The sequence below is a fragment of the Phodopus roborovskii genome, unplaced genomic scaffold, assembly GCF_943737965.1.
Source record: "Phodopus roborovskii unplaced genomic scaffold, PHOROB, whole genome shotgun sequence".
Taxonomy (NCBI): domain Eukaryota; kingdom Metazoa; phylum Chordata; class Mammalia; order Rodentia; family Cricetidae; genus Phodopus; species Phodopus roborovskii.
The window spans coordinates 17,815,942-17,888,030 of record NW_026126571.1 but is presented as its reverse complement, the minus strand read 5'-3'; the positions used below and the strand labels follow the sequence as shown (position 1 = coordinate 17,888,030).

General features: G+C 41.4%; 1 protein-coding gene across 1 annotated transcript; it reads left to right on the top strand.

The window, feature by feature from the left end:
* The first annotated feature begins 24,369 nt into the window (after nt 1–24,369).
* Nucleotides 24,370–47,669, top strand: Ppm1k (protein phosphatase, Mg2+/Mn2+ dependent 1K). Its single transcript, XM_051202900.1, has 7 exons — nt 24,370–24,574; nt 31,581–32,098; nt 33,760–33,860; nt 40,050–40,215; nt 40,712–40,856; nt 41,884–42,018; nt 43,361–47,669. Exons 2-7 carry the CDS (start codon nt 31,659–31,661, stop codon nt 43,490–43,492), a joined length of 1,119 nt encoding a protein of 372 aa, XP_051058857.1. The 5' UTR covers nt 24,370–24,574; nt 31,581–31,658; the 3' UTR covers nt 43,493–47,669.
* The last annotated feature ends 24,420 nt before the right edge of the window (nt 47,670–72,089 follow it).

Genomic DNA, 72,089 nt, shown 5'->3' with positions numbered 1-72,089 from the left:
GAACAGTATGAAGTATAATCTGATTTAGCTAATATTAGGGCTGGGAAGGAAATAGTGTGAGTGAGGATAGGGATGAGTGGCAGATTATCATTTAAAAGACAATAAATGGGATAAAGTAACTGGGGCTGGGGAAAATTTGGTGAGTGAGGATAGAGATGATTGACAGAAGAAAAAGTGGAGTCAAGTATTGGGGGCAGGGGAAGTTAGACAATTGTTAAGAGTCCACAGACTTTAGAAACTGTTAAAGATGTGATATTTGTTTTTGTTGAAAATAGATTCTTCTCTCATATACATACATTCCAGCCACAGTTCCCCCTCCTTCCATTCCTCCCAGCTACCCTCCGCCTCCCCTCTAACCCTGATCTACTCCTCCTGTTTTCTCTTCAGGAAAAAGAGAATGCCACCAAAAGACAACAGCCAACCCTCATATCACGGCTGGACAAGGCAACTCAAAAGGAGGAAAAGAGTCCTGAGAGCAGGCAAAAGAGTCAGAGACACACTGCTTCCACTGTTAGGTGTCCCACAAAACCACTAACAGCCATAGCACACACACACAGAAGATATGGTGCAGACCCATGCTGGCTCCATGCTTGTTGATTCAGTCTCTGCAATCTCATGTTAGCCCTGCTTAGTTGATTCAGGGGCCCATGTTCTTTTGGTGTCCTCTATCACTTCTGACTCCTACACCCTTTCCTTCCCCTCTTCTGTGAAGTTCCCCGAGCTCCGAGGGGAGGGACTTGACCTCTGATTTAGACACTCTCCGTACATAATGTCTGGCTGTGGTTCTCTGTACCTCTTCCATCTGCTGCTGGAGAAAGCTTCTCTGATGACAATTGCACAAGGCACTGATGAGTGTAGCAGTCAGGACCATTTAATTTATTTCTTCTTTTTTCCTCCTGATAGTCATGTTTGGCTCTACCCCAAGTCTATGGGCTATGCAGTCTCCAGTTGGCTATACTCTGGCCATCCTAGTAGTGTATTGCATGGGCTCCCTCTCAAGTTAAACCAAACATTGGTTGGCTAATTCCACAAGTCTGTGTCACCACTGCACCAGAGCATTTTTCAGGCAAGACAGATTGTAGGTCATGGGTCTTGTGGCTGCATTGGTATCCAGGTTGTTCTTCCAGTAACCAGCAAAGAGACTAGCACATGGGGGCGAAGGCTGTCTATGTTCCACAAGCAGTATGGATGTTGCCCTTGGAAGTGTACCCCCATCATTTTCCAGACAGTTACCTTCTGTCCTAGCATGGTTCTGGGTTCTTTAGGGACACCCCCTTGGTAAACAGCTCAACCAAATGCAACCAGTCCCACCACTGGAAGCCTTGCTTGGCTACAAAAGATGGCCAGTTCAGACTCTGTATCCTCTGTTACTAGGAGTCCTTCCTAGGGCCACCCTCATAGGTTATAGGGAAGTTTCCACTACAGCAGGTTTCTACATCACTCCCTACATGCCCCCCCAATTCTAGCTGTCTCTACCAGTACAACCCAACCCCTCCTGTTCCCATCCCCACCCACGGTCAGTCCACTGACAAAATGTATTCTATTTCTTCTTCCCAGGGAGGTCCATGCATTCTCCCTATAGCTCTCCTCTTTACCTAACCCCATTAAGGCTGTGGATTATACTTTACCATTTACTTAACAGCTAGCATTATAAGTGAATAATACTATATTTGTCTTTCTGGGTCTAGGTTACCTCACCCAGGATGATCTTTACTAATTATATCTATTTGACTGAAAATTTCATGATGCCATTATTTTTAACAGCTGAGAAATACTCCATTGGGTAAATGTACCACATTTCCTTTATCCATTCTGTTGATGAACATCTAGGTTGTTTCAAGTTTATAGCTATTACAAATATAGCTGTAATGAACATGATTGAGCAAGTGTCCTTGTGGTAAGATGGAATGTTCTCTGGGTATATGCCTAAGAGTGGTATAGCAGGGTCTCAAGGTAGATTGATTCCCAGTTTTCCGAGGAACCACCATATTAATTTCCATAGTGACTATGCAAGTTTGCACCCCCACCAGCAGTGGAGGAGTGTTCCCCCTGCTCCACATCCTTGTCAATTTGAACTGTCATTTCTGTTGTTGATCTTAGCCATTCTGACAAGTGTAAGATGTAATCTCAAAGTACTTTTTATTTGTATTTCCATGATGGCTAAGAATGTTGGACATTTCTTTAAGTGTTCCTCAGCCATTTGAGATTCCTCTACTGATAATTCTGTTTAGATCTGCACCTCATTTTTAATTGGATTATTTGGGGGCTTTTTATATTTTATTTCTTGAGTTCCTTTTTTTTGTTTGCTTTTTTGTTGTTGTTGGTTTTTTGTTTGTTTGTTTTTCAAGACAGGTTTTTTTTTTCTGTTGTAACAGCCTTAGCTGTCCTGGAGCTAGCTCTGTAAACCAGGATGGCCCCAAACTCAGAGATCTATTTGCCTCTGCTTCCCAAGTGCTGGGATTAAAGACATGTTCCATCACTGCCTGGCTTTAATTCTTTATATATATATTTTGGATATTAGCCTTCTGTTGGATCTGGAGTTGGTAAAAAATCTTTTCCCATCCCATAGGGCACAGTGTCCTTTGTCTTATAGGAGTTTTTCAGTTTTATGTGGTCCCATTTATTAATTGTTGATCTTAGTGTCTGCAATATTGGTGTTCTGTTCAGAAAGTTGCCTCCTGTGCCAATGCATTAAAGGCTATTCTCCACTTTCTCTTCTACCAAATTCAGTGTGTATGGTTTTATGCTGAAGTCTTTGATCAATTTGGACTTGTATGATCGTTCAGTGTGATAGGCAGGGATCTATTTGCATTCTTCTACATGCATCCATCCAGTTTGACCAGCACCATTTGTTGAAGATGCTGAGCTTTTTTTCCCAGTGTGTATTTCTGGCTGCTTTATTAAAAAAAAAAAATCACATGTTTCAGCCCCAGTAGCAAGGAGAATTCAAAGAAGGACATGCATGGGAAATAGATAAGATCCCCTGGGTAAACTGGGGGTGGGGAAGAAGAGGGATGTGGATGGAGGATGAGAACATGAGGGAATAGGGCGGTCAAACTGGTGGAGGGACAGAAAGAGGGAGAGCAATGAAAGAGATATCTTGATAGAGGGAGCCATTATGAGGTTAGGGAGAAACCTGGCACTACTGAAATTCCCAAGAATCTACAAGGATGACCTCAACAAGAATTCTAGCAATAATAGAGAGGGTACATGAACTGGCCATAGATGTAAACTATCCTAATTGTTTCCATAGAATCTTCACCCAATAATTGATGGAAACATGCAGAGATCCACAGCCAACCTCTGGGCCAAGCTCCTATAGTCTGGTCAAAGAGAGGAAGGAGGGATCATATGAGCAAGGAGTGGGGGGCAAGATCATGATGGGGAAATCCACAGCTGACCCAAGCTAGTGGGAGCTCATGGAATCTGGACTGACAGCTAGGGAGCCTGCATAGGACTAAACTAGGCCCTTCTGAATGTGGGTGACAGTTATGTTACTTGATCTATTTGTGGGACCCCTGGCAGTGGGACCAGGATTTATCTCTGGTGCAAGAATTGGCTTTTGGGGGCCCCATTCCATGTGGTGAGATACATTGCTCAGCCTTGATGCAGTGGGGAGAGCCTTGGCCCTGCCTCAACTTAATGTGCCAGGCTTAGTTGACTCCCTATGGGAGGTCTTATCTTCCCTATGGAGTAGATGGGGGATGGGAATTGGGGGGGGGGAGAAGAGAGAGGAGAGGAGGGGGGGATAGCTGTGGTTTGTATGTAAAATGAATTAAAAAATAAAGAAATGACATGACTACAGGATTTTTAACTTATTTCTGGGTCTTTAATTCACAATTCAGTTAATCAATGTGTCTAAGCCAACTTTGGTGGTGCACACCTTTGATCTCAGCACTTGGGAGACAGAGGCAGGTGGATCTCTGTGGGTTCAAGGCTAGCCTGGTCTACAGAGCAAGTTCCAGGAAAGGCTCCAAAGCAATACAGAGAAACCCTGTCTCAAAAAGCCAAACAAACAAACAAACAAACAAACAAAAAACAAAAACAAAAACAAAAAAACCTGATGTAGCTGTTTCTATTACTATAGGTTTGTAGTATAAGATGAGATCTCCCAACAGTTTGTTTAGGACTGTTTGAGCTATCCAGGGTTTTTGTTTTTCCATATGTAGTTAAGAATTGTCCTTTCAAGGTCTGTAAAAAAATGTGTTTGAATTTTGATGGAGACTGTGCTGAATCTGTAGATTGCTTTTTGTAGGATGCCCATTTTTACTGTGTTAATCCATGATCATGGAAGAGCTTTCCATCTTCTGATATCTTCTTCAAGATAAAATGAGGAGGGCAGAAGGATGAGAGAAAGATGGAACAATGTAGGAAAAGTATGTGAAATATGGGTGAAAAGTCTAATAAAAAATGCCCTTGAGGACTAGAGAGATAGCTTAGCAATTAAGAACCCTGTCTATTCTTGCATAAGACTGGAGTTCAGTTTCCAGCTCTTACATCAGGTCAGTCATAACCACCTATAAGTCCAGCATATGGGAATCTGGTGTTCTCTTCTGGTCTCATTTGGCATCCAAACACACACACCTAAACCCCCCCCCCCACACACACACAAACACAAACACACACACAGAGACAAATAACTTTTCAAAAAAATGTTTTACAGTAGATTAGATGTAGAAACAAACACAATAATCCTAAAGCCTAACTAAGAAATATACAAACAAAAGCAAAACCATTGTGAGCAAACATATAAGACTGTGAATTAAATAATTAAAAAAAACCAAGATATAAAAAAATACTTACAGAGTAATTTATTGCCACAGTTGTGCTGAGTTGAAACTAGGGAGTTCTAAGACTCCTCTGGCTTTAAGAGGCCCCTTTACTTATTTCTAAACTGGATTACTTGGAGTTTAATTGCTGAGGTGAAAAAAGTTTTATATGTAAGTCACTTATCAAAGATATGATTTCCAAAGGCAATATCCACTCAGAAATATCCAAATCTGTAATTGTTTAAATCCCTTATATAAAATAGCACAGTGCTTGCCAATAAACTTTATGTATTTTTCATATTCTATATACCACCTCAATTATTTAGAACAAATGTAATTTGTATTTAGAACCATGTAAATGCTATGAAAATTGATGTTACACTATTACTTTGGCAATGATGATAAAAAGGGACACCTTTACATCTCCAGTGCAGATAATTTTTTTCCTGAATATTTTCTATTCACAGATGGAGAAGAGACAATATAGAAAGTCGACCCTATTTTGTGGAGCAAACTCTTATCTTAAACTAGCTTTGCTATTATACTGTGGTTTGAGGTCTAATAGTCTAAAAGACAAAATGGAGTCACCTAGGCTATTGGGACATGCTATCAAGTTTATATTAATTTGTTATCAGAACCAGGAGAGAGGTGGCAGTTTTCCCAAGGGAATCAGTTTTAGCTGGCATGATAATGAAGTTCTGTCTGACTTAATCCCTTTAGGAAACCTGAAGTGACTTCAGTTATTTGTCTATTGTTGTTCTGTCCCTTTTTTCTCTTTCCACATTTTACAAGGACAGTAACTTTGATCAATTAGCTCTTTGTTCTTTGTATCTACCTTTTTTGGGCCTTCTCTGTCTACAAAACAACCTCTTTGGTTCACTGAACACTTAATCTATTTTATGAAATGAAGTTTTACCTGTGTATAAAAGTTAAAGCTCACAGCAATTAAGTTGTTTTTGATTATAATTTTGTCCTTGGAGAGGTTAAATGTTAAAAATAGAACACATGTAACCATAATTCAGGATGCAGGCAAGGGAGAGGGGAGAAACTAAAGATCTCAGGTGAATTTTCAAGCCAGTATGATTCTTGAATAACGAACAACATGCAAGCTGTTTGGGTCCACAGGGAAACTTTAAGAAATTTGTAGCCACAAGTTTGCAGTGTGCATAGAGATTGCTAACACGGAGAAATATGAGGAACAGAAATTGTTTCTAAAGTTTCAGTGTCTTCAAGGCTGTGTAAATATCTAGCATAGTAGCAATTCTACTAATATTTACTCATGGTAACTAGATGAAGAAGTTAACCATGTGAGAAAACATAAGAAATAACACCAAAGTATATTTTCTGCTAGTGCCATTCAAAACCAGCCTTTGTATTTAAATAAGAACAAAAGAATAATGGGACAAATGAAAAAGAGAGAGAGAGAAATTAAGACTTTGAAAACAAATTAAGAAGAGCAATGTTGAGATGAAGAAATGGGGAATGCCTGAAGGAAATTGGGGTTTGTGTGAGGGCTGAGAGCAGATATGTGATATGTATACAAGTGGTGCCTCTGTGTGTGTGTGTGTGGTACATGCATGTATGTGTGCATGGGGTTATATGTGTGTGGTATGTGCATGTGCACATGTGACTTTATCAGATGATGATATCAGGTGACCTGTTACACCAGTCTGTCTTGTTCTTTTAAGAAATTTCTGACTTGTCCTCACTGAATCAGGGGCCAGAGTGGTTAAGTAGCAAGCCCCAGTAATCTTCCTGTCTTTTCCTCCATAGTACTGAGTTACAGGCATGTGGCCACACTCAGCTTTTTACAGGGGTGCTTGGAATTTTAACTCAAGTCCTCAAGCTTACACATCAAGTTCTTTTACCCACTGCACCACGCTACCGGCCTCCAGCAACTCAGTTTTTAAAACACTCCTGCAGAAATGATCAGGTACTTTTCTATACTCTGAAGAAGTCTGCTGTGAGATTGTGTCTTCTTGAAATGACAGGGAATTACCAGCCGTGACGCCTCTTGTTTAGGCTGCCCAAACAAGATCTGAACAAGATAACATCAGTAGACATGCCAACAAGGGGAGGGAAAATGTCATGGAGTCCCACTCCTAAACAAAGAACTACAGGTAACTAATGACTACTGAGTGAGGGAGATTAGCCTTCTGCAGGCATGATTCCTCCAATTGGTTATGTCACGGGTCACCCCTGAGATCATAGATGCACAAGCTACACTAAATAAGCCCAGGAAGTTGTATTCATGTATTTACATATAGTTGGACTTTCTTTGGACTGCCAGCTTCCAAATAATGACATGGAGAGTTCTTATTAAGTATGAAAGCTTGGCCTTAGCTTAGGCTTTTTCCCAACTAGCTTTTGTAACTTAAGTTAACCTGTTTATATTAATCTATATTCTGCCACATGGCTCATTACCTCTTCTCCATACTGTATGTCCAACTTTTTATGTGGGCAAATCCTGCACCTCAGATTCCTTCCCAGACTTTCTGTCTCTCTCCAGAAGTCCTGCCTACCCTCTCCTACCTAGCAGTTGGATGTTCAGATCTTTATTAAACTCATCAAAAGGTGCCTTAGCAAAAGTATCTTCACAGTGTACAAAAAGATTTTATCATACTTCCCTTTATGTCTAAATAAAAAGGAAAAGTTTAAAACTTAACATAGTAAAACTATATACAATAAGGGCAATTATCAAGTAATAATTGCATTCACAATGTCCAATCCATAAGCATTTGGCAAATTCAGAGAAAGTACTTTATTATCCATTCTATCTTGGTGAGTCCAAATCTTAAACCACTTTCTATCATAACTTGTATTACCATCCTAAAAATACCTTTTTAGATTTTAAAACATTTAAACATTTAAAACAATTTAAGCTTTTATGTGTCTCAGCCTTAGACATTTTACATCTTTTTGTGATATTTTTAAATTTTATAACAAAGAAAACAGTAAAACTAACTAACTAGTTTTCAACTTTCATCAGAGATCTGCGAAGGATAAAATACTACTTGAGTAAACAAGAAAGGGCAGAGCAAACTTTAGAAATGAAGAGATAACTAAATACCCGGACAGTCACCCAAGGTTCCTCTGCAACATTGGGGCATCTATCTTCAGCCTACAGGACTAAAGTATCTGACAGACTTTTCTGTGAAGCATGAACTTTAAAGGACTGACCTACTGTGTCTTGGCAAAGTTTGGTAGTCACTTCCTTTGTGTCCTGCTTGTCCAATTTGAACAGCATACTGTCAGCAGTCAAGGCAAGGGCAGTTTCTTGCCCAGCGGCTAACTTTGCTACAATGAAAGTAAACTCCATATGGAGGTCTTTCAATACCCATCATCTTCTCTCAAGTAGATTTGTACTGCCAGAAGAGGACATATTTCACTGTCATGAAAAGCTGTATGTTATTAAAACATCTTAAATGCCATATTCTGTGGATCTCTGGTGTGTGTGAAGACCATCTATCTAAAATGCATCTCTTTGACCTTGAAAGCACACCCATCATGACTAATTGTTATAGAGGTTAATTGTTATAGAGGACTAACTACTAACCTGCATTTCTGAGTCATGTTAAATAGTTTGTAATAATAGCTTTCAAAGACTAGAACTTTACATCACATGTTTAAATGAGCTGCATAGGTACAATAACTTAATCAAGAGTAGAAACAGATATACAGTATGCTATAATAAAATAACCTTAAATTGGTATCAATATATAAAAATTAATACCAATGTAAAATATTTGAGACTAGTAGCTGCTTTTTAGTCTAAAAGTGGATTCAATAATCAATTCTCTTATCCTATCATTCCTATATTCCCCCTTTTTTCTTTTCAGAAAGAGATTCTTAAATCTAACCTGCATTGTTTAGTTTCCTCCCTGATCATAACTAATAATAACACCCTAACATTACATGCCAACCTTTCATACAGCATGAATAAATATTTATATTACAGTTTGGTTATACAGTCCATACAGACTTATAAATAGATGTCAATAAACTTACTGAGTCATGTCATTCACTGGCTCAAACGTAGATTAGAGAATCATCTTATGACAGACATCCCTAACCACCAAATGATCAAAGTCCACCCACCCCACCTCTTGGGAATGTGGGCATCATGTTCTTTAAATTACTTATTCTTGTCTGGGAGCTATGACACCTTTAGGGAATATTCGTTAAGTCCTCGGAGAGCTACTGTATCATTTGCTGTCTGTCCAGTTTCAGTGTGATGGGAAAGTGCAGGGCTTATCTCAAGTCATGGCTGGAGTAGTCTCTGAGGCTAGACAATCTCATCTAGTAGCTTTGGAGTTGCTTTGAATATAGATTTTTGAGGAGACTGCAACAGAGGCATTCAAAGAGGCTAAGCAACTTGTTTTCCTTGGCATCTGGTCTTTTTCTTTTCTGAACACACAATCTTAAAGTTAACATACATATCTGCATTAACACAACTATGGGAATATGTAGTATGCACAAATCAGTTAAAGATGATTCTCTGTTCTGTGCTTGAGCAGGTAAGAAGCATGTGTCAACTTTATAAGTCTGTTTGTACTGCATAATTAACTGTAATAATATAAATCTCCATCCATGCTATATGAAAAGATGGCATGTAATAATAAGTCATGAGGACTCTGTAGCCAACAAGATTTATCCAGTATCATCCAATCTCAGAGCTGTTCCCATGTTGAGGGTATACATCAGTTGTCTTGTAGTTTTTCTTGGTTTTTTCCTTCATGTCTGCAGCCAAGATTATCAGGAGCCCCCCACCCCCAGGTCAGATTTGATCATTATTAATTTTGAAAGAATCCATAGCTTTTTGTTTTCCGTGGAAACAAATGCATAACCTTTTCCCCCAATGCAATACATTTCCTGGCTTCCATTATGAATTTCAGACACACTTACATATATATAGACTGGTTTCATTCAGCAGTTTTTCCCTACAATCCAATGTCAGCAGTGTTTGTCATTTGCTCATTAGCATTTTAAAACTTTAAGGTTAGTAAAGCACTATGTAGGATCCAGATGCCCTGTGTATTTCCCATCCTTATGTGGCTTATTCTTTTTAATATTACTTTATTTTCTCTCTAAAAACTTCATTTTATTATTTTTAAACTAGTTTTATTACTGTCTATATCTGTTTTCTTTCTTCAGCGTTTAAACACAATTTCAAGAATACTGTACCTGTTGAGAGGTTTTCTTAGTGTAGACCTGGCTTTTTGCATTTCTGCAGCCTTCTCTGACTGTGTGTGCTAAGCCTTAAAGGCTGCCAGCTGCATGGCTCTGCTTGACACGTGGCACTTGTTGTTGGCTGTACCTCACCTAGGGTCAGTCCAGCAGGTGACACCATTGGTTCTGGGCTGTAGCCATTGTTTGCTTTTCCTTGAGAGCATAGCCTCATTTCCACAGGGATCAACCGTGTGCTGCATTTATCCACTCCAGCTCTGGGAAGCTGGTGAGCCTGTACTGAGACAGGTGTTTCTATCTAATCTCTGCTCCACAGCAGGGCCTCTTAAAGGAGACATGCCTCTATAAGCCAAGGGCACAATGCCTGCTTGAGAGATTGTAGTTGCTAAGAAAATGACTCTGTTTGGAGGTTTTTCAGCTTTCTAGGGCCCTATGTGGATATTTGAATCTCACATTGAATGCCAAATGTAGTTGGACTTCTTTGGACTGCCAGTTCCCAAATAATGACATGGAGACTTCTTACTAAATATGAAAGTTTGACTTTAGCTTAGGTTTGTTCCTAGCTATCTCTTATAGCTTGCGTTAACCTGCTTATATTGATCTGCATTCTGCCACTTGGCTTGTTACCTCTTCTCCATACTGTTTGTCCTACCCATCCCACCTCTTGCTGTTGAATCCCACGCCTCTGACTCCTCCCAGGGTGCCTGTCTCCAGAAGTCCTGCCTATCCTCTCCTGCCTGGCTATTGGCGGTTCAGCACTTAATTAAACTAATCAGAATGCACCTTAGCAGAGATACATCTAAACAGTATATGAAACGATTATCTCAATTTATGCATATATATTGTGGTGGTTTGAATGAAAATGCCCCCAGCCCCAGCCCAGAGTTTGAATACCTGATTCCCATTTTGTTTAGTTATTCGCATAGGAGAGATGACTTTGTTGGAAGAAATGTGCTACTGGGGGTGGGCTTTGAGTTTTCAAAACAGCGTGCCATTCCCAGGGCTCACTCTGTCCTGGCTGGCTCCTATTTGCTGAACAAAATGTAAGCTTTCCGTTCTTTCTGCTACCATGCCTTTGCTCTGCCATCATGGAGTTTGGCTCTCTGAAACCAAAAGCCCTAACTAAACTCTTTCTTTTATAATTTGCCTTGGTCATGGTGTTTTATCACAGCAATAGAAAAGTAGCTAAGATACACACCTAGACACAGAGACACAAACACATAGACACTATTATTGTGAGAAGGAGTGAGGAGGATCCTGCGAGGTATTGTTGGGAGGGCAGAAGTGGGAATTCATACAATAACATTTTAGTTTTTAAGAATTTAATTTTTGAAAAGGGCCAAACTAGTTGTTGGAATCTGGAAAGAATTATGCTGAATAAAGAAGCCAGTCTTCAAGTTTACACTTTTTTTCAATGTTAGTTTTTCCTGTATATAGCCTAAGAGAAACAATGAAATAATGCCATGTACTTACAGCAAAAAGTATTAATGCTAATTCTATGTTCAGTTTCCTTCTGTTTTAATGTGTCATGTTATGAGTAGGTTTTTCTGCTGGCCTGGTCCCACCACTGTGCCAGCCCCAAATAACAGTGACACTGTATTAGATATAAAGCTGTTGGCTTGTTTCTAATGTTTCTTAATGGCTAGCTCTGTCTTAAATATTAACCCATTTCTATAAGTATTTCCACATGGTATCATCTTACCAGAGAGAGGAGACGGACCTCTGTCCTCTCCAGTCTCTACATCTTGACTCCTCCCTACTATTTCCTCGAATCTCGCTTGTCTCCTAGCCCCACCTATCTTGCTTTCCTATTGGCCAACAGTGCTTTATTCTTTAACCAATAAAAGAAACATATTTATAGAATGACATCTCCCATCAGTGTCAGACATAGGCCACTAATGTCCTTTATAATTTTCTTTGTATTGTCATCTTTGTATAGTGTTTCGCTTGATGTAATTTTCCCCAGAACAGTTCCCAGGGCAGCCAGAAATTTAGGATTCTTCTTCCAATTGTTCATTTACTTAACAAAGATTTTTGAGCCCTTGGATTCTCTTCTAGGTGTTGAGAATATCACCATTTATATAGTAAAGTTCTCCCTCTTAGTGTCCTAGGGAATGACAGGCATAAGTAAGTATGCAATATAGCCAAGTAAATAACCAAGCGTCTAGGCAAGAAAATAGGTCATAAGGGCTCAGTGTTTCAAGATGTACCCTCTAAATACACTTGTGACTTGTGTGTGATAGAGACCTAAAGAAAGTGAGTGTTTTCTATAGCTGAATTTTTTTTTTTTTTTGAGATAGGGTCTCATACATCTCAGGCTGAAATCATATAACTGAAGATGACCTTGAAGATGACCTTGCACTCTTGATCTTATTTCCTCCCCTCATGAGTAGGGGAGATTCCAGGACACATCACAATGCCTGGTTTATTCAGTGCTGGGAATCGAAATCAGTGCTTTGCACAGATTAGACAAGCACTCTGTCAAGCTGGCTTCTTCCCCAGCTTTTCCAACTACTTACAGAGATCAAGACCCACTGAAGGGCTTTCCTGGAGAGAGAGAGAGAGAGAGAGAGAGAGAGAGAGAGAGAGAGAGAGAGAGAGACAGACACAGAGAGATAGAGGCAGAGAGAGATAGAGATGGAGATAGATAAAGAGAGAGGATGAAATCAATGGGAGAGAGAGACAGAGAGAGAGGCAGAGACAGTCAGAGAGAGACAATCAGAGAGAGACAGAAAGGCAGAGAGAGACACACACACAGACAGAGACAGTCACAGAGAGATAGAGACAGAGGCAAACAGACAGAGAGAGAGGATGAAATCAATAGGAGCCTGAGGAAACAAATGACATCATTTAGTTAGCACATTTTCAGTTTCTGGCATCTTTTTATGGTTTGTAGAGCAAACTGGATTGCAGTTCTAGATCTTTAAGGGGTTAAATGCATGCACCATCCCGGAACAATTGAGCTCTAAAATCATGCAGCACTATTTACAATTTCTAGATCATGCCATATTTTAAAGAAACACCTTCCACTATCCAAGTGAGACTGATATTCTGGATTTATAGGAAATACATTCTTGTACAAGAGAAAGGGAAATGGTGTATAGAGGCTACTAGATAACCTAGCTATCACAGTCTGAAGGAAACCCTGGCATAATACATATTATAGGCACTTGTCATGAATGGATGTTCATTGTAGCATTATTTGGAGCAAGCAGAAAGTGGAAACAATCCCCAAATATCCACCAAATGTTGGTATGTTTGCTTTTCCTCTTGGGGTTGGAGAACAAGGAAGGATTGTTGACTAAACAGAGTCTCTCTGTGTTATCCACACTGGCATGAACTCCTTATCCTCTTGCTTTTTCCCTTCTGAGTGCTGGGGTTTACAGGAGTATTCCACTACATCTTGCCCATGTATCATCTTTAAAGTTAAGAAAAGGCGATGGAGGTTCAAGTCTGAACAGAGGATTTAGGGGTTTTTCAGAGTTGGAAGTAGGATCCTGATATCAATCCACAAGCCTGTGAACTCCTGATTTTTGACAAAGAAGCTAAAACATAAAAATGGAAGACTCCCAGACTAGATCAATGCCTGGAAGAAGCAGACACCAGCAGAGCTGCCTGCAAGAGATTTGAACCAACAGAGCCACCTGTTCTAACCTGTTGAGTTGACTACAGTGTGTTCCTGGTTCCCAGATTTTGTGAGCTGTCCCACATGCAGGGGTGGGCTTTGTTGGTGCAGCTGTCTTTGAGTAATTTTGCACCAGTAAGTAACCTATCACCTTTATTCCTGTAAACAACTGTAATAAAATTCATTGGCTCACTGACTTGGACTTTTGGATATCTGTACTTTGATATGGGCTCCTTGTCTGTGCTGAGTAGGTGTACGCACGCGTGTGTTGTGAGTGTGTGTGTGAGAGAGAGTGTGTATGTGTGTGAGTGTGTGTGTATTGTGTGTGTGTATGTGTGTGAGTGTGTGTATGTGTGTGAGTGTGTATGTGTGTGAGTGTGTGTATGTGTGTGAGTGTGTGTATGTGTGTGTGAGTGTGAGTGTGTGTGTGTGTGTTGCAGCTCCCTAATCATCATAGTTCTCATCGCAGTCAACGTTCTCTGAACATAAATATAAGTGAAGGTGACCTACCAGAAGAACTCAGGCAAAACAAGCTTAACAAAAATAGTGAGGAAGGTGAAAGAAAGAAAAAGAAAAAAAGAGGGAAGACAGGAAGACACATACATTCCAACACATGAGTAAAAAATACAACAGAGGAACAACATCAAAAGAACAAAATTCTACTATGAAAGCCACACAGGGTGATGACTTCTGAACAAAGAGAGTTGAAATGCCAGAAAAAGACTTTAAAGTCCTACATTTAAAAAGGATTAACAATCAAATGGAACACTCAAAGTTATGAGTTGATTATGACTTAAAGAAGACAATAACCAAAGTGGATGAGAGCATCAGTAACTCAAAAGGAGAAAACAAAACGGAACCACTGATATTTAGAGTTATTGAAAGACGTGCTGCTTCCTGTCATTTTGTCGTTGTAGTGTTTAGGACTTTCTGAGTCTTCTTTAATGAGTGTCATGGCATCTCTTTTTTTCTCCTGTAGTATGTTCAGTGTCTTTATCTCTCTATTTAGACAGGAGTATTCCATCCACTATTCTTTTTAGGGATAGTTTATTCTGTTTAGGGATAGTGGTCATTAATTCCTTTAGGCTGCTTCTATCGTGCAAAGTTATTTTCTTTCACTATCAATTTTTATAGTTTTTTTCCTGAGTGTGTTAGACTGTGTTAGCAGTCTTTCGGAGTTTCAAAGACATCAGTCCAAATCCTTCTTGCCTTCAAGGTTTGTACTGGAAAGTCATCAGTTACTCTGATAGGTCTATCTGTGTGTATACTTGATCCTTCACAATAATTGGTGTGGCTAGATATGCCATGGACACAATAGTGGTACAAATGTTTTAGAAGTTACCAACCACTTCCTGATTGGATTTAAGAGTCACTTTTTAGGAGGAAATGTATGCCTATTACAATAAATCCATCCAAAACCCATGATTGGAGCTCTCCAGGGTTCCCAGGGATGAAAGTTATTGCTACTATTATTTTGCTAAAATGACATAGTGTCAAACTGTTTTCTAAACTCATATTTTGATACTTCATAGATCAGTACAGCTCTATGACCTCATTAGAGAAGGAGATAGGCATTAATACAAAAACTTATAATTGATCAAAGTGCAGAGAATAAATGTCTGTTGAGTGTTCAGCCCCAAAGGGACACACACACACACACACACACAAACACACACATCACACATACATATACATATATGTATACCCACCATCCAAGGCTCCAGCACTATCTCAAAAGAAAGGGTGTAGATATTATAAGGTCCAGAGGTCAGGGAGGACTGGAGGGAAAGTGTCTTCTGTCCCACTACAACTGAACTCACAGCAACTAATGTTGCCTGTGCACACAAGATCAAACCAGTCAACACTCTAGAATGGAGTGGAGAAGTTCATGAACCCTCACTCCTAACTGAGGAACTATGTGCAGTTAAACTTCTGGAGGAGGGAAAGAGGGTAGTTTTTAAGGGTACAGCCCCTAGTAGGTTGAACATGCTCAGGTGGATACTAGATTTCCCTACAGGGTTTGTAATAACTAACCCAGATAATCATTAATCCCCCTCCTATTTTTAAGATAAAGTCTTGCTATGTAGTCAAGGCTGGCCTGGAGTTTGAGATTTTTCTTAATTCAGCCTCCCAGGTGCAGGGTTTACAGATCTTTCTTCTATTCTTTAATCTCTTTTCATTTCTCCGAGAACTTCAACTAAGACAGTTAACAATTATTATTTCTGTTTGCAGCATAAAAAGTACCCTTTATCCTGGTTCCTTGTTAAGCACAAGCAATAGGTAACCATAAGACAACCCCTCATTTTAATCTTCTCAACTCTGATGATAGGGGAAAAAAAAAAAAACCTAAGTAGAAAATAAAGATTGTTTCCTGGAAAGGTAACCAAGAGGCAAGAATGCTCCTGGCAGGTTTGTGGATTAAGAGTTTGAGTGGAGAAAGGATCCATTTAGAGAAGTAGTGTGAGTAAAGATTGTTGAGGGCCAGGATCTGCCCATGGGTAAGTGGAAAAAATGGTGAGGCATTTCAAAAATCCATGACGATACTCAAGACAAATAATGCATGAATAAAAACATGCTTCTCCAACTAGAGGTGTACGTGACTCAGTGGACAACCTTACATGCACAAACGCCCCAGGTTTGACCCCTGGCAGTACACACAAAGGTCCCATCTCATGTCAATTTTTGTCTTCTTGTTTCAGGGGAAGTGGTTACTGGAGTCTGTGCTCTGGCAGCAATAATAACCTTAGGAGTTGAGAACAATTTTTTCCCCTTTGGAAATGGAGAGTTAGTGAAGTTTCGTATGGCAATGCTGTGAGATGTAAAAAGTGTCAGTGGGCCCAGGATTAATTATAAATAGAAGAGCAAGAAACCATGCAAAGAGATGACAGGATGACAGAGAGAAGAAGTATGTATTTCATAACCAGGATTTTCCCCCCTGCTTTCATTGGTCACAATTTCATCCACACAGAAACCCCCAGTGGTGGCAGGGCGATAACCATTTGGTCCCCTTTCTTCTCCCTCATTAGAACTCTGCCTTCCTTCCAGGTTTGCAGCTTGCTGTCTCTCCTTATATCGCCTACTTGGAGGTAGGTTGGGGTAGGGAGCAACCACACTGTTGCCCTCTGGATTTAGTTAAGTTTTTCTGGTTTCACTACGGAAGTATGCCTGTGGATGCTTATTTTCTTCACATTACAGCATCTTCAGGAACTAGATCTCTTGCCACCTTTATGGCGCACACCTGTAATTCCTGAAGCTGGGTGGAAAGAGGGGCTTGAGGCAGGAAGGTCAGAATTTTACAACAGACTAGGTTACAGAAGGGCTTTGGCTCCAAACACGGAGGGAGAGGGGAAGAGAGGAGGAACTTGCATACTTCTCATAGCAGAACATGGCCACCTTCAGGTGCCATTCACTTATTTTAATCTTATAAACTTTTTTCTCTCCTGGAGTCCTTTTGAACCCAGTCCTTATAACCTTTGGTTCTTATATTTATATTTGACACTAGCAGAGAATGAAACACTGTTGTTTTTTTTTTTTCCCCTGAGTACGCTAATTAGCTGGGAAAATAACAGTTTCTTTTTTGCTATTGGAAGAAAAAGTAACCAATAGAAATGCAGCTCAGCACCTACACCCACTCTATGTGCAAAATAAAGGATTGCATGCCAGTAACTTCTGCCTTTGGTTGCTTGACAACCAGCCACAAACATGCCTTTCATCGTCTCTTACAAAGTTACCTTCACATTCCAAAGGGTAGTTTGCACGAGACCCAGAATAGAATAGTGAGTTTAGAAAACTAGGTGTCTTTTCCAGTAAGTTATAAACACATAGGCTTCTGGCACTGCAGATTTCAAAATGATGGCAGCTTTTCTTAATACTATGTGTGTTTCTCTATTGTTATGTGTTTACGTAGAACTATTATTCATTCCTTCATTTCACTGACTGAAAGCATTTTGGGAAGAGTGTTTATGTGAATTACAGGGGAGGGCAAGTGGTTCTATTGAAGTTATACACTAACAGCTTCAGCGATGATCACTTGCTGAGAGATACTGTGACCTTCCCCCATCATGAGGGCACACTGCTACTCACCCATGGAGTTACAAAGTGTAAAGACTCCAAATGGAATCGAGTCTTATTTCCAATCATGCACCAATAGATAGGACTCATCTGGGCAAGTCAATATGGTTGTAAGGAGGACAGATGTTTTGGATCTAGCCTGTTGTCACTGAACTCAATGGTGAGTCTCCTGTTGAGTGTAAACCAGTAGATTAAATTTCATAGTTATGGTTTAACAGTATGTTCACAGGCAATATTAATTAATATTGCAGTTTTGATTCAACTTTTTTTATTAAGGTGGTATTAATATATTATTATGTTTCATAAGATGGTTGGATGTTTTTCCAAAATGAACAAGAAAGCTATAAAGCTTACGTAAGTTATAAGGGTCTGAGAAAGTTATATAAGGTATGTGGAAGGGCAGAGTTCAAAATATTGATGTGGACACTCTACTCAACTCAATGGAGTTATTGATCTACTCTCCATGGGAACTGTGAAGCCCAGATTAAAGAACAAAAATGTTTGTCTGACCAATGCTTTAGTGTTTTATTTTTTGCCCAAGTTTTATCTAAATACATAGTAGTTAAAAGGAGCAGGCTTGCATAACTTACCTTCTGGTTGTTCAATGTTCACTTGGAGACTTGCTAATGTAAACAGAGGGATTAAAAGGAAGAATAACCCTCACTATCCAAGGTCCAGTGGGTTCCAAGAGTCTGCAGGGCATCTCTCAAAATGTAATTACTGTGTGGAATCGTCCTTTCTCTTGTTCTGGGAGGCCCCATGGAGACACCATCTGGTGAGCTAGCTCTAGCCAGTATCCAGTCTACAAAGAGGAGGGTCAATAAACAGGAACATTTCCGTGATTTCAAGTGAAGCCAAGGTCAAGCAAGGCCTTTGCCTTACCCTCACATAGATGGAGCAACTGGTAAAAGGAAGGCTAGAGGAGCCAGAGGTTCCTCTCACTCCCAAGTGACCCCTGAGAGCAAGATCTTCAAATGAATGTGACAGCAAACAATTAAATAAAAATCACTAATTTTGGCCACCAGCATGGTCTTAAACACCCAACAGGAAAGGATAACCAAAGACAAATGACTGTAGTTTTTCTTTACTGGTTTAAGTGATTACACTCCCTGGACATAAGGCTTAAAACCATTGTGAGATCTTGCTTAGACAGTCGTTCCTCATTAAGGATTTTCCTCTTGGTAAGAAAAATGCTGAGCAGATGATAGGACAACATGACCTTGGCTACATTTGAGATTTCAGAGCCTCGCTGCCACCAAGATCAATGGCCCACTATTGTTTTAAACCGAAAACCAAACAGTGATTACATTTCTCCTTTCCTCCCTGTGTAGAAAGCCATCTAGAAAGTGCCTCACACAGAGTCTTTCCACTCCAGCAGCAATTCATATGCTTGAAAGTTGGACCGTGGAGCCATTGCTCTCCAGGCCAACCTCGTCAGGACTGCTCCTGTGTGGGACCTTTCTGGGAATGGTCACTCTACTCTGAGATACAATACAGAGTCCTCTAGCGTTCTTCTCCCCGCTCCTTCAGCCCCTTTGCTTGCACAAACGGTCCTGAAGACGGAGCGCCGGACACACTGCCAGAAAGTTACCACAGGCCCCTGGACTGGCCGCAGAAGCCTGCCTTATAAAAGCCTCCTCTCTCATGGACCAGTCCCCCTAAGACAAATCCCCATGACTAAATGAAACAGCTAGAGTGCTCATTCCCCCTTCCACAGCAGAAGTTGGTCAATCTCTGGGCAGGGGCATGACATTAGAGGAAAATGAAAGCAGGCTTCCTGAGATGGCTGTTTCTTGGTCCCAGAAATCTTTGCAAGGTGAAACAGTGGAAAGCATGGTGTCTGACCAAACAGGACAGGGGACGATCCAGGGGCCTTATAAAAAACCCAAGTCAACACCAGGTTATTGGACTTCCAGCTAATATTCGGCTTCTCACATCTTGAATACACGAAGTGGTTACTTTTCTCTGAGGCTTGGTCTTCTGTCTTTCCCAGCTGCTTGAGTCTTTGCGCCGTGGAAAGCATTGACAATCTCTGAGACAGCAGCCATCACTATTACAAGTGAAATTTAGATCCCCAAAGGTATAACTTAAATGTAAATTCCATCTAAAAATTTAACAGCTATATAACATTTAATTGGCTTGGCTATTCTGGAATTAAGAAACACTTCATTACATAAAATAGAGTAGGTGAACTCAAGATGCTATCTTACAAAATATCTGGACACTCCAGCCTAGCAAAATTGACATAAAATTATCCATGATGCTAAGCTTTGTAAGCGCTTACTCCCTCTGTGTACTGATGCAAGGGTTCTGACTTACAGTCCCATGAGGCAGTCTCATTACTATCTACTGTAGTAGCACTTATTCGTCAGCCTGCAAATAATGACTTATTAATTATGAAAGCCCTCCCTTAGCTCGAGTTTATTCCACTAGCTCTTATAATCTAAGTGAACCCATTTATATCCACCTACATCCTGCCACGTGGTGGTGTGACCTCATCTCCATACTTCCCATCCTGCTTCCTCAAGTCTGTCTGGCAACTCTGCCTTTCTTCTTCCCAGAGTTGTCTCTCTACCCAGAAGTCCCACCTACGCCTCCTCCCTAGCTATTGGCCATTCAGCTTTTTAATTACACCAATCACAGCAATACATCTTCACACAGTGTAAAAATATCCCACAACAGTCAGCCTCATTTTACCAGACAAAGTAAAGAAATGTTGAGCAACTTGCTTGAGGTCATACTGCTTGTAGATAGTTCACAATAGAACTTTCAGACTAAGTCTTAAATATTGTACTATTCCTTTCTCAAGAGAATGCAAACTGAACTCATTAGCTCTTTGTGTTCTTCTGTCTGTCCTTGCAAACATCCTGGCCCATCCACTAATGCATGTATCACATGTCAACTTTTGCAATTCTCACAGTAGCCCTTGATACAGTCAGCCTCTTCCTGCTTTTCTGGATGAGGAGATTTTGACACACGATGAAGGAGTGATTTGCTGCAGGCCTCAGTGCGGAGCACAGAGGATTTGAAACCTGGCTCAGTCTCTAACAGCTCATTTCTCCTGCCTCTCTGTGCATGACTATTAAGGCCAAATACTGAAAACATGTTCCTGATAAGTATGTTTTATAGATCTTGAGTTAGTTAACCAAAGTTGGCTTTCTGTTACGTTGCATCTCTCCCACAAGAGAGATCATACAAAGAGCTTAAGTTTCAGACCACTTTATGCCTCAGGGAAAAATATAGAGTGCAAAGCATGGAGGGGGGAGGAGGAGGGAAAGAAGAAGGAGGGAGTGGGTCGTTACCCCTGGGGGGGTCTAATGACCTTTCCCAGGGGTTACATTATGGTTCATAACGGTAGCAAACTTACAATTATGAAGAAGCAGTGAAAATAATTTTATGGTTGGGGTCACCAATCATGAGGAACTGTATTAAAGAGTCACAGCATTAGGAAGGCCAAGAATCGCTGACATATTAAGAATGGCTTTGTTTAGTGAAAGCGAGGCGATGAAGGCTTCCTGTTCCTGAAGCACTGAAATAGGAGAAGTAAGCAACTGACTTCAGTTAGAGCAGAATATCAACTATGCCTGTTGGTGAGTTTGACCAGATTTGCTTTCTGGCAAGCTCTTTCCTTAGAAAAGGAAATACAAATGACAAATGGGTGGCTTTGCAACTGGCTTGTTACACTGGAGTTAGGTAAGGCTACCTTTAGCCTGCTTTGAAGTGACTGATTGAAAAGCTTTATGCCAGGAGGCTGTTTCCCACGGGAGCCCAAGAAAAGGCAGTGTATACCGTGAGCTTACTGTAGATAAGGGTCATCGTGACCTAATGCTTGCCTCCTCCTCCTTCTCCTCCTCCTCCTCATCTCTCTGATAAGGTTTGTGTGTTAGAGGAGGTAAAGTCTGTCCTGGGTTACTATGAAGGATCCGAGCCTGGGTGTGCATTTGCACACAGAAATTCCCTCCCTCTCCTTTTCATTCTGAAACATACTGAAAACAATCTCCAAGAGAGAGAAAAAGGTGTCTGCTGAAACCACAGAGTGATATAGGCCACATTTATACCTGTTCACACAGCACACAACCATCAGCCCTAAACAGGACAGCAAACTATCACCAGGGAGTCTATAAAAGAAGAGCAACGTTGTGTCCAGGCTTCAGAATGAGAGAGCATGTCTTCTTCAGTGTTGGGGGAAAGACATGAAGGATGCTCTAGAGAGAACAGCACTGGGTAGCACAGGATCAGTACACCTACTTCTTAGAAGAAAACGTATAATATAGCAGTTGAAAGCATGACTATGAAGAAATCTTGACTGTTTATTTTCCCTTGGTGGGTTAAAGGGTCAATTTTTTAAAATAATTTTTTAAATTCAAATTTGAAACAAGCTTGTTTTACATATCAATTCCATTCCCAACCCCTCTCATTGTCCTCCCCTGTTCCCCCCACCAACCCATCCCCTTTCTGCTCCCCAGGGAGGGTGAAGTCTTCCATGGGGAGTCTTCAAAGTCTGTAATATCATTTGGAGCAGGGCCTAGGCCTTCCCCCCATGTGTCTAGGCTGAGAGAGTGTCCTTCTATGTGGAATGGGCTCCCAAAGTCCATTCTTACACTAGGGATAAATACCGGTCCACTACCAAAGGCCCCTAGACTGCCTAGTCCTCCTAACTAATACCCATGTTCAGGGGGTTTGGGTTGGTCCTATGCTGGTTTCTCAGCTATCAGACTAGGGTCCATGAGCTCCCCCTTGTTCAGGTCAGCAGAAACCTTGCCTGTTTAAGTGCTAGACTGACCACTTACAAACTAATTCTCAGGTCACTTTCTCAGTCTCTTTATCCAGTTTTATTAATCACAATACAAATGACAGCTGTTATTTTTCTTTCTGTTTTATTATCTTCAATTGTGTCTATGGGTTTTTTTCTGTGTGAAGGTATGTGCATTATGAACTGGTACTATCCTTGGAAGCCAGAGGCATTGGATCTCCTGGTGTTACAAGTCATAAGCTGCCCTATATGAGTACTGGGAATCAAACTAGGGTATTGTGGAAAAGTCATATGCGCTCTTTAATTCTGAGTTATCTCCAGCCCTCTTTCTGGTTTTTGGTTCTAGGGATTGTGTTCTGAAGGCATTGTGCATGTACTAACTATAATAGCTCCAAACTGGAAACTACTTCAACATCCATCATTTAAAAAATGTATAAATTATGATAAAATTGCAAATTTGGAAAAAAAATGCCAACCTGAAACTGTACAGCAATATGGAAGAATCTTACAAATACTTTGTTGAACCAGAGAAGTCAAACAAAAAGAGAATTCATAGGTTATAACTTAAAACTACATATCAAGAGTGGAAACAAAATTAACCCACTGTGTTAAAAGTCAGCATAGAGGTTTCCCCTGGAAGAAAGCAGTAAGTGCATGGCAAGGTGGAGGGTTCCTGGGTGTTTAATAACATTGTTTCTTGATCTGCTGTTAGCTACAAAGACAGGCTGCAGGCTGTGGGGATCCCTTGAGCCACATGCAATATGCACTTTTGCTGTATGTATGCTAGATCCAGTAACAATTCCAAGAGTTTCTGAAAATTGACTCCACCCAACAAAACCCTCAAGTCATCAACATGAACAACACTGTCTAAATAGATCAGTATAAAATGCACTAATCAACACAACTTAATCATTAATTTTAAGAATGTTTTTAATTGAAACTTTTTCACACAGTATATTTTGGGCACATTCTTTCTACTCCTACAATTCCTCTCAGGTCCTCACCACTCCCCTACCCACCCAACTTCATGCTCTCTGTCTCTGTCTCTCTCTGTGTCTCTCTCTGTCTCTGTCTCTCTCTCTCTGGTGCCCAAACAAAATAATCAAAACAAAAAGAGCCCAAGTAAGACTAAAAATATCAAAACAAAATGTGCTCACACAAAAACATGGAGTCTGTTTTGTGTTGTCCATGCCTGGGATCTGCCCTGGGATGTGGCAACACAGTCCAACCGGTATCTGCTATTGCCTTCTTGTTAGAACCATGAGCACTACTTGCCCTAGGACTCAGATCCCTGTATAAAAGCTGCCCTCCCCCCCCCAACCCTCTGTCTTCTCAATCCACACCTCAGCTGTTCCCTCTCTAGAAAGGCTTTATCTTTTACTCTTTTGTTTATTTGTTGACTTGCTTGCACTTCTTCCTGACTTGGCCAAAGATTCTAAGGGCAGTTTATCTGACTACCCGAGCCACTTCAGACCTCCAGGTCCTAGGCGATGCTTCCTTCACAAAGATGGAAATCCTTATGGCACGCAGGGCAGTTGTAAGTCATTCCAAAATGCCTGTTAGTACAGCCTGGAGAACACTGTTCTGTGATTTGTCGAAGAATGAGCAGGAAAGCTGGAAGACGTACAAGCGTTATACACAGCAAAGCGCGGCTGTCCTGTTCTCGATTTCTTGGGCTACAGCCAAGATACTTCTGGCCCAAGCAACACTCCCTCCTCCTGTGGCTGGCAAACAACAAGGTCCCTGGCACCTCCGATCCCAGGCCACCGCAGGGGGGCGGGGCGCCATGTCGAGCAGCTACTGGTCCAATTTACCGTCGCTCTGCTGTGCTCAGTTGGCAATCTGAGAGGTCAAATTGCCTGTACAGGAGGCTCGTTCCCATCTAGATCTGTGATTGGCTGAGATTGGGGGAAGGCTCGGAGCCTTACAAAGCATCAACTGGTCGGAGTTGCCGTCAATCATCAAGTGCAGACTCCACCCGGTCTCCATTTGGCCAAGCAGCTGAAAAAAATTTCGAGCATTTCCAGAGAGGAGATTGTGTCTTCTCTAATTGCTCGCTCTAGAGATCGGAATCTACAAGAGAAGTCAGTCTTACTTATCATCCAAGAAAGGCTTCCCTTTCTTTCCATTAGCCATTTAAGAAATTTACAGACACATAGCCATCACGAGGTAAGAGTCTGAAGAGTTCAATTCGCTCATTCCCCTAGGTTGTTGACGAGAATCTATTGGCGGCCCTCGGAATGGAGCGCTAAGGGAGGACTCAGGAAGGCGGAGAAATATGGGATGGGTCACCGCAGCTTCCTCCTTCTGAGGCCCCCACATGCATCTCTCCAGGATATGTGTGCGAGGTGGAGAGCAGCTGTTCACGCCGAGGCCCACAGCTGCTGCACCCCGGCATCCGCTCTTCCGAGGCAGCCGCGGTCGGCCTTGAACTTGACCTCAGGCTGCAAGTGAGCGTCGCGGGAGCGGGGCTAGTAGGATGGGCAGGGTCGTTGTGGGACGGACAGAGAAAGAGGGCAAAATCGAAGCCGCCCTGGATTGCCTGCTGAGAGGTCCCCCAGGTACGCTCCAGCCGGAAAGAGCTACTAAGCGACCGGTTTATCCCACATGAAGACCCGGGGTGTTCGGAGATCTGTTGGGCTGCGCTGGCCCGAGCCCTGCGGTGTCCTCTTTAGGTTAAGACTAGCAAACCAGCTCAGGACCCTGTCCAGCAGGGCTCGTAAGGCGACGGGTATAGAGAAGGATTGCAGAGCCCTAGTGATTTGGTTCTGAGAGCTTGTGTTTTGCTTTGCTAGGAGAATGAGCACAGTATCTTAAGGCCATGTGGCTCGTGGTGCCTTTTTTCCGCAGGCGCTTTCTGTAGATGAGATAATTCACCCAGAGGAAACAAAGATGAGGCTCTGAATAGACACAGCTAGGAAATATCGAGTCTCAAAAGCTCCGCTGGTGTTTTCGTTCTAGGAGTTGGAGGAATAGTAACAGCGAAGCCATTACCCCCACCCCAGGTGCCCCAACTGGGGAGAGCAGATGGGGCCTCTGTGGGACCAGTGGGGGCGGCTGGAGATCTGCAAGGCTGCGCAGAAGGGACGGTGTTGCCCAGCTAGTGTGTGTTGTAGTTTGTAGAAATTGAAAACCAAGTCACCGCTGTATGACAAATGTCATTGAATACGGAAGCTTTGGATAATGAGTTCTTGTTAATAACTGTTTTTCTTCCAATTCAAGCCTCTATTTCCTTGACAGCATCAGCACCCCTTTGACAGAATTGAATAACAAGTACTTTTCATTACTAATCTCTGTTCTCATGTCTAAACAAATGCTCACATACACTAGAAGCTCGCGGAGGGTTTTTCTTTCCTCCTTCCTGTAAACTAATACATTTTCTTCCCTCCTTTACCTAAAAGGTGGTAAAGACATTGAGTGCTGATTTGCTAAAATACATTTCAGAGGTTCTCAGATAATTGTAGTTGTTTATTGGGGTGCAGTGGGTTTTCATTGGTGATGATGGTAAAGAAATTTGGAGTTTAAGAATATTAAAAATCGGGCTGGTGATGTCACTTGGCCTTGGCCGGTGAAGTTGCCTGCTGCCAAGCCTGCTTGCCAAAAGTAGTAGAAGTAAATCTCCCTTTTGAACTGTTCTTGACAGTGATCAGTCGTTGAAATCAAGTTAAGTACCAAAACCTGCTATAGAGATAGCGCCTCCTTTTTTCCCAAAAATAAAATGCAGCAGCTCTGACAGTTAAACTGCTGGGCAAGTACTACATCGGAGAAATATGAAGAGAAATCGGTGCAGTGATCTTGCAGGTGTGTATGTGGGTTTACAAGGCACATGCACTTTTCAATCCTGGTGTTTTTGTTGTTGGGTTAGGGTCTCGGGTAGTCCAAGACTGGTGTTTAACTCCCGATGCTTCTGCCTCCACCCCAGAAAGTTCATAGGGGGGGGAGAACCCCCCACCCCCAGAGCTCCTTTCCTGCCCGAGATTGCTGCTCTGTAGAAGTCGGTTTCTCCAGTGCTGTCTTGAAATGACTCTGAAGATGACACGCCACAGCTTCTTTAACCTCTTTGGCTCAGACTCCTGCTAGATGGAATTACTTACATAGGGATAACTAGATTTCTAGATTTTAGTTCTCTCTTGTTTTCTTTCCAGTCAGGTTGAAGTATCAGGTTGTGGAGGAAGGTAAGGAGAAAGGCTTAGTCACACAAATCATTGTGGAAATGATAGAAAAGGAATATTTTCAGATATTTATTTTCAGTAGATAGAATATATAAGGTATTTTTAACCTAGTGCACGCACAAAATTAAAGATGGAAGTGATTAAATTGTGATACATTGTATGCATTTTTGTTTTGATTGGGGAATAAAAGACTTGAAATAGTTTGGACAAGTCTTTTTTCCCCTTTTATGTACAATTACTAATATATTCAAGATTATTACGTTGTATATCTATGATTCCAAACAAATTATTTATCTTTATTTTCTTAACATAATTTAAAGTTTCTTTATTGTTTGTAGACTATGTCATATGGATTTGTCTATATGATTTGTAATCTTTTACTTTTCTGGGATATTTTTATGTAGTAAAAGCAATAAAGGGTAATTTCACTTTGGAAGAGTAAATTTAAGTGTTTAAATGGTTTACTAACTTTGTTTGGCTTAGAGTTCTAATCCACAGATTTACATAATTCTCTCTGATTAGTAACAACTTGCTAAGTAATTGCTCTTACTTGACAAACTGATAAGCTTATCCCAGCTTGCTCTTGCTTGCTGGTTTGACAGAGATTTCTTAGGTGTGTCAGGCTGTTCTCCACCCTGTTTAAAGACACTAGGTTTAAAGACAACTTAGGTTGTTCTAAGTGTTTGTGGTCTTTCTCACATTCCACTCCCCTCATCTGCTCTTGAGTTCATGGTCATTTCTGCAAGCATTCCAAGATCTCTGGGGCTGATGAGTGTTCTTTCCAAACTTGAAGCGGGGGAATGTCTTTCTTTATGAACAGAGCTTTGTTTAGTTTGGGGTGAGAATGTTTGTTTTTCTCTTGCTGTTGTGTCTTTGTATGGGGACTGGTTAAATTTTTGAATGGAGGGTCTTATACATGCTAAGTCCTGGCTCCACCACTAAACTAGACCTGCCGGTTGTGTGTAGGTTTTAACTGAGAGTTGCTGTGTAGCCTGGGAACACAAGTTGCCTTTGAATAGTTTTCTTGAAGCTCTAAAAGGAATCTGTGTGGTTTAGTTTTGGTGTGTCTGGCAAAGGAGATGGAACCACTTAAATCTGTTTGCCTAGGTAGTGTTGACCTAGTTCCATAGCTGCTCACGCTGAATACTGGCCAGCAAAATGCTCTCCAGCAGGTGTTTCTCTGTAACTGCTTTGCTAACTTTCTGAAGAGAGAGTGTTGATAATACCAGGGAAGGTCAAATTGATGATACATCTTAGTTTATATAGGCTCAAAGGAACTGTCCACTTTTATGCTATCATTCAATAATCTGCCTTGTGGGTATTTGTTCTCTGATGAGAATGCAGTTGTGTTTATCATTTGATATTTTTAAGAGGGTTAGAGAGAAGCTTAAAAGCGGGGAATCCTAGAAGAGCTGTTTTAAAGCTTGAGTCATTTGTCTGCTGTCCTGTAACTTTAAAGTAGGTGCATTCCTGATAAGTAAGTGTGCATGAACTAAAGTCACCTAAGTAAACTCATGTTATCTCTATTTTTTCACACCTGTTGACTTATTTGCTAAAATAATAATTACAGCTTTGCCAATAACATCCATCAGTGATTATTCTATTATGTGCTATATTATGTTTGAAATTCCTCATTGCTGTCACCTATAACTCACATATTTTTATAGAAACCTGTAACTTGGAGAAATATGATATATATATATATAGTTTGTTAAGGGCCAGTGGGATAACTCAGTGGGTAAAGGTGCTTGCTGCCAATACTGGTGTTCCGTCCCTGGAACTTCCATGGCAGAAGGGAAGAGGCAGCTTGGCTTCCATGAATGCACCAAGACAAATGCACACTACACCCATATATATAAATCAACAGATGTGAAAAATAAATCACAGCAAAATAAATTAGTTTAGGTGACTTTAGTTCATGTTGCTCTGGGTCTTGAAGGACCTGGTACTAGTGGGTGCTCTGAGGAGGACGCCCTGGCGGGAGCAGCATAACAACAGGAGACATAGGAAAGGGGAATATATACACTGCAGTACAGGGAGCCAGGAAGTCAGTTTAGGGGCAGGTGAGCTCAGGCCTTCCAAATAATTTGTTCTAGTGGGAAATAATGAGCCCCAGAAGACTTGAATTTTTTTCTGAGCCCAGTGTGGGGTCCAAGATCTGTAAGCATCCTGGGAAATCACTAGTGTGAATCTTCTTTCAAAGGCTGAAGAAGCTGGAATCTGGTGGTCATTGGACCAGGAGTAAAAATACCCGCTTAAGGCGACCTTAGCTTGTCCTCTGGGAGCTTCCCCTTCTTGTTCTTTGTTCCAGGGGGGCCTCCACCTATTTGATGGGGTCACCCATATTTGGATGAGTCTTTTGCTGCTCCATTTGCTGACAGACCACTAACTCATATCTCATGGTCTCTGTAAACATCCTCACAGATATACCAGTTTTCTGTGCATCTCAAAAATTGGTCAAAATATTTTTACTTTTTAAAAAGAATTTAAGGAATATCACAGTGTATTTGGCTCACACACTCTTCCTCCTACCTCCTCTAAAATCTACTCCCCAGTCCCCCTTTTACCTTCATGTCTCCCCCCCCTTGCCCCCAACCCCAGCCAGCCTTGACCACTGTTTCTAATTTGTATCACCCATCTATCTATTCCTGTGTATGGGGGCCTTCCTGAGCATAGTCAATCGACCAGTTGTTACACCTGTAAAGAAAAACTGCCTGTGCTTCTCCCAGAATCCATCAGCTGTCCATAGCGCCTCAGGGGTGAGTTGGGAGAGTGCCCTTGAGCCCTTTCATCCTAGAATGTTGACTGGGTTGGTCTTGTGCAAGCTGCCACAGTGTTGTGAGCTGGAGAGTACAGCAGTGGTATCAAGTTTAGAAGACACTTTCCCCCGCCCCTCCTCCCCAGTGGCTGGCTCTTATACTCTTTCCTCTCCATCTTCTTAGGCGGTCCCTGAGCCTTGCGGGGAGAGGTGTAGTACAGCAGCCCACTTTTGTCTGAGTAGTCCCCGTCCACACACAAAGAACCATGGATGAGGTCTGAGAGTGGCATTAATCTCTGGGCATAGAGATGGGAATTTACAAGGCAGTCTCTGTGAGCAAAAGTGTGGTGGGTGGATTCAGTGATAGGGTCTTACATATAGTTCTAGTGGGCAACCAAGAGCAATCACAGTAGCCTGTGTTGTTTAAAGAGTTTCTGGTATACCCCTGACTGACAGCTGGGGGGAAAGTTTCCATCTTACAAGTGGCAATGGGTTATTTGGCTACCTATAGCTTCAAGAAGGAGCAACATCTCCTGTGTATAGTTTCTCTCTCCCTCACCCCCTGATCCCCAGAAGACACTATACATGTGTATGTATTAGGCGGCTTATATGGCTTTTTCAAACATCCTTAGAGTTGGTTATCCCTCTCCCTAACCCCCCTCCTCCCATCTTGCCTCCCATCAAGATTCTTTTTTTTTTTTTTTTTGGATTGTTTATTTTATTTTATTTATTTATTTTATATAACCAAGTCCATTTAAATGAAAACAAACATTTATAGACAATATTTGGGAATTTGGGCATTGTTCTTTCCAAACTACTTCCTGCTGGTAAGGGGCGCTGTCATGGGGGATTCTAAGAAGATGCAGAAATCCTGGATGTAGTCTGTAAGGCTGCTTTGTCCAGCTGTTTTGAATGTAGGATCGGCTGGTACTCTGTTTCAGGCGGTCTGGCTTAATCAAACCACATTAGTCTGGAAGGAATCCACAGCTTTTCATTTTCTGTGGAAACAAAAATAGGAATCCTTTTCCCCAGTAACTTGTCCTTGAACTTAAATATTGGAGTCAAAGCATTTTTTTTAAAATTTAATTTATTATTTTACATGTCGATCCCAGTTCCCTCTCCCTTCCTCCCTCCCTCCCTCGCTTCCTCCCCCCAGCCCTCCCTCCCTTCTTGCCTCCCTTTTATCCTCTCTGCCCTCTCACATGCACTCTAACCACCCTCCCCTCCCATCCCCCCACCCCAATTCCATATGTAGGGGAATGCCATCCAGTTGGAGTCATGTGGATCTGACAGGTCATGTGTCATCCCTGGTGCACAAAAGAACCTTGCGAACACATCCCCCATGGAGGGATAACTGCCTTAATCTAGAGACAGGAGAGAAGCCCTAGTCCCATCAAGATTCTAAGGGAGTTCGTTCTTATTGCATTCTCTCTTTGACTTTCACCTGCTGAAAAGGATAATGGCCCTTCTCACCCTTAACTAAACTGAATTCCCCAAAATTAGCCTGAAAGTTATTTTTTAAAATTTGTAATGTGGGCTGGAAGATGGCTCAAAGTTTAAGAGTTCCAGAGGTCCTGAGTTTAATTTCCAGCAACCACATGGTGGCTCACAACCATCTATAGTGAGAGCTGATGCCTTCTTCAGGCATACATGCAGATGGCATTTGTGTGATCACAGCTGATTAGAAGTGTACACTGTGGCCTTACTTCATGCCAGCTGAATCAAAATGTTCAGTTTAACAAGGTACCAAAGTAATAGCAGGTTAAATCGGAGATACATGTGTTGTTTGTATGTGCACATTGTCAAATGTTTATAGAATTCAAACACTGTTAAGGGGGTAGGTAAACTTTTGATCCAGCATGCTTAAGAATAGGATGTAGGCAAAACAGCTGGACAAAACAGCCCTACAGACTACAGCCAGGATATCTGAATCTTCTTCGAATCCCCCAAGACAGCGCCCCTCACCAGCAGGAAGTAGTTTGGAAAGAACGACGCCCAAATTCCCAAATATTGTGTATGTTTGTTTTCATTTAATTGGACTGTTATATAAAATTAAATAAAATTTAAAAAAATTAGAAAAAAAAAGAATAGGATGTAGGGTTCCTAACACACACACACACACACACACACACACACACACACACACACACACACACACCCTTTATGGCTTTTGGTTCTGGCATCTGGTAATGTATTAGCAATGCTTTGAATTACTGACTGACTTCGTCTTTATCCCCACCCGTAGGTGCACCAGCTTTCTTCGAGGAATTCTGCTGTGGCTCTATTTGTCTTTCCCTGTGACGGAGGCCTTTGGACTTGCACTATGTTATCAGCAGCCTTAATTACTTTGGTGAGAAGCAGTGGGAACCAGGTGAAGAAGAGAGTGCTGCTAAGCTCTGTCCTTCTGCAGGACAACAGGCAGGTGACTCCTACCTGCTACAGCTCCACGTCTGAGCCCAGGTGTTCTCGATTTGGTCCAGACGGAAGTGGGCAACCAGCTACTTGGGACAATTTTGGGATCTGGGATAACCGCATTGACGAACCAATTCTGCTGCCACCTAGCATCAAGTATGGCAAGCCAATCCCCAAGATTAGCCTGGAGAACGTAGGCTGTGCCTCTCTCATTGGCAAACGGAAAGAAAATGAAGATCGGTTCGGGTTCGCACAGCTGACAGAGGAGGTGCTGTACTTTGCCGTATATGATGGGCATGGCGGACCCGCAGCTGCTGACTTCTGTCACACGCACATGGAAAAATGTGTGATGTATGTATAATGACCATGGTTTCGAAGTTCCTCTAGGCTTTCTGTTGAAATATAATCCCTTAGGCCGAGATCCAGTGTATATGTATATGTATATGATGTGTTGTGTGCCTACATATGTGTATGTATTCATCTGTGTGTGGACGCCAGAGGTTAACATCAGTGTCTTTCCGTATCTCTCCCCACCTTACATTTTGAGATCCTAGAGCTCGCACCGTTTCAGCTAGACTGGCTGGCCCATGAGCCCCTGGGGATCTTTGTAATCCCATGCATGGTCTTTATAATAGGAGCTAGGGATTTGAACACAAGTCTTCATGTTTATACAGCAAACACTTTACCTATAGAGCTATACCTCTGTGGTCCTGAGAAAGTATTTACTTTTGTCAGCCCAGGGAAGTTTGCTTATTGCCTTTGTTACTTTTCTGTGAAGACACCTAGTGACTAAGGCAACCTATAGAAGAAAGGTTATCTGGGGCCAAAACGTTAAAGTCCATGACCATCTTAGTGGAAAGCATGGCAACAGACAGACAGATATACTGCTGGAGCAACAGGTGAGAGATTATATCCTTATCCGCAAACAGCAAGCAGAGAGAGAGAGAGAGAGAGAGAGAGAGAGAGAGAGAGAGAGAGAGAGAGAGAGAGAGAGAGAGAGAGAGACTGGCTAACTGGGAATAGTGTGGGCTTTTGAAACCTCAATGCCCACCCCTTTGACATACCTCCTCCAACAAGGCTGCACCTCCTAATCCTTTCCAACAACAACAACAACAAATAGTTCCATCAACTAGGGACCAAGCATGCAGATACATGAGCCTGTGGGAGCCATTCTTATGCAAACAGCCACACTTACTATGTTTTTGAGAATCACATCATCATCATCGCTAGAATTAAACAAAGGAGACAGTGTGGCAGTTACGGCCATGGACTATTGCTTTACCTTCCGATGTATAGCTGAAGATAGTTTGTCAGTTGATTTCTGCATGTTTTACCTCATTCTACAAACTCAGTGATTTAAGTCAATATAAAGGACCCTATAACCAGTCAGGGTTCCACTACTGAGAATTCTTTAAGAACAGAAACTTGGGGACTGTGGGATGGCTCTAAGGATATGGTGCTGAAGCTTTTTTTGTTGTTCTTGTTTTTTTTTTTTTTTTTTTTTTTTTTTTTGTGTTTTGCATGTGAAACAATGGCCCAACCACTCAACCATATCTTCAGACTTCCTTGTTTGTTTATCTGAGATAGAGTGACCTATCCCAGGCTGGGCTAGAGCTGACTATATAAAAACAAGGATGACCTTGAACTCCTGACCCTCCTGCCCTGGCCTCCTAAGTCTTAGTGTTGCATACAGCACCACTTCCCCAGATTATATTTTCATGCCTTTAAAATGCCTGAGGTTTGATGTGGCTCAGTTAGTCCTAGCTTGTAGGAAACCCTGAGTTACACCTCCAGCACCACAAACGCAGGGCACGATCCTCAGCCTACGCGTGTCATGGTTCATGATTCCTAGTACCTTCCGAAACCACTGATGGTCTCTTAATCCTTGAATCTTCAGCAAGCATCTGAGAGGAAAGCTGTGAGGTCTGTTGTGTAGAGTGATGCTGCAGGTCTGACCATGAAAGGAGCCAACTCTTGCAGAATGATCACAGCTTTCTTTCCTCTCCACCAAGGGATTTGCTGCCTCGGGAGAAAGACTTGGAAACTGTACTGACCTTGGCCTTTCTAGAAATAGATAAAGCCTTTTCCAGTTATGCCCACCTGTCTGCTGATGGTAAGTGATCCTGGGCACGCCTCTGACCCTTGAGGATTGGTGGGGAAAGAGGGAACGATGAAGGCCTTCAGTGGCCGGAGTCTTAATGCATGTTTACTTGTGGGGACTTTTTATAGAAATAATTTTATACGATGAATCCTTGCAAATGCTGCTTAGAATCTGAACTTAACGTCAGTGCCCTACTTTTATGTTCGATAAAGACCTTTCAGAAGGGGACACTCCAAAATGGTTCCATTACTGGATTTTAATTTTACAAAGATTTTTAAAATGTTTCATTCTATTATGTTTTTTAAGGACAAGGGTGTCCACACTAAGAGGTCCTCGTCCCCCTGCAATACTACTAGTGTAAACACTACAAGTTAATCCCATTTGCAAGGTTGACAATTGTTGAGCATGTACTATAGGGAATCAGAGAGGTCGTTCAGTGGGGTAAAAGCATTTGCCATCAAACCTCACCACCTGAGTTCTAGTCCCAAGACCCACACGGGAAAGGAGAGAAGCAATTTACATATGTTAGCTTCTGACATTCACACATGTGCTGTGACCTGTCCTCACACACTTAAACACATGTATGCACATGTAAAATAGATACATATTTTTTAAAAAAGAAGAATATTAGCAATAGGTCCTAAGTATGCTAGAAAATGGCCAATTAGCATCCATTTATATAGTCAGAAAGGAAATATTTGCCTTATGTTTCTCTGTCTTGCAGATTTTCTGTGGTAACTAGTGATGTTTTTGTTTTTGTTAGGTATAAGGAAGGACATGGCAAGTTAATTTTAAAAAATCATGTATTGCATATAAATTTTAAAAGCAAATGTTTCTTGTTTTGACTAAGTGCATCAACATAATTTCAGGAAAATATATCCAATATGTTATAATTAGCTCACCAAAAATATATTTCTAATAAAGTTAACTTCAAAAACTTCTGTAGCAGCCATATATATAATGTATGCCTCCTAACTGACTGGAAACAGCATTGTGTGTGAATGCTTATCTTAGTTCTGTCTTTTCCTTTAATAAGAAAAGTGCACCACAGGAATGCCTTTTCCAGCCGGATAGAGATTCTCTCCATTTTACACACTTGGAGCTCCCACTGAAAGAGAAGAAATGGCTAGTTGAGATTAGGGTCCTGTTCATTTGCATATTTAATAACAAGACGGGGGAAAGATGAGTGTATCAGCCTCCCAACCTCCATCCCTGTTGAACCCAAGGCCTTGGGACACGCTAGGCCAGCAAGCTCTGGCCCACTGAGCTACTCCTCCTCCAGCGCCCCCGCCCCCCAGCTCATTGGGAGAACTTTACCATCACATTCCCCAGGACACTTTGTGGCCCATTCTTTCTCCCTTTGACTAGGGAGTGGTTTTCCCTTGGTAAATTATTTGAAACCATTTGTCTTCTTCCTTTTACAGGACTCCTCCCAAAGTGCCACTTCCCTTTGACAGATGGTGAAGTTTCTGTTTAAGATTTAGCTTTTGTAAATCACATTGTGAAGAGTAAAACACACCGAAGAGGAAGTGAAACACTTTCTCGTGGATTTACGTTTTTTGGGTGGGGACACAGTCTCATTTAGCATCCCTGGTTGGCTTGGAACTGGCTATATAAACCAGACTGGCCTCAAACTTATGGAACATGTTTGAAGTAATCAGTTCGGGGTGTTTTAGCTGTTACTAAGTTGGCTGTGAATCTGGCCATATCAGTATTATGACTCAACTGTATTTATGGCCTATAGTTTGTAGAACACAGTGTTCAAGAACATTAGCATATGGTCAACATTAAAATATATTAATCCTTCATGAGTGCAATCAGGCTTTTTAAAAAATGATATAATCAATGCTGGTGATTAGAACCACCATTATTAGACTAGTGTCAAATGTAAAGACATTTATTTTTAGTAATATAATTCAGGAGGCTTTGAATTTATAGCATTTAACGTTTATGTCTTCATTAGACTCTTTAGATGACTCACACAATCCAATTGTTAAATAAAATATCACTTATTTCTGATAATCAAATTAAGATATATTGCTTAATTTAGTTGCTTTGTCATCCTTTGGGATAATCTCAGATCTTCATGAAGATGTCTCAAAATTGATTCTTCTTTTTACTGAAGAACTGATTAAAAGTGTAAGGGGACAAGACAGGCTGGTGCCTAGAACATGGTTAGAACAATCCTGCTGTGCACTGTTGTACGCAATGTACGTGCATGCGCCCAAGTAGAGCCAGGGCGAGCTAGCAAACATTGTATGGGACCACAGTCACCCTCTCTGCTTCCTGACTTTTCTCATCTCTTAGCGTCTGCCCCAGTTTCACTTCTCGTGAGCCCTTCCTGTGAGATCAGGGAGTGGGAATTATTTTTTAATAGGCTTCATACATTCTACTAAACTAGATCTCCAACCCTTTTAGCATCACCTTCAAAATTTTAAATTCAATTTACATCAGTGTGCTTTTTTTTTTTAACTATTTATTTATTTATAAAAATGGCATGGCCGCTTCAAACAGATGGTAGAAAACACACAGATTGTGATGCTGCATATCCTATAACTACTGGGGCTGTGCAGTGGTTATGCGTTGAAAGCAGCTGTGCTCCTAAGGGATAAAGGATCAGAGTGAGACACATTGCTTCGATTCCACGGGAGGTATTGGTGGGCACTGCTGTGGTGGAGCTTTAAATTCTGTGCTCTTCACATGTGACTCTTTGTAGAGAATTAAACGCCAAGATATCAAGAGCTGTGAAGGCAAATTTGCCTTCTGTGCTGGGATTGAAGCCAGGGCTGTGGACATACTCGGCAGGTACTCTACCATTGAGCTATACTTCTTGCCCTGTACAGTAGTTTTGAATACCCCTCTAATGCCAGAGGTCATCAAATGGAAAATAAATAATAACAGCATTGAAGAGTTGGTCTTATTGTGTTGTTACTACTTTGGTGTGTATGAGTCATACATGTTAAGAACACTCATTTTTAATAAATTTTGCAGCAATATTGGTTGGGTTATATGAATTATTATTTATACAGCTTAATAATCTAATAAGCACTGTGGGTGGTGTTAGATTTTACTCTTTCTGTTGTTGTTCCAAATTGTGATTATCTTTCTCCTGTCCTACCAACATGCAGCACTTAGGAAAGAGAAGCAGCAGAAACACCAGTCTATGGTTACATAAAGTTATGAACATGCATTGTCATTCAAGAGAGCCACACTGGCCTTCACATAAACAACGAATTTAAGTCATCAACTGGCAACAGTTCTTCCCCGTACTAAATTCCTGCATTATATGTGATTTAAAAACAAAAATCTTGTGTCTTTTTTCTGGCATAGGAAGCGCTTTGGGATTGCTTCTCTATGTATATTGAAACCCCAGTCAGCTGGTGTAAACTATAGTTCACATACATCCTTTATGCTCTACTTGTCAAATACATACAGATTATTTTGTTTAGGGGACAGTTCAGTATTGCTATATTGCTATGAGCCAAATTTAAAGTGCATTTTTTTCTGACTCAAAAATATTGAATTTGTTGGGTTCAAGGTTTTGTGTGTGTGTGTGTGTGTGTGTGTGTGTGTGTGTGCTTGTGCATGTGCAGATACATGTCTGTGTCACCACTTGTATGTTTTGGTACAGATGCATATGTGCATAGGTTTTTTTTCCCCTAGAACACTGAGAAATGTTAATCTGATGGGAAAACTAGATCAACAACCAGATACTGTTAACTTGAAGCTACTGAGTTTTGAAATCATTGATTCGGCATCTCCTGGAATATTATGTGATTTGCAAGTGACGTTTTCACCAATAGGAATTCTTCCCCTTGTGTTGCACCTCTTTCTCTGCTCTCCTTTGTGTTGCAGGCTTGTTATGTTTCAGTGTAATTTCTGGGGGAAACTCCTGGAAATTTGCCTCTGTGCGTGTTGTTTGTGGCAGAGAACTGTCCTGCTCAGCGGCTCTAGACCTGAAGCCTGTGGACACTATATGCTGGGCTTCAGTGGAAAGAGAGACCTGCTTAATTTTGTCTCAGGTGATGGAGTCCAGCTGATCCTAGTCTAAACTCCTGGGACATTCCCACTTCTTCCTTGCCTGGTAGTTGAGATGACTTGCAGTAGAAAGTAACCAGTGAGTGTGAAAACTGTCTCAGTTTTCTAGTTTTGCTGTTAGGGCAGACCGTGAGTACTTTTATCTCTGTGCTAACTGTTAAATGGAAATAAGTGCTGATACACTATTTACATTCTTAGATGCATAGCCAACCAGAATCAATGGTTAGTTTTGAAACTTTCCCCATATATCCTGAGATTTTGAAACTGTGCAGGTGAATTGATAAAAGCCCAAGCTCTTTTAAATTCAGAGCTGAAAGAGCGGGGAACTACAGCCCAAACTGAAACTGTATTTATAAAATGTTAGTTCTTTTGCCATCTTCACTTAAAGATCCCGTTATAAAAAGCTATTGCTGACAGCTAAAGTGAACAGTTCCGAATTCTCTGGACTGATAGCATCTAATAAATGCCTATCTCCTCTTTCCTACCTTTTAAAATCATTTGAGAATAATATAGTTGGTTGAACTGTGAAGGTTCCATTGTTGTGTCGCATTTTGACTAATATCAAGTTGAAAGTTAGAACGCCTGTAAGATAATCACCACTAGTCTTTATGTTGACACATTGAAGTCATGCGCTGACATACATCCTAACATTGCTGTGATATGATAACATTGCTTTAACCTAATGGTTCCAGAATCAACTGTAGACTCTGTTTCTCAATAGAGTAAAAGCTTAGCATGACTACAAAAGGTTGAGTAGACTTTATCCATGCTTTTCCATTTTACTTTCCTGAATAAATCAGGCATTTTAATATAATGACTGGAAAATATATTCATCTCTTTCCAAATTGAATTATTGGTGAAGTTTTTTCTTTAAAAAAAAAAGTTTTGTAAAGACTTGACTGTCAATTACAGTTTTCTGAATCAACTTATAGAGTAAAAGTCATCTTTGGATGGTCTGGAGGCTTTTTACAAAAATTGTTACACAGAGCAACAGTCAAGCGATTGGATGTGGAATTCTTACTACAACATTAAAAAACAAAATCCAGCTGAAATTTTGTCAATGCTTTAAAGAATTAACAGTGTTACTGGAGAGAATTCCTTCTTTACTTATCAATTTCTTCCATTTTGCTATACTGTTCTTTGGTTCATATTCTCATAGTATTCCCATTTTTCACAAGGCTCAATGCACCTTAAAGATTTTTAATAAGGGGTAAACAACATGGAACAAATGTTGTTATGTTAGAATAAAGCAAAGACACACAATGTACTTGGCTTGGTTAGAAAAAGAGTGGCAACCTCAAACCTAGTAACGTTCTTTCCTTGATGGCAGGGCAGATGCACAGTCTGGCATATTCTGGCCCAGGCAGGGCTGCAGGAGGTGCAGCTGGCTATGCTGGTCAGCTTTTAGCTACAGATTCTGTAGTCGGATCCCTTTAGAGCTAATAATGTTAACAATGCCATGCTTATGAGGAAACTGGAATGAATTTCATTCTTTATCATGCAGATCTGTAATGGGGGGGCAATAACTTTTCTTCAATAGAGCAAAGAAAGACCCAAACCAGATAAGGGTATAGTTTTTAATTGTGTGTGTGTGTGTGTATGTGTGTGTGTGTTTATAAATTGGCATGGTTGTGGAGGGTAATAATGTACACTGTAGTACTCAAAGAGCAAATGGTCCCTGCTTGGCATTTCTCTCCTTACCTACTAATTGGTACTACTTTGACTGGATAGGAGTAAGGGATGGAAGAACGCAATCCAAATCTCATGATTTTAGAAGGGCAGCTCACCTAGTGGGCCCATGAGATCTGCCATCCTGTCGTAGCAACCAGATTAGTGACATTTTCCTGTTTTGTTTGGATACCTGCTGTGCACACAAAAGCGTCATCGTGAGTTTCAGTCAGCCCTGCTTTATGAACACAGTGCACCTGGAGACACTGATGCTTTGCTCACCAATTTAGTTTACCAAACTTTGTGTTTGCATGGAGCCTTGTTACTGTATTGAATAATAATTGTCGCTCTGCATGGTCTTACTTACATGGTTCGTTTGCATAGCTCTTGTTAAGTTAGAATGGTACATGCCAGCCTTCTGTCTTATTCTTAATAAAAATTCCATAGCCAAACACTTCTATCGCTAACTGATACTCTATTTTATAATATTTGTAGCCAGCCTCCTGACTTCTGGGACTACTGCGACTGTAGCCTTGTTGAGAGACGGTATTGAACTGGTTGTAGCCAGTGTGGGAGACAGCCGGGCTCTTTTGTGTAGAAAAGGAAAACCCATGAAGCTAACCACTGACCATACCCCAGAAAGGAAGGATGAGAAGGAAAGGTACTGTCACTGTGACCCACCGTTTGATGGGGTGAGAGGTGTTGCCATAGAGATGTAGTGTGGCATTTCCCTCCTTGTGCTGGTGTAAAGTAGCAGGGCCTCTTTGCAAGCAGCACTGCACACAATACTACCTCACCCCAGATACTCTTGTTTTGGTGGGTTTGGGTTTGTTGAGACTGGATCTCGCTGTGCAACCCAGTCTGGCATTGCATCTGTGTTCTCCTTCCACAGCCTCCCAAGTACTGGGGTTACCAGGGTGTGTACACCACGTGGTCTAACTTTTTCATTTTATCTTATTTATCTAAGGACTTAAAAGTTTTGGCATTTACAATGGGCTTCTCAGCCTTCTCAAGTCCCTGGATTATGGGTGTGTGCTGACATACCAGGCTACAAATTTCAATTTGTAAAAAGGGTATTTAAACCAGTGCCTTAATTTCCTACATCACTGTCATTGCCATCATTGTTATTATTAATTTTACTTTTTTTTCTTAACTAGGATCAAGAAATGTGGTGGGTTTGTAGCTTGGAATAGTTTGGGGCAGCCCCATGTCAACGGCAGACTTGCAATGACAAGGAGTATTGGAGATTTGGATCTTAAAGCCAGTGGTGTAATAGCAGAACCTGAGACAACAAGGATTAAGGTAAGAAGGGGTCAGAAACACTAAGTCATACACAGAGAGTGAGAGACTCACCTCCAGCTGCTGGCTGTCCTGGAAGATGTACCTGAAGGAAAGATGTTTTTAAAGGGGAACTGATGGGTGAAGAATAAACTTAAGCAAGATGCTAGCTTCCTGCCTGGGGAGGGTGAAGTCTTTGGCTTTTGTTTCCCCCTGGTAGAGGGGCTCTGTGGCCCATCCTTTCCCAAAGCCTGCCATTCATTTCTCAGCTTGGGAGTCATTCTCGGCTTGCCCTCTCCAGCAGCTCAACAGTCAGCCATTTCTATTTGAATAGCATAGCGAGCGCCTCTTTTACTCTGAACTGACCCCAGCATGGTACATGTGCTGCTGCTTGCTTCTCTAGAGCTCTTGAGTAGGCACTGGCATAATGTGGGCTTCCACAAACAGTAGGGCATGAATGCTCAGAATTCAAGGAAGGATATGTCCTGAAAAGGATATCTCACTCCAGGAGGTGGTGGCATACACCTTTAATGGAGGCAGAAGCAGAGGCAGATGAATCCTTGTGAATTTGAGGCCAGCCTGGTCTACAGAGATAGTTCCAGCACAGTCAGGGCTACACAGAGGACCCCTGTCTCAAATAAGAAAATCATTAATTTTAAAACAACTACTTATATAAGATTTGCTGTGCAGCAGCCTCTGTTCAAAGCAGATACAACTATCTTCACTTTAAAAGGAAGTAAGCTGAAATAATAACATGAGCTAACGCGTATAGGGGCTCACACTATCGAGTGATAAAAAGTACTCACCTAGCCAAATACTAGAAGCAGCATTTAAATCCAGACTCTCAGCATTTGGCTGTCTGGCCTCTCTCTTGGTATTGCTGGGTAAAAGTTTGGCAAATCCTGGCTGGTATGGATTCTCAGCTACATTGTTTTCAGTTTGCCCATGAACTCTGAACCAGATGATCACTCTGCAAAATAGGATTTCCACATTATTGAGCCGTTCAAAGGCCCAGTCAAGTGTGTGATCACATGTTTGCCTATGATTGCAGCTCTACCATGGGGATGACAGTTTCCTAGTCCTCACCACAGACGGGATTAACTTCATGGTGAACAGTCAAGAGATCTGTGACTTTGTCAACCAGTGCCATGATCCTAATGAAGCAGCCCATGCTGTGACTGAACAGGTGACTTAGCAGAGACTCTGGTGGGAAATTCCAGGACACAAGAGGACGAAGGGCGGCAGGGGGTAGAGTGCTTTAGTTTGAGTGTTGTGGTGAATTTGAACACGGGCCTCTTGAATGCTGGTTGAGCTCTCTCCTACTGAGTGAGGCACAAATGGTTGATGAAAATAGAGATTTTACTATTCCTCTTTACATCTTCTTGTTAGTGGAATTAACATCTAGAATTGTGTTTTAATAACTCATATTTTTGGGGATGGAGAGATGGCCAGAGGTTAAGAGCACTGCCTGCTCTCCCAGAGGAAGAGTTCAATTCCCAGCACTCACATGGTGGCTCATAACTATCTATAATGAGATTTGGTGTCCTATTCTGGTATGTAGGCATGCATGCAGGCAGAACACTGTATTCATAATAAATGAATCTTTAAAAATAATATTTCTTGTTTGTTTTTCCTCTTTCCCTACTATTCTATCACCATTTTTAATGGCTATTTTAACAACTATATATTAAGTATAACGGCACATTTGAAACATATTTGATACATGTTAAAACAAGATTTTCTCTTACAATTTGTTTGTAAACCTTTTTACATTCCTTGAAACTATCCATACCAGACAGATACCTTTTAGCCTCTGGCTGAGATCTTCTGACCTGTTTGTTGCTAACTGCCACCCTAAGCTCTTCTGGAGAGAATTGATTCTAGCACTCAGCTATTTGAACTGGTTCCTGGAAGTTATTTACAGTCATGCTGCAGGCAATCTAGTTTATGGCCACTTATGATTTCAGAAGGAATACTACAAATGTTTTGTCATAACTTTGTTCATACCCATTTCTGGGATTTTAAATTTTAAGTTATTACTCAAAGGGGCAGATTTCTAGCAGTGTTTTCAGATGAGCATGTTATAGTTTGTTCTTTTTTTTTTTTTTTTTTTTTTCTTTTTTTCTCATCCCTCTTCAACGCTCTTTAATTTCTTGGGCTAAATTCCTACAAGCAGTTTTGTTGGTAAGAATTAGCAGGTATTAAGGCTTCTCCATGACTGGCGCCATGCTAAGGGTTTCAGGCGTGTCTTTTTTGAGCTGCTCAGTTGGTGTGTCTCAGTTCACAGGTGTTTCTATTGCCAAGGTTGCTACTGTGGAGGACAGGAATTAGCCGGGTCATGTCATTCATGTGCACTTAATAACCATATGGGACACAGATACATGGTTGAGACAGTCACAAACCTTGTTAGATAACTGAGTTTTTGAATTGTTTAGAACTGGTTAGCTTTCCAGAGAAAGGATGCTGTCTGTCTGCGCAGAAACCGATGACTCCGGCACTTTGCTTTTCTCTCCTCACGGCCCCTGCAGGCAATACAATATGGCACAGAAGACAACAGCACTGCAGTCGTGGTACCCTTTGGTGCCTGGGGGAAATACAAGAACTCTGAAATAAACTTCTCATTCAGCAGAAGCTTTGCCTCCAGCGGGCGATGGGCCTGATCTCCAACCTGGACTCGGTGTTCCTAAGCGGCGGTGTGTCAGTGAGCATATCAAGAAACTGGTAATACCCAAAAGGCCTCCAGTACCCATGTGTCCTTGCGACCTCATAGGTCCCAAGACGTCACAAGCTTAACGGCCCTGTACACAGTAGTGTTTTTTATAAATCTTCATCATTATGTTCAACTGCACATGCTCAGTGCAAGCACCATGACAGAGCCACTGTGAGACTGAGTTGAGGGGGAGAGGAAGTCGTTTCAGTACACTCGATGAGTTACAAATCTATGCCTTTTGTTTTGTGATGCTAGAGATTGAATCCAGAGCTTTCTAGTTTTCAAGATTATCAGGCAGATCTGGTTTCTGTTTTTAATGATTTTGTTCTTTTTTTTTTTTTTTTTCAGTTGGACAGGTTTTCTGAATTTTGATTGCTCATCGATGTGTTATCTGCTGGTGTTTCTTTTTTCTTTCTCTTCATTTTAAACAGTTCTCACTGGCTGGTCTTGAACTTCTGGATTCAAACCATCTTCCTACTCCAGTTTCCTGAATACCTGGGACTATAGGATGCTCCAGCTTATAAATGTTTATTTTGTTTGTTTTCATTTTTAATTTTTTTAGAGCAAAACAAGCAGAGATTTATTATAGAAAAGTTCTCACACGCACAAGTGTTAGTTTTTCATAAATGTACCAAGGAGCGAAAAACAAAACTAATAACAGATAACTTCCCTGTTATTGTGTCTTATACTCTGGACCACATAGTAGTAAATTTAGCCCTTCAAAAGAAACTTCTTCAGACAAAAGATATGGCTAAAGTGTATACATATTTGTAAATAGTTCTCTTGTGTATTTTTAATGATTTTTAGCCCTTTCCTATTTTCTATAATCAAATGTGCTATATAGCTCCAACTGCCCCTTAATCTCTCTGGGAGAATGTGTAGACTCTGATCAAAATATGTACAGTGACACACAGACAGTGTTTGGTTTGTTGAAAGAGTGTGTTCGTTTGTTGTTGTGTGTTTTGTGTATGGGATGGTTACATCACCTTTTATGCACACAGTAAGCAAGTTGGGTAAAGATAATATTACAGTGACTCACACTTTTATAGACATAGCTTGAGGTTTATGTCTCCATTTTCCTCATTTCTGAGATTCAAAAAGAGATATTCAAACTTGTCAGCTTGCTATGTAAATTAGGAATGTAAAACTACACTCCTTTTTTATCTGCATATAAATTTGCTGTTAAACTGTGCATCCCTAAATGTGTGTTTGGAATTAATATATAGTTTATTTTCACAAACCATATAAATTTGGTGTATGTGTGATGAGGATATAAATATTTTGATGTAATATAAAATTAAAGGGAACAGATTTGTGGAGCCTTTATCAGTTAGCTTTAAATTATTGATATATTTATCCCAAAGGACACTCAACATATTGAGTGATTTTCTGTAGCAAAGAATCAGTGGTTGTTAGTAGATAACCACTATGAATTAAATATATATATGGGGCCAGATGTAATGCCCCATGCCTGTAATTTAAGGAGTTGGGAGGAGGAGGCAAGAGAATCATGATGGTGACTTTGAGTTCAGCCCAGGCTACATAGCGAGTTCCAGGGAAGCCTCAGCCACAAAAAATCAGCAACAAATAGCTATAAGAGACATTTTATTATGTGTAATTTATGTGGATAACCAAAGAACAGAAGCAACCACATTGTGTGGTGACTTGAATATAAAACTATGGGCTATGAAAAGTTTAGGGAATATTGAGAATGACTTGGAATTTTGAGGCAGAAACAGGAGAAAAATAATGAAATATATATGCCTACAAATCTGGTGTGTTTTCTTCCTTTAACATTGGTTTTAAATATATAGTAGAAAGCAGATGTCCCAAAATAAATTTTTTCATCTTGTTGTTTTGGGAAATGGAAGAAGGAATATTTTGACTTTACCTGCCTATACTAGTTAGAACAGGCTCAAAAAGAATTTAAGGTCTTTTCATGGATGTCAGTTGAGAGGAAGAAACCATTTCTCAGGCGTGTTAGCTTACATGTGCAGTTCCAACATGCAGCAGGCTGTGGCAGAGGAATCTGGAATTTGCTATGAGCTGCATAGCAAGACCTTATCTCAGGAGACAACCAAAATCCCCAGGAAAGAATATAGTCCGTGTTCACTGTCTGAAATGAAGACACACAGGAAGGCCAGGGGAGCTGCGAGGCTTTTTTGTTGAATCAGTTGTTGGAACAGAATTATGAAAACAACTTTTGAGAGCACGGAGAACTTGTAAAATAATGTGCACAGCAAAATTCTCAAGCATAAAACTGACATTCTGGTGTGTAGGTTTCATTTCTGTTCTGAATTCTTTGCATTCCTGTCCCCTGCGCATGCCTTTTTTGTTTTGTTCTTTCTTTTTCTTTCTTCCTTCCTTCCTTCCTTCCTTCCTTCCTTCCTTCCTTCCTTCCTTCCTTTCTTCCTTCCTTCCTTCCTTCCTTCCTTCCTTCCTTCCTTTCTTTCTTTCTTGTTTTCTTCCTTCCTTCCTCCCTCCCTCCCTCCCTCCGTCCCTCTCTCTCTCTCTCTCTCTCTCTCTCTCTCTCTCTCTCTCTCTTTCTTTCTTTCTTTCTCCCTTGAAACCAGGGTTGAGAGTGAACTCATGGAGTTTGGAGCCCTGAGGGTCAATGATAGATTGGAGTGAATTCCAGATTTGACAAGCAGGAATCTGTAAATGATGGCCTTGTGTGCATTGGAAAGACTTGTCTCAACCTCCTGAGTGCTCAGATTGTAGGCATCCCATGCCTGGTTTTACCTGGAAGAAATGTAAAACTCTAATCCAGTCTTCCTTGAGAAAGCAAAGTGCTGGTCTCATTGGGGCTGGGCTGTGTCCTTTCCTGCAGGCTTTTCTTGATCAAAAGCGAATAAAACTACAAGCCAAGAATATGAAAAAAGAACATACTATAATCCTAAGTGATAAGCATACACACATGCCTCTGTTACTGACAATGGTGCAGTAGTGGCAAGAAAGGGACTGTTCTTCATACTTTTTAGTGTGACTTTAGCTGCGAGTTTGCTATGTGGGTGTAGGCTTGGGATAAATGATGTAATACAGGAAGTGTATCGGTTATATTTATGTATGCCTTTCATTTACATGCAGTATGTCAAAAAGTCATTCTTGTGTTGCCACCAGTAATTTAGTGAAATGTTCTTAAAGTATTGCGATATTTTACAATTATAAACTCATAAATATTTTACCAGTTCAGTAGTAAACGTAGCTTACTCTAGCAGCTGTTCATTTGTTAGAATTCCTTGTGTCGTTCGACTGCTTCAAATCCAAGCATTTTTCCCCCTCTAGGGTCAAAAATCCCTTAGGGCTCTTTTGCTTCTTTGTATTATATGATATGAACTTTCCGATATTACAACATTCTTAAAGTTTTACTTTGGAGAGATAGTAGCATATAATCTAAAATATGGAAATTATTTGAAATGGAAGTATTTAAAATTTGATTATTAGTTAATATTCTAAGAATGGATATGGAATTAATCCCATGCTAACATAATAGTAGGAAAATGCTTCCACGTGGGACCTGGGAGTTCAAGTTTAGAATTAACAACTGTAGCCAAGTGTTTGCTTTCTTTTACTGCCAGGGTTCACTACATGCCTGTGTCTCTAAAACACAATGTCCTGAGATTTGGGCTATTACATCACATTGAGTTTCCTAGGTTTCATTCTGAGAATGACTTAAGCAAGAATAACAAGTTGGATTTTACAAGATGAATGAAGCAAATATGAATGGTGACATGCCTGCTGTGATTGGCAGCTGGAGTAAGACCCTTTGGTTCTGTGGCAGCTCCCATTGGTTGTGGGATGGTTGAAATGGTCCATGGTGTCACAGAATTCTGGGCTGTGAGAACTTAGATGCGTGACGCCACCAAGAACAACCTACCTGACATTGGATTCTAGTGCAGAAGGCAGCACAGTGAGGTGACCTAAATTAATTGAATTTCTACTGAGGTTCTCTTGTGGATATTTGTTTTGCATTTTTGCAGAAGTTCTACTTGGTACAGTCCCTTTGTGGTGAATTTGACTATTGTTTTAAATGTATGTGCTAGAGTAACTGAACAAACTGAAGTCAGCTGGCTCATTGGTGAAAACATCCTAATAAAATGCACATATTAAACTCCTCCTAAACTCCAGTTCCACTTATTTGGCATCCAGATTGCTCGTTGTTTATTGTGTCAGTGACCTAAATGGTATAAAGGAGTTGGGGTCAATAAAGACTTGAGGATTTTCTTAGTAGATGCCTTAGTTTTCATTGCTGCAAAGAGGCACTATGACTATGGCAACTCTTATAAAGAAAACATTTAATTGGGGCTAGCTTACAGTTCCACAGGTTCAGTCCATTATCATCATGAAGGGGAGCATGGCAGTGTATAGGCAGGCATGGTGCTGGAGCAGAGAGCACTAACTCTGGCAGGCAACAGGAAATCAACTGGCTGTCACACGGAGGAAGCTTGAACAAAGGAGACCTCAAAGCCCACCCCCACAGTGCCACACTTCCTCCAATAAGGCCACACCTCCTAATAGTGCCACTCCTTTGGGAGGCCATTTTCTTTCAAACAATCACAGTAGGCAAAATTTAGTTATTTGCCAATTAATGTCAAGAAACTGTAGGCAAAAAAATATTATTTTCTTTTGGTTTTTATCCTGAGGATTGAAGCTGGTGTTTTCACAAAGTCCAGGCAAGCACCCTGCCACTAAGGCCACTAAGGCATTTGCTGTTTTGCACTGCTTTTATTTTGAAGCCTTGAGAGAGTGATCTTCCTGCCTGGGCCTTCTGGGTGCAGGGATTTGGGTCTGTGTCACCAGACTCAGCAAGATATACTCTTACCTGTCCTGTCATTACTTTTATTTCCATATCATTTTATTTTTATTTCCATCTTCCAGAGTATTTTGTGCTAACTTAGAGAAAGGGTCATGATGGTTTCCACAGTTGCTTAAAGACTGTGTGATATATTTCATGGCACAATTTTTATAACATAGAAATTGAAAACATTCGTTCATCTGTTACACTGAGTTCAACATTATGTAATTATCACAGAAGTTTTTACATTTCCTTTTTGAGTAAGATGCAGGTGTTAGCATTCCACAGACACAAGAACCTCTCTAGGCTATGTTCCTTGGAAGTGATGTGGGGAGCCTATGGTGAGCATTTCGTTTTTGCTTAGCAGCATTGTAATCAGTATTTGTCAAAGAGCAATTTTTTCCTTTGTTTCCTTTTTGAATTGATTGGGGTCAGGGGTTTTCAGTCCAAGCCTTGAACTTGGGATGTAGCTGAGAATAATTTTTCCATTTCTGATCTCTCTGCCTCCACTTTTCCCAGGACATGTGGTAGACATGTCACCACACCCAGGTTTTACAAGGACTTGGGATAGAACTCAGGGCTTCATATACACTAGCCAAGCACTGAGCTACATCCCCAGCCCTTCCATGGGAAATTCTACTTTAATTTACTCTAGGCAGAAACAACTATGAATTCGTTGTGTTTTATTTTGCTTTACTCTCTCTCTCTCTCTCTCTCTCTCTCTCTCTCTCTCTCTGTGTGTGTGTGTGTGTGTGTGTGTGTAACTCAAGGTGGACGCAAATTTGTTATATAGCAGAAGTTGGCCTTGAGCGTTCTTCTGGCCTCCCTGCCTCTACCTCCAAAGTACTGGGTTTATGGAATGTACCACAGGATTGGATTAAATACTTAAGTCCTGTTTTAGTGTTTCCTCACACAATGATTGCACATTTGTAAGATACGAATGCATTCAGAACTCCCACTTAACTGCAATGAAAATTAAAGGGACAGTGTTACATGCACGAGACCTCTTTGTGTCATGGTCTTTACACATCTTCTGTCACATCACAAGAAGAAGCTTTTCTCGTTTTAAAACTATATATGTGTTTTGGTTGAGAGCCTAGCCTTTAATGGCTGAGCCAGCTTGTTGTAGCCTACTCAGCATGGTGGGATGCCATGCTCAGCTTTAACTCCTGGCTTGGCCTTGCTCCAACTTAATGTGCCAGACTTTGTTGACTCCCCATGGGAGCCCTAACCTGTTGGGAGGAATGGGCTGGGGTGGGGGGAGGCATGGGGGAAGGGCAATTTTGGTTGGAAAGTAAATGAAATTTTAAAAACCATAAATATATGATTATTTTAAGAGTATGGGCATTGTGCTTGCATGCATGTCTATGTACTACATGTATGCCTGGTGTCCACAGAAGCCAGAAGAGGGTGTTGGATCCTCTGGAACTGGAGTTAGAGCAGTTGTCAAGTTGTGAGTCACCATGTGGGTGCTGGGAATTAAAGTCAGGTTCTCTGGATAAAGCAGCCAGTGCTCTTAATCACTGGTCCATATTCCAGTCTTTACTATGTATGTCTTTTTAATAATCTTTGGGGATATATATATATATATATATATATATATATATATATATATATATAGTCCTCTATGCCTCCCCTTAACTTCTCCCAACTTCATGTCCTCTTTTTTTTTTTTTTAATAACCCACCAAGGCAAATTTGTGCTGTCCATATATTCATGGGTGTGGAGAATCCACTGTAACATTGTTGGCCTAACAGGAGCCACACTCCCTGTGGTGGTTTGAGAGAAAATGGCCCAAAGGGAGGGACGCTATTATTGTTGAAGTAGGTATGGCGCTGTTGGAGGAAGTGTGTCACTGTGGAGTTGGGTTTTGAGGTCTCATATACGCTAAAGATACCACCCAGTGTTTCAGTTCACTTCCTGTTGCCTTTGGATCAAGCTGTAAGGGCTCTCATCTCCAGTACTATCTCTGCCTGTGTGCTGCCTTGCTTCCTACCATGATGGTAATAGACTAAGCCTATGAACTACAAGTGAGCCATCCCAATTAAATGTTTTCCTTTATGAATGTTGTCATAATTGTGGTGCCCCTTCACAGCAATAGAAACCCCAAGACACTCCTTTAAAGAAAAATTGACTCCCCTTTTCCTAGAAGCCATTAGCTATCAACAGCCCCTTAGCCAGAGATGTGACTCATGAGCCCCTCCATGTTCCACATTAGAATGTTAACTGGCTTGGTCTTGTGCAGATAGCCATGGCTGCCATGAGTTCCTGGGTGTGGTCATCCTGTCAAGTCCTAAGATGGTTTTTCTCTGGTCTTCTCTGACCTTGTCTTTCCACCCAGTCTTCCAAGACAGTCTCTCAGCCTTGGGCGAGGGTGGGATATTGATGTCCCATTCAGGGATGAACATTTCAGACACTTATTCTCTGCATTTTGGACAGTTGCTTCTTTTAACCATTGTCCACTGCAGGAGGAACCTTATCTGATGAGATCTGTCAGCATCACTGAGTGAAGGAATATGAATTTAGAGAGCAATGGACACTGTGTCCATTTAGCAAAATAATAGGAAGTTCACTCTGGGCCCATGAGCTCTACAGCCATGGGTTCTTGGTCAGATTTACAGTAACAGGCATTCATTTTTCTCCTGTGCAGTGTACAGAAAGGCAACAGTGGTCACCTGGATTGCTGAAGCAAGAAAGAGCTAGCCAGGACTCCTTCAAGGACCAGGACACCATGCCGTATCATAAGAGACTGATAGCAGAACCAAGCCTGGCTACATAATATTATTGTTTCTCTCACTTACAGCTTAGGGAATACAGTCCATCATTGCCTTGAACGTAGGATGGAAAGACAAGTGGTCACATTGCATCCACAATTAGAAGACAAAGTGCTTTGCCCAACAGAGGGCTTCCCAACTCTGGGTAGGTCTTCTGTCTTCATTTAACCTGTCCAGACAAACCTAAACATAACCAGAGCTGTGTTCCTCCATGGTGAATCTAAAGCCAATGAGGTTGTCAATGAAGGTTAACCATTGCAAAAATAGTGTCTGCCAATTTAGGAGAAGGTCTACCTGTAGTGTGGGCAGCCCTGGCATGGGGCTCTGCACTGAACAAAAAGAACAAACTGGAAAGAGTGGTGATATTCTGTTTATGATCTAACAGATAAAGTTCACCCAAAAATCAGAATTCAAAGCTACCACAGCCATAGAGGCCAGGCAGTGGTGGTACACACCTCTAATCCCCAGCACTTTCGAGACAGAGGCTGATGGATCTCTGTTGTTTCAAGGACACTCTGAGCTTCACTAAATTGATCCAGTCTAAAAGAAAAACTGTTAGGTTTTTCTGCTGGTCTGGTCCCAGCACTGCAAGAGACCCCAATAACACACTGAGACTCTGTATTTGATACAATGCTGTTGGCCAGTTACTTGTTTCTTATCGTCTAGCTCTGCCTTAAGTATTAACCCATTTCTATTAATCTAAGTATTTCCACGTGGTCTCATCTTACTGGAGAATGGGGGTCTGGTGTGCTGCTCTCTCCAGTCTCCCCATACTGTCTCCTCCCTACTCCTTCCTCTTTCCTCCTTGTCTCCTAGTCCCTCCTGTCTTCCTCTCCTATTGGCTAACAGTGCTTTATTCATTAAACAGTATGAGAGACATATTTACAGAATGACATCTCCCATCAAGAAACAAAGCTCATACAAAGATGATCTCAGCACTTGGGATCCCACACTTTTAATCCCAGCATTAGAGAGCAATACAAGAAGAGAGGAGATAGGAGCTCAGAGCAGCCTGAGGAGCAGTGCAGTTGGGAGCAGTGTGAGGTCAGTGGATCACCCCTTCGGTATGAGCATTGGCAGAGGTGAGAACTCCCTAGTGGCTGCTTCTCTGATCTTCAGGCAAGCTTTAGTTGTTAGATTGTAAACAGAATATCACCACAAGGCAGAGCAGCAGCACTCATGGCCTGACGGTGAATGTAATGTGACCATCTGCCTTTCCACCCTGCCTTCACTGCAGTGGTTGACTGTATTCCTTAAACTGTAAGTGAGAATAATAGCAATAAGATACATGAGAAAACCCTAACCTTTCTCTGTAAGTTGCTTATCAGATATTTGGTCAGAGAAATAGAAGAGAAACTAGTAAAATATGAATTATCTAAGTCATAGCAGACGAAGAAAACTACATTCTCCTGGACATGAATCAGAAGCTTTACTGTGAGTTTGATGTCTCTAATGCCAAGCACTTGTAATAGCTACACTCTTTTCCTGCCCTTGAGCTGCCTGTCTCCCAGTTCAAACATAATTAGTCTAAGCGTTAACAAGGAAAACATGCCAGTGCCACCAGTTCTATTCTGCTGTTTGGCTTTGAAAACTTCAAAGCTAGCCTAGTGTTGTACATGCCCATAAAGCTAGCACTCCAGGAGGCCGAAAGTATGAAGCCAATGAGTGTGAAGCCAGCCTGGAACATATACTGAGACACTGTCTCCAGAAATAAAGCAAAATACAAGAAAATCATTTAATACTTTTATATTTAAGTATTTTGATGTCATCACCATGTACTTCAGAAATAGGGCCTAGAGGCCCCTAAGCTGGAACTGATCTGAGAGTCTCCTCCCTGAGGATTAGCTTTCATGTTACTGGAAGGCACTGTGAACGCTTCCAAAGGAGGGAGGCAACCAATAGTCCTACCATGCTATGACACCTATGAACCACATCAACGACCAGGATAACAGGGAAACCACAAGAGTGAAGTAGTGGCATGCATACTGTGCTGGTAACCCACAGCTCTCTAATTTAGCTTAAGACTTGCTCAACAAGAAGAAGGCTTAGTACTGGAAACCTAACTAACAACTCGGTGCTTGTTAACTATTGGAGGAGAATCTACAACCACCGATTTACTAAACCAGCATAATATCTAGCAATTTATGAACATTTGTCTCCACCCCCCCCCATCAAAGAAAATTTCTTCTTGCAACAGGTGGATTCCACTACAGAAAACCACAACCAATCAACATGCAGGATTATGTAACCAAGTCTGAATGGATACACCTATAAAAATGTTCCTGCTCTGAGTTTAGGGAACATTACAGTAGAGAGAACAGAAAGACTAAAATCCAGATGTTCGGGGAATTTGCTATGAGAGTGTGTCTCCTAGTAACATCAGAAGCTACTGCCGTGATCTCATCAACGTGACTGTCCAAATATGAACCAATCCAGGATGCCACCAACGAACATACCAAACATAATAGAGAGAAAAAGAAGGCCTGTGAGGCTCCAACCCCTCACAAAGAACTACAGGGAACTGGGAAAAGCTGGGGGGGGGGTCGCCATTTTCAAGGAAGAAACACCAGCTGGTTGTCCAGTTCCACACTGATATCACACACACACACACACACACACACACACACACACACACACACACACACACACACAGAGGCAGCATTATATGGACCAGACAGATTATATTTAGAAAGGTAGACAGATGATAGATTGATGGTTAGATAGATAATGTATGAAATGACAAATGGAAAATAATGGGCTATAAATTTGAAGGAGAACAGGGAATGGTATTATGGCAGGGTTTGGAGGGAGAAAGGACAGGGAGAAATACTGTAATCAAATTATAACTTCAAAAAAAGCCCAATGTGGTGGTACAAACCTGTAAAGCCAGCACTCAGGAAGCTAGAGAAAGGAGCTGTTTGAGGTGGAAGTAAGCCTGGACCACATGACAAGAACAAAAACAAAAACATAACAAAACAATAAATTTAGATACTTAAATTTTTAAAATTAATAATAAATGTCTCAAGAAGCTATTGGGGCAGACTTAGCATTTCAGCATTTTGTGACAGTGTGTTTTTAAATTTATAGGTCTGTTTAATGTTTATAGCTCTAGTTACCCTTTCATTTAGCTTATAACACTGATTATAAAGGCTGGATCCAATAATTTACTATGAGAACAGCATCAATAAAAAACACAAGACTTGGTGCTTAGTCCTGAGATGTTTCTAATATAGTAGGTAAAACCAAAAAGGCCAAATTTAAGTGCTATGAGCTGCAGCTAGTAATTAGAGCGCCCTTACTCTTGGTAAATAATTGCTGAGCAGCAGAGTTTATTCTAAAATCCTATTCTATGAAAGGAATTATTCCCATCCCCTGGTTTTATGTCGATAGGTTATCCTAAATTTACCTGTTGTTCTTTTTCTTAAACAAGTTTCAGTATCAATTTCCACCCACATCTTTAGGGTTATATATTTTCTTTTGGAAAAAAAATGAAGAAGACCTACAATATAATAAACATAATTCCTGTTCTGTTTTTACCTTTGTCACCTGAGAAATATAATGGCTCTTGTCTCCCCATTGCCCCAACAGAACTAGCTGGGTACTTTACACAAATACCCATAAATGTCTGGCTTGCTCCTAGTTGCTCCAGGTTAACTGAATGCGCAGTTGGGTTGTGTGAGCACTATCTGACTCAATGTTGAGCAGCAGTCTGCAAACTGTAGATTCTGGAAGCTCCTCATACATTTTGTTCTAACATTCTATTTGTGTAATTGGCAGCTATATTTGAAACACGGTTTCTATTTTTTTAAATATGTGAATCCAGTGTTAGGAAGATTTATGGATTGATAAGCATATTTTTTTTAACAACAACTAGCATGCTAAACACACTCCAAGAGACTAAGGATACCTTGGTAAGCACCTGCTTCGTGCTTGCAATTCAAGATGTGAACTCTCGTCTTCCTGCTCTGCTGCCATGCTGTCCTCATTCACCATGATGGACTTCAAACTTCTGGGCTGTAAGAAAAACTAAACTATCTCTCCCTGTAAGTTGCTGTGATCATGGTGTTTCACACAGAAAGAGAACAGTTGTTAATACAGAAGTTGACACCAGAGAGTAGACTGTCACCGTGAAGAACCTAACCATATTTCCTACCACAGCTTTTGTCACTGTTGAGGTCCATGGCCATTACCGCCAGGGGATCATGGGAGAACTGCCCCCAGGGGCCTGGGCTCTGCAGAGCTTGTCCTGCTTTTTGTTGGCCACTTCAGTGGGAGAGCTGCCCCCCTCCCAGGAGAGCTGACCCCAATGGCATGGGTGTGGGAGAGCTGACCCTGGCCTTCACTGGCCTATGGAGAATTGCTCCCCACCCCCAGCTGCAGGATTGGGAAAACTGCCCTGCCTTCAGGAGAGCTGGTCCCCACAACATGGGTGCAGTAGAGATAGCCCCAATCCCATCGTGAAGGAGCAGTGCAGGTAAAGGCCTGGGCTATAACTGACCTAGCACCCAGACCCATATCCAGGGGTTTGAATCGGCCCACCCCAACATCGATCTCATCTATGACGGGCTGGAGTGCACCAAGGGGCAACATCAGCTTATCTGAGAGGAGTTTGGGTGCGGGTCCAGTATTGATGCTGAACTAGAAGCCAGATGCCTTGAACAAGACTGACAACTCATTGCTGTGAACATTTGCAAATAAAGCTATTTGACAAAAGAGCATGTGACAAATAAGTATGTGATGGAGAGGGGCAAAAGAAGCTTTAAAAGAAAGATATTAGTTGTTTATTTTCTTTCAGTGAGGGGTACAAGGGCGGAAGGCAAACATGGAAGGATTGGGACTGGGAAACAAGTAGGATGGGGGTGCATGCTGTGATATCCCCAAAGAAACAACAACAACAATAAAATTGACCATGTTGATCTTCGGAGGAATGTGGGAACTCTGGAACTCTGGACTGGAAAGACAGTTGAATGCTGTAATCAGGGCTTAATAGACCATCCTACTAGGAACCAGAAAGACAGTTATTCCGAGAGCGCCGTGGACTATGGAGGCCAAGTTCAAGAGGTTTCAGAGGTGGACCATTTCAGCAGTAGAGGTAGAAATAATTCTTGTGAGACTTGTCCAAGACTTTGGCTTCCTTCTACACTTGTCCTAAAAGATTGTCTGAGAGTAAGTTTAAAAGTAACACACTTGGAGGGCTGGAGAGATGGCTCAGAGGTGAAGAGCACTTCTAGAGGTCCTGAGTTCAATTCCCAGCATCCACATGGTGGCTCACAATCATCTATCATGAGATCTGGTGCCCTCTTCTGGAGTGCAGGCAGATATGCAGACAGAACACTGTATATGTTATAAAAAAAAAGTAAATAAATTTTAAAAAAACTAATAACAACAACAAAATAAAGTAACACACTTGCTGGGCTGTGGTAGCATATGCCTTTAATCCCAGCACTCAGGAGGCAGAAGCAGGTGGATCTCTTTGAGTTTGAGGCCACCTTGGTCTACAGCCAGGGCTGTTACACAGAGAAATCCCTGTCTTGAAAAACAAACAAACAATTAAAAAACCCCACTAATTTCTTTGGTGAAGGCAACTTCAAGGAAGCATAACACTGAGTGTGTGGCCTGTAAATTATAAATAGACAACGAAAAAGAGCAAGTGGGATAAAAGGAAATACAAGTGTGGTTTTCAAGAGAAACTTGATGTTGCAGCCAAGAGATGAACGTGAAGGGATAAGGAGCTGAGTGCCGTTAAGAACAGGCCCCTCATCCTTTCCAGTGTAAGCTGTCATTGGTGTTTTTGATCTTAGCCATTCTGATCAGTGTAAGATAGAATCTCAGAGTGGTTTTTATTTACACTTCTCTGATGACTAAGAATGCTGAGCATTTCTTTAAGTGTCTTTCTGCTATTTGAGATTGTTATGTTGAGAATTCTCTGTTTAGATCTTACCCCATTTTTAAAATTGGATTATTTGGTATTTTGATGTCTAGTTTCTTGAGTTCTTTGTGTATTTCGGAGATCAGCCCTCTGTCAGATGTGGGGTTGGTGAAGGTCTTTTCCCAGTCTGTAGGGAGTCGTTTTGTCTTGCCCACCATGTTTACAGAAGCTTCTCAGTTTCGGGGTACCATTTATTAGTTGTTGCTCTCTGTGTCTTGTGCTACTGGTGTTTTACTTAGGAAGTGATCTCCGACGCCTATGTGTTCAAATGTTCTATGAGGTTCAGTGTGGATGGATTTATATTGGAGTAAGGGGAGCACACCTCCATTGCTGGTAGGAGTGCAAACTTGTACATCCTCTGTGGACATCAGCATGGCGATTTCTCAGAATATTAGCAATCAGCCTATCTCAAGTCCCTGCAATTCCACTTTGGGGCACACACCCAAAGAATGCTCAGTCATACCACAAGGACATCTGCTCACCTATGTTCATAGCAGCTTTACTTGTAATAGCCAGAACCTGGAACCAACCTAGATGTCCCTCAACCAAGGAATGGATACAGAAAATGTGGCACATTTACACAATGGCTATTACTCAGATGTTAAAAACAAGGACACCAGGAAATTTGAAGGCAAATGGATGGAACTAGAAAAAAAAAATCATCCTGAATGAAGTAACCCAGACCCAGAAAGACAAGCATGGTATGTACTCACTCATAAGTGGACATTAGCTGTAAAGTAAAGGATAACCATGACATAATCCACAGACCCAGAGAAAACAGGTAACAAGGAGGGTTCATGGTGGTGGTGGTGAAGGGGACAACTCCCAGATCTCCCTGGGAATGGGAAATGGAAGAGATTTTGTAAGTGGACTGAGGGTGGGTGGGGACGGGAACTTGAGTGATCATTTTGGGGCTGTGGCAGAGGGGGAGAGTACTGAAAGAGACTTCTGGAAAGTAGGGGCAGGGGCCTTTCGGGATCAGGTAAAAACCTGGTGCAAGGGAATCTCCCAGGAATCTACAAGGATGTGCTCAGCTAAAACCCCTAACAATAGCAAATATGCAGCCTGAACTGGCCATCTCTTGTGGCCAGATTGGTGCCTAGCCTAGTTGACATCAGAGAAGCGTCATGCAGAGACCCACAGCCAAGCATTAGGCAGAGTTCTGGGAATCCTGGGGAAGTTAGGGAGGAAGGATTTTAGGAGGGGACAAGGACAGCACAAGAAACTCACGGAATCAACTAACCTGGGCTCATTGAGCCTCACAGAGACTGAACTGACAACCAGGGATCCTGCACGGGACTGACCTAGGTCCTCTGCATGTATGTTACTGTTGTGTAGCTCTGTCTTCTTGTGGGACTCCTAACAGTGGGAACAGGTTCTGTCTCTGACTTTTACAGGCTTTTGGGCCCCTACTTCTCATACTGGGTTGCCTGGCCTTGCCCAGCCTCAAATACATGTGGAGGTGCTTTAGTCTTAGTGCAATTTGATACGCCATGTTCTGTTGACACTCATGGGAGACCTTCCCTTTCCTAAACAGAAATGGAGGAAGAGTGCATTGTGGGGTGAGAACGGAGTAGGGGTTGGGGTCAGGAACTGGGAGGATAGGAGAGAGGGGAGACCGCAGCTGGAATATAAAATAAATAAATGTGTATTTTCCTAGAAAAAGAACAGGATCCTATAACTTGGGATGCAGATATATTGGAGAACCCTATTGAAGCTGAGGACTTTGAACTCTCAGATTTCATTTGTTTTGTTTGTTTCCAATACAGGGTTTCACTATGCAGCCCTGGCTGTCCTGGAACTCACTCTGTGGAACAGACCTACCTGACTCTGCTGCCTCCTGAGTTCTAGGATTAGAGGCGTGTGCCACTACTGCCTGACTAACCCTGGGATTCTTAAGTGTTTATCTCACCCGAGGCAGTAGGCTGTCTATACTCAGCAGAAAATGTACATACACTCTTAACCCCTGAAATATTGTCTGTTTTGCCTTTGGGTTAGGAAATTGATCCTTCATTGTCTGCTAAACCCACAGCTACTTTCTGTGAATAAAAAGCCAGACAAGATGATACTATGTTCTTTGGGGGCTCACCAATAGTTGCCTCTAGACCTATAACCAGACTTCTTAAGGCTACTCAGGATCCTAGAGGGGAGGTAGAAAGTAGTCCATAAGGAGGTACACTACTCTACTAAAGAGCTTAATGCGTTTGCTAACTCATCAAGTAGAAATCTAGGGAACATGTGTGGGAATGGATTTTAAGGGTGTGGGATAATTGTGAAAGGGACATAAAACTGGATTAGGCTGAGTTTATTGATATGGGCTCACTGAATGGGATTTCAGGTCTAACGAGAAAGGTCCTATAGTTTAAAAAAGTTACCAATGTTTGTTTGAATGAATCTGCCTTTAAATTTGCTATCTGGTCAGTTCAGGAGACAGATGGATCACAGCTGACTGTCCAAAATGCAGTTAAGTAGTGGTTCCAATTGCAGCTGCTGCACCAGATGTGATGTCCTAGTACATATTGTGAAGCTATTGGTCTAGCAAATGCCTTTTTCTTGGTACCTGTCCACAAGGACCACCAGAAGCAATTGGTTTTTAGTTGAAAAGACCAGAAATATCTTTACAGTTTTACATAAAGGATATATTAACTCTCCAGTCCTGTGTCATCCTTAGAAGTGATCTGGATCATCTGTCTCTTCCACAAAATATCACAATGTTTCACTATATTAATGACATTATGCTGACCGGACCATATGAACAGGGGGTAGAAACTATTTTGGACTCATTTATAACATATACACACTTGAAAGGATAGAAAATAAGTCCAACCAAAATTCAAAGGTCTTTTACTTCACTGGAATTCTTAGGAGTCCAGTGGTGTGGGGCATACAGAGATAGTCCTTATAAGGAGAAAGATAGGTTATTGCATCTGGCTCTTCCTACCACCAAGAAAGAAGCACAATATTTAGTGGGCCTATTTGGATTCTGGAGACAGCACATTCCTTACTGGGATTTATTACTCTAGTCCAAATACCAAGTGACTCATAACACTGCCAGCTTTGTATGGGACCTGTTGAAGACTCTGTTTTCTCCTTGAGAGACAGCTCTTCACCAGCTATTGGGCCTTAGTGGAAACTGAAAGTGTATCAGTAGGCCACCATGTTACCATGCAACCTGAGCTGCCCATCATGAGTCGGGTATTACCTGACCCACCAAGTCATAAAGTAGGATTTACACAGCAGCAGTATATTATCAAATAGAACTAGTTGGGCCCAAGCAGGTCCTGACTGTACAAGCAAGTTACATGAAGAAGTTTCCCAAATGCCTATGGTTTCTACTCTTGTTACAATGCCATCTACTATCAAGTATGTGCCCCACCCCAGCATTGTAGGGTATGCCCTTTCATCAGTTGGCTAAGGAAGACTGGGGCCTGTTTTCCTGATGATGATCCAGAAGTGAACTGCTGCACCATTGTCACAACCCTTTCCTGGAACAACCCTGAAAGACACCGGTGAAGAGAAATGTTCACAGTGGGCACAACTTCTAGAAATACACACAGTCATGTGCTTTGTTTGAAAGGAGAAATGGCCAGATGTGTGATTGTTCACTGATTTTGGTAATGGTTTTGCCAACACCACCATACATGGACGTGCAGAATGCTTTATCCACTGTCGTGGTATTTCACACAGTATTTCTTATGACTAAGGAACTCACCTCACAGCCATAGAAATGTGACAGTGGGCCCATGATCACGGCATCCTCTGGTCTTACCATCTTCCTCACCATCCTGAAGCAGGTGGCCTGATAGAAAGATAAAATGAACTGTGTAAGTAAGTGTATCATGTCCTTAAAAGCCAATTTAAGTTTTTTTTATTTAAAAGATCAAGTTAATTGTCACCATCTCTATTTATTTTACCTATGTGCTCACATTGTCCACTTTGTTTTCTCTGAGTTGGTTAGCAAGGACCTTGTTTTGATAGTCACCTGAAAGTCTGCTTTCAAAGTATGTGGTGATATATTATTTATGATTTATTAAAGCTTGCCTGAGGATTCAGAAAGCAAAGTCAGCCTCAAGCTATAGCCGTCAGGCAGTGGTAGTACACATCTTTAATCCCAGAACTCAGGATTAAGAGGTAGATGAATCTCGGTTCGTGCAAGGCCACCATGGCCTACACAGGGGTAAAGAGTAACAGAGCTCATGCCTTTGGTCCTAGCACCTGGGATTAAAGGACGGTACCACTACTGCCTGACATCAACAGCTTATGTCTGACTTTGCTTTCTGAATTCTCAGGCATGCTTTAATAAATCATAATAAGTCACCACAAAACTATTTGGTTTAATGTATCCAGTTTGTTGGCTCTGAAAGCATTTGAGTCTAGACATTTGATTTGGTTTCTACACTTGCTTGCTTTTGGATATCTAAAGACATTTTGGATTCTAGATGTTTAGTTTGGTTTTAGATTTTTGCTTGCTTTTGGAACTTTGAAGGCATTTTGGTTCCTATTTTGTCTTGGTTTTCTTTGCCTTTGAAATGCTTCGGTTTATTGACATTTGGCTTTTGTCTCCTGACACTCCTCCTCAAATGTTTAGGGAAGTGCTTGGAGATAGAACAGTCATCTGGTACTCCAGTGACGCAGTGATAATTATTCACTGATGTGCAAGTATTTGGAAAAATGGAGAGCTCTAAAGACAACAGAAACATTTGCTACCTCCAAACTGACCTTGTGTACTTAACCAAGTCCTAGGAAATAAAATTTAAAAAAAATCAAACCTCTGAAAGGATGGAAAAATACAGCCTAACTCTCCAATAACCACAGAAAGCTAGAAGTTTAGAAATACTATCTAAAAAGCCCTAAAAACCTCAAATTCCAGACCCTGTCCTCTGCCAGTAAATAGGCAAGGTCACCCTCCTTGCTGTTTATAGCAGACAGGCCCGTGAGTACGTAATCTTGGCCTAGTAAGATAACAGAAAATGAGCTAACTAACCCCTTGTCTGACTTTGTAAACTGCTTGTGAAACCCCCTCCCCAGTGACTTATGTGTGGGCTTTGTTGTTAACCCTATAAAAATTGTCTCAATTCTGCCCTCAAGGTCCTCAGTCCTATGACTGTGGACCCCAGTGCACTTGGAATAAAAATTCCTCAAGCTATTTGCATCGAGACAGCTTCTCGTGAGTGATTTGGGGAATCGCCTTTCCTGTGTGGGAGCGTGAAGGTCCATGCTCTACGGGTCTTTCACCTCCTTTACTTAAAATGTAAAACGATCTATAAAATAATTCTAATAAGCTGGCATTGATGGCACATGTCTTTAATCCCAGCATTTGGGAGGCAGAGGCTGGCAAATCTCTGTGAGTTCGAAGTCAGCCTGGTCTACAGAGCTAGTTCCAGCACAGGCTCCAGAACAATACAGAGAAACCCTGTCTTGAAAACAAAAAATAAAAAAGCCCTAATAAAACTGGTATTCATAATAATAAAAACTCTTTAAAACTACTTGCGAATTGAGTTATGTGGTACAATAAAAATTTAATTTGAAAACGTTTATTCCAAAACTAAAGACAAATTCTGCATTACCTCACTCTCCTCTTTCTCTATGCTTTACTTTCTGCATCGTATAGTTTTCCTTGAGCAGGATTTTGTCCTTTAACTCCCATGTTTGCTTACTTAAAATGTCTTTATTATACAAACTAGTCCTAAAATTCGTTTTGTCCTTAAAGCGGAAAAATCTCAGTCTGGCTGAGTTAAGGCCCTACAGTGTAGGGGTCCATCTTTGTTGCTGAGATAACCAAGTGTTGCTATATGTGTGCCCCTCTGCAGTATTTATGGGTATTTATGCCAATGCCCATCTTCACACATCTTGGTGAGTTTCTTATTTTGTCTTTTGATGGATCCCATTAAACATGGGTTCTGTGTTCCTCTGCTTTTATTTTTTGACCAGAAACCTACTATATGTTTGAGAGTCTCTGACACAAAAAAACAAACATTATTTTAGACCCATCCATATCTACTCCTGGGTCACATGTAGTAAATCATGGCTTTTCCTGAGAACATCTTTGTAAAATCTGATCCCTGAGTCTAATTGGTGTGGCAGATGAAGGGCGTTCTAAAGAGACACTTGTGTCTGTCAATCTGATGATCAGACTGTTGACAGAATAGAAACTCCCTAAGGATATGGGAGTTTCCTGGGACTCATGCCTGGGGAGGAAAGAACAGTAGCCAGAGAGGGAGCTGTCTCATAGAAAAAGAATTCACAGTTTGGACATCTTGGCAGGGTCATCTTACAGAACGATACTAAAATCTAGATATGGATGAGTCAGTGGTGGCTCTGACCGCACCTTGACCAGGATGGCTTAGCTGTGGAAATCCTTGGCACTCAATTTAAATTGTATTCTCACTTCAGGACCCTAAAAATGGACTTGAGAGGTCTGTTGGAATTCTATGTCCCTCTTCCCAATGTGGCCACATTGAATAAATCCCCCTTGTTTTGCTTTCCATTTTTATTTTGCCTCTTTTAATTGTCTTATTGAGGAAGAGTGGCTAGACCTTGGAACACAAGTTGTGACCTCCAAGTGTTATGGGGAGCTCACCAGAGATGACCACTCAGACAGTGTATAGGCAATATTGACGTCTTTATTCTAGTCATCTAGGACCACACTTAAGGTGTTCCGGGGATCTAGATGTGGCCCTGAGTGTCCAGAACCCAGATTTTTTTTGTTTTGTTTTGTTGCTATTTTTGTTTTTTTGTTGATGGTTGGTGTTTGTCTGTTTGTTTGGAAGGGGATTTCAAGACAATATTTTTCAGTATAACTCCTGGAACTCACGCTGTAGACCAGGCTCACCTCAAACTCACAGAGTTTGCTTGCCTCTGCTTCCCAAATGCTGGGATTAAAGGTGTGCTCCACCACTGCCTGATTTAGGACCCAAGCTTTCAAAGGTAGAGACCTTGTCTAGACATCTCACATAGCAGCTGCAGAGTAAGCTTGGTAAAGTAAGCAGTGTGAAGCAAGCAGTTTTAACAGATAAGTGGTTAGCCAGCCAGATGGGGCTTCTGAACCAACAGGCAGATAAAATGGAATTTAGCTGGAGAAGGTTCCAAGGCTAAGTTAGTTGGGATGTCCTGACCTTTGGTTCTCAGAATAAGAGTTGAGTGGATTTCCATTGCATTCTCTATCAAGGAGATTAGATTCTTGTAAAACCTGAACTGGCCTCAGCAAGAATACAAGATGAAGAAACCTCTGCACTGTCTTGTCCTGTTACAAGTTAGATTAGATTTCTTTTGGCTCATAGTAAAACTAAATTTTGAAGGAACAAAATAATGATAAAAGACAAAGTATATTTAGTCAATGCTAGCATATAGGTCAAATAAATAGAGATGGCTTGATGAAAGATGTTATTCTGTAAATATATTTCTTGTATTGGTTAATAAATAAAGCACTGTTGGCCAATAGGAAGGCAAGATAGGTGGGATTAGGAGACGAGGAGAGAGGAAGGAGTAGGGAGGGGTCAGGATGTAGAGACTCGAGAAAGCAGAGATCTGGACTCTCTGGTAAGATGAGACCATATGGAGACACTTAGATTAATAGAAATGGGTTAATATTTAAGACAGTGGTAGCCAATAAGAAACTAGTAACTGGCCAACAGCTTTATATCTAATACAGCATCTCTGTGTGTTATTTGGGGCTGGAAAACATACTCGTAATATAATGGTGCCTTCAACGTGGCTAATAAGAGTTTCCACTTAAAACTTAACAAAAGCTTAAGAAAGCGTTTTAGAAACAAAAGAACAGAGACAAGCAAGGCTTCTTGTAGCAGCATTTTTCTTGGTTGGACTCTGCTTTGCTAGAGACAGAGATTTGCGCGGCTCCTTTAAGGGAGATTTCCTGATTCAGCATAAGCAACAAAAAACCAAAAGGCTTTTAAAGAGCTCTGTTAACAATTGAATGATGTGTATGAGAGCTGGCAATGACCACATCTCCAAGCTGGCAGCATGCTGCTGGATGGCAGTGTAGACCAAGGCAGTGAGCACAGCTCAAAATTCTGGCAGTAAAGTTACCCGCCACTATCTGGGATAAACCGAGGCTAATAGAGCTGTGGCTTTCATTTTAGCAATGTTGTTGTGGCCAGAAAAAGATAAAGATTTACAGTAAAGACAGATTCAGATTAAAAAAAAAAAAACTCAAAAGGTTTAAAGTATACATAGGCTTGGGAGAGAAAAAGAAACAGGATACAATGGTTTAAAAAAGAATAATAAAAAGATAGTAGCTGGGTGTGGTGGCACATGCCTTTAATTCCAGCACTCAGGAGACAGAAGCAAGCATATCTCTGATTTCAAAGTAAACCTGGTATACAGAGTTAATTCCAGGACAGATAAAAGTTACACAGAGAAACCCTGTCTCAAAAAAAAAAAAAAAAAAAAAAAAAAAAAAAAATAGAAGTAGAAGAAATACAGTAATAAAAAAGCCATGTAAAGATGGAAAGAATCTGGATACTGTATGGTATTATATTGTCTTTGTATCGTTTGACTGTGGAGGAAATAACAACTGTTAAAACAAATGTAATACTTTGACTTCAAAATTTTAGTCCAAGGACAGGTTACCGGGGGAAAAGGATTTCTATTTTTATTTCCACAGAAAATGAAAAGCTGTGGATTCCTTCTAGACTAACATGGTTTGATCAAGCCAGATCCCCTGAAGCAGCATCCCAGGTGATCCAACATTCAAAACAGTTGGGCCAAGGCAACCTTAATTTCTGTCTTCTTAAGATCCCTGTGACAGCGCCCCCTACCAGCAAGAAGCAGTTTGGAAAGAATGACACCCAAATTCCCAAATATTGTCTATAAATGTTTGTTTTCATTTGGGGTTGGTTATAAATGGTTAATGACCACAATCAATCTTTTTAAATGTAAAAAGGGGATTATGGTATAGATATGAATACTTTGTTTTGATATGGATTTTCATTTATTGATACAATTTAAGGTCAATTTTGTGATATGTATATTTCTCCTCTTGTTTAGGTATTGTGTTTGCATAGCTCATTTAGACATATAATGTATAATTTATTACAGATTATAGAAATTATTTTTGATAGTCAAAACTTAGAGTTAAGTTAGGTTTTCTAGATATACAGAGATGTATTTGAGATGAATAGACATTCTTCAAACCTTTCAAAGACCTACAGAATATGGCATTTAAAATGGTTTACAGTTTTTCTTAACAGTGAGGCACAACTGCTGTTGGCATTACCTCAGAAAGGAAGATGGACATAGAAGAAACATGTTATGGAGTTTGCTTTCAATATGGCAAGCCTAGCCATTTGGACAAGATACTGCTGTTGTCTGGGCTGTTTGACTTTACGCTGAATAAACTGGGCATGCAGGACCCACAGAAAAGTTATTGACTTACAGTGGTTTGTGTAAGAAGGGCATGTGAGAACCCAGCTTCTGGGACCTCCTCTCACAGATAATGACAGGCAGGCACCCTAATGGTACTTCATGACTCTCTTGCTATCAGGCTTGCCCTGGAAGTGCATCCTACATCAAAGAGGTGTCACAATTTGTTTCCCAGCCCTTCTCCCTGCCTGGGAATCCGAGGGACTGCAAACTCTTGACGTGAACTCCCTTCTAAAAACTTAGGAGAGGCGGCTCCCTTTTCTACCATGCAGGCTCTGATTCTTTTTAGAAACTTTACCACTAGGTCCGTGGTACTGGGACCCAGATTCTTCTGAGAGCCCCTGCCACGCTGCTGCTCCTGCCCCCAGTTCTCAGTAACCTGCCTGTGTCCCCTGGAATCACCAATCCCAAATCCAAAACCTAAGTTTGTAGATTTGGGGGTAGAGGCGTACAGGGGAGGTGGGTTTTGTTGGTTATTAAGAAGCCATAGCATTAAAGCTGCCCACAGAGACTTGATAAGGGCTTATTAACTGTATTGAACTTTTTTTTTTTTTTTTTGCTTTGCTTGAACTTTAGTTTTGATGCAGGGAAAGAAGGAGGTATTCTAAAGACACTAATGCCCCCCCCCCCTTTTTTTTGGCTGTCAGACTATTGAAACGATGGAGATGGACCCTAAGGCATTACAATTTACCCAAGAATCTCATTTCTTTCACCTAGGAGAAAGAAAAGGGTAAGGCCCAGCCAGGGAGGGAACCTGAGCCTGACCAGGAACTGTCCCCAGAGCAGGGTTTATAAGTTCCCAGATGACCTTGTAGGAGAGTCTGGCCCACGGGAAAGTGAGCTGAGACTGTGGGGTGGTGATTGGCCAGACCGTTAGGATCCTGAAGCTTGGCCAGGGTTGGTCCCTGGATCTCTTGGCTCTTCTTTCCATGGTATGATTCTCCTTCGCTTTTTACGTTGGGTCTTTTAATAGTCTTGCTAAGAACGGGTGGCTGACCCTGTACTATTAAGGCTGCCAGAGCACGGGCCCTGGCCCTAACTCTGGTCGCAGTGCTAGGATAGATTAAGCAGCTTCGTGCTGTCTTAAATGAGCTTTTGCTTTCTGTACCACTGCTATAAAGCATTCTGTTTATTCTCTGAAAATAAAATAAATGGTTATCTCTTTCCTCCTTCAACTGTCTGAGGTTCGCAACTTCAGACCTTCCAGAAAGCCGTCACTGCCGTCTGACCATCCTATGGTAGTTTTTGTTTAGGAAAGAACTGTGTTCATTGCACACTCCCTGTAAAGCTCGCCTTTACACTTTCACCTCTGGTGGGCAGTGAAACCTAATTCTGCTTTTGCTTTGTTTTCGTTTGCTTCTTTTTCAGCTATATCATCTTCCTGCTTACACTTTTATTTTTTTTTTCTAAAAGGGTAGGGTCTGTGAAAGGAGAACCCCCTTTCCTTGAAGCTAAAAGACAGGAAGTTTGCACAGGGGGAGGGGAGGAAGCGTTGCTTGGCGGAGCACAATTAATGTAGAGCACTAAAGAAAAAGAAATTAGCCACTATCCCTGCCTTGTTCTTAATGTGAGGAGTTGTCTTTAAACTTAGAAGTCCCTGTTAAAGAGTTCCAAAATGTGTGTAGTAAGACAAGTTAGTCGTGTCACAGAGGAGGGCGGGTATATCCTCGGCCGACATGTTGATCTTTGAGCAAAGCCCTTTCTCTCCTCTCCACACATCTCTCTTTATTTATTAGTCTATGACCTGAGAGGAGTGGTAAAACAGGATTGTCATACTCAAAGGGCTAAAATATCTGCTGTCTTGTCTGTTATAAAGAAGTTTACCAAGCATTCCATGATGTAGGCAGAGGTGCTCTCTACTCTTTGGGTCAGAGGCCATGACTCTGTCTTTGGCAAGAGAAGATTGTTTGGAGCTTATCTTATGGACAATAGGCAAACTGAAAAGCAATATATACTACAGTGTAAAAAGGATGCTCCAGGGGGCAAAATCAACAACAAAATGTTAAGGACAAATATTTGAAGGAATTCTGAAGAGACTGAGAGAAAGGGAGGAAGGCGTGGGTGCAGCCTGCTGAAGGATCAGTCAGGAGACCAGGATGGATGGAGTAACTTCCCTATGGTTCCCACACCCGAGCATTTGGTTGTATGCAATAGTTACTGATGGCTTAAGGCAACATCCCACACTACTTTAATGGCACCTTCCATGGGCACATTCTCTCTCCAATGAAGCCAGCTCTTTCATCATGATAGGGGTATATGGTGAATGGTGTGAACGGGTGAGCAAGTATTTCCAGACCTCTTTTGCCACATACATAGTCTTGTGATGAGAATCAGTGCTGTGTCAAATACACGGCAATGCCTGTCCTCTTAGATACGAGGCCAAGAAGTAATGTGCAATGTGATAATAGATAAGGTATTCTTCAACTTCATGAACATAATGCAGGCAGATATTCTGCAGACAAGACATATAAACTTCTACCCAGAGTATGTGATTATCCTTGGAAGGATTAAGAGCCGTTTTCTTGGATTGGAAGTGACTACCTGGTCATCCTGAGAAGTTGCATCTATCACATTGATGGCTTAGTCTTGGCTTTGACTGTTGGTAGATTGGGGACCCTGCAAGAATGATAGGCAGGGCACCCTGAGAGAAGTGGAAACCATGTTACAAAGTCAAATATTTTCTTTGTGTGCTGCCACAGCCCACTTGTGACACGGATTCATTGAAGGAATTGGAGGAGGATGCCTGGAGCCAGAGTGTTATGGGCATTCATGGAGAGGATTGTCTTGGCTATCTGATTTTTTTCAAACCTCCAACATTATAGTACACTACAATGGACATACAGATGTCCTTATGTTCTGTGTCTCCCCAAATCCCACCCCTCTTCATATTGTTGTCTGGTTTCCAATTAGGAAACATTTGCTGGGTTAATGGCTGCATACTAGGTACTAGATGCTCTGTTGTCTATATTAAAAATCTTAGTCTTGTGTTGCCTTGGAGATTGACATTTCAATCTGATTGAGGTTATAATCATCTAGTAATCTATATGGCTTTTGATGAGTTAAATAGGAATTAGGGGGAGGTTGTTGGTTACCTTGTCTAATTTTGATTAGTCACTGCCCTTCTCTTTAGGGACACAGTACTGGCTAAGTATCCTTTGTTCAAAATTCTTGGGGACTTATGTGTTTGGGAATACATGCATTCATTCCTTAAACTTTGAGGATCAGACCCAAATCTAAGTGCAGAATTTATTCACGTTTCATTTTCACATATACTTTGCAATATATATAGCCTGAAAGTGAGCTCACCTGCTTTTTTATTGTGACCAAAAGTTTCAGACTCTGGAGTATTTCAGTTTTTGAACTTTTGAATTTGAGATCCATACCTATATTGTTTTTGTGTTCTTGGCTGATAGTGGTAGGTCAGGTCCAGGGGAACCCAGTTAATGCTTGCTACCACCATAGCTGCCATTCCGTGCGGTATGCCACCTACACGCTCATCTGCAGAGTTCAATCTTGGAATATTTTCTGTCCCTAGACAGTCAGGTGTCCGATTTTAGAGGCTATATCTAATAACCTCCAGAAATGGTGACTTTTTCTGGACCAGCATTATTTGGCAACCTTGTTGCAAATGCAAATCCCTAGACTTTAGCTTAATCCTATTAAATCAGAATGCAGGGGAGTGGTTCTCTCAAATCAGTATTTTCCTTCTGACTTTGTGAGGGGTGCTGGTGCTGGTGCTTAAACCCAGCATCCTGGGGATGTTCTCTCCTGCTGACGTACATCCTGCCATTGAGCTGATTTACCCTGAGACTCACCACACTGATAAATACTGACTTCTGTCAGTAGTTCTCAACCAGGAACAATTGTGCTTCTTATGTAAGACTGTCAGATAAAATGCACCATTTATGTATAAGTGTCTCCCATGTAATAATTTTAACCTAAGATTCAAGTTTCATCTGTATTGGTTAATAATGCCCCCACCCATGCTCATACAAGCAGTCCTAATTAATGCAGTGGGACACACACACACACACACACACACACACACACACACACACACCAACACAAAGACGTGAAAGCAGCCAGGAGTGGGGAGACCAAGGGATTTGGTGGGAAGGGGGAAGAGGGGAAGAGAGGATAATGAGGATAAACATAATAAAAGCACCACATGTATACTTAACCACATTCTGAAAGAATCAATAAAGGAAAAGAAGAACTTCCCACATCTGCCCCTCACAGGGCTTTCAGTCTCTGAACTGACTTAGTACTGAGAATTAGCTACAGGGCACACTTTGGTCCCCTAAGATTCTGCCTCCATGGACCGGGATTTCTTTCTACCTATATTTGTCATGAAAACCTCAGTCCTGGTGATGAATGTGTTCTTGCCACAGAGCTGTGTTCTTGCCACAGAGCACAACAGCTCAGAGAAGTCTGCTTGTCTGTCATCCCTCTAGCTCACCAGGAAGTTGCACAGGCTGCACAGGCCGGCCTGGAGCTCACTGCAGTCTCCCTGAGGTTAGGGTACACATTTTCACATCAGTGACATATGCCATCCTGTCTGACCTACAGACTTCCTGAGATTTAAGTCATCATTTCATTATCATGTCTTCTTTGTGTCTGGCTCACCAGAGCATTTATTGGTTGTTATCCACAGCTTGTAAAGCTGAGCCATCTCTCTAGGCCCCCTAAGCATTTAAAAAAGATTCATTTACTGTCTTATTGGTGGATGTGTCTGTGTAAGCATATACACACGTGAGTGTGAATGCACCTATCTATGTACATGTACAGGAAAGAGCATCATGTGTCCTCTATTACTTTCGGCCTACTTCTTGGAGTGAGGGTCTCTCCCTGATTATGAAGCTCACATTTTCTCAGGTAGGCTGGAAGCCAGCAATCCTAAGTGACCCCCTTGTTTCTGACCCCTCTGAGAGGGGGTTACAGGCATGCAGGAGATTTCCAATTTGTTACATAGATGCTGCAATTCAAACTCTGGCCTTCATGATTACACAGCAAGCCCTCTTTTTTTTTAAATTTATTTTATATAATAAAGTCCATTTAAATGAAAACAAACATTTATAGACAATATTTGGGAATTTGGGCATCGTTCTTTCCAAACTACTTCCTGCTGGTAAGGGGTGCTGTCATGGGGGATTCGAAGAAGATTCAGAAATCCTGGCTGTAGTCTGTCAGGCTCCTTTGTCCAGATGTTTTGAATGTAGGATTACCTGGTACTCTGTTTCAGGGGTTCTGGTGTGATCAAACCACATTAGTCTGGAAGGAATCCACATCTTTTCATTTTCTGTGGAAACAAAAATAGAAATCCTTTTCCCTAGTAACTTGTCCTTAAACTTAAATTTTGGAGTCAAAGCATTTTTTTTAAATTTAATTTATTATTTTACATGTCGATCCCAGTTCCCTCTCCCTACCTCCCTCCCTCCTTCTCTCTCTCCCTCCCTTCCTCCTTCCCTCCCTTTTACCCTCTCTGCCCTCTCACATGCACTCTCCCTCCCATCCCCCCACCCCAATTCCATATGTAGGGGAATGCCATCCAGTTGGGGTCATGTAGATCTGACAGGTCCTGTGAAGTTGGGACTAGGGCTTCTCTCCTGTCTCTAGATTAAGGCAGTTATCCCTCCATGGGGGATGTGTTCGCAAAGTCCTTTTGTGC

Coding starts and splice junctions, on each gene's coding strand:
- Ppm1k (XM_051202900.1), top strand. CDS start 31,659: ATGTTATCAGCAGCCTTAATTACTTTGGTGAGAAGCAGTGGGAACCAG. Junction 32,099..33,759: donor CACATGGAAAAATGTGTGAT/GTATGTATAATG, acceptor CTCTCCACCAAG/GGATTTGCTGCCTCGGGAGA. Junction 40,216..40,711: donor AGGAAGGATGAGAAGGAAAG/GTACTGTCACTG, acceptor TTTCTTAACTAG/GATCAAGAAATGTGGTGGGT.